Source organism: Pan paniscus, chromosome 18 (assembly GCF_029289425.2).
Source record: "Pan paniscus chromosome 18, NHGRI_mPanPan1-v2.0_pri, whole genome shotgun sequence".
In the NCBI taxonomy this organism is placed as follows: domain Eukaryota; kingdom Metazoa; phylum Chordata; class Mammalia; order Primates; family Hominidae; genus Pan; species Pan paniscus.
In genome coordinates, this window is record NC_073267.2 from 53,905,111 (window position 1) to 53,977,199 (window position 72,089).

A 72,089-nucleotide genomic window follows, 5' to 3' on the forward strand; every position below is an offset into this window, starting at 1 on the left:
TAGAAACTTCATTTAGACAGAGCAGGTTTGAAACACTCTTATTGTGGAATTTGCAAGTGGAGATTTCAAGTGCTTTGAGACCAATGGTAGAAAAGGAAATTTCTTCGTATAAAAACTAGACAGAGTCTGTTTCAGAGACTGCTTTGTGATGTGTCCGTTTAACTCACAGAGTTTAACCTTTCTTCGCACACAGCAGTTTGGAAGCACTCTGTTTGTAACGTCTGCAAGTAGATATTTGGAACTCTCTGAGGCCTTCGTTGGAAACGGGATTTCTTGATATAGTGCAAGATAGAAAAATTCTCAGTAACTTCCTTGTGCTGTGTGTATTCAACTGACAGAGTTGAGCCTTCCTTTAGAGAGAGCAGATTTGAAACCCTCATTTTGTGTAATTTGCAAGTGGAGATTTCAAGCGATTTATGGTCAATGGTAGAAAAGGAAATATCTTCTTATAAAAACTAGACAGAATAATTCTCAGAAACTGCTTTGTGATGTGTGCGTTCAATTCACAGAGTTTAACCTTTCTTTTCATAGAGCAGTTGGTAAACCCTCTGTTTGTATAGTCTGCAAGTGGATATTTGGACCTCCTTGAGGCCTTCGTTGGAAACGGGATTTCTTCATGTAATGCAAGACAGAAGAAATCTCAGAAACTCCCTTGTGTTGTGTGTATTCAACTCACAGAGTTGAACCTTTATTTAGACAGAGCAGATTTGAAACACTCATTTTGTGAAATTTGCATGTGGAGGTTTCAAGCGCTTTGAGACCAATGGTAGAAAATGAAATATCTTCGTATAAAAACTAGACAGAATCCGTTTCAGAAACTGCTTTGTGATGTGTGCGTTTAACTCACAGATCTTAACCTTTCTTTGAATACAGCAGTTTGGAAACACTCTGATTGTAAAGTCTGCAACTGGATATTTGGAACTCTCTGAGGCCTTCGTTGGAAACGGGAATTCTTCATATAATGGTAGACAGAAGAATTCTCAGCAAGTTTATTGTGTTGTGTGTATTCAACTCACAGAGTAGAACCTTCATTTAGACAGAGCAGATTTGAAACACTCTTTTTGTGGAATTTGCAAGTGGAGATTTCAAGCGAATTGAGGCCAACGGTAGAAAAGGAAATATCTTCGTATAAAAACTAGACAGAATCAGTTTCAGAAACTGCTTTGTGATGTGTGAGTTCAACTCACAGATCTTAATCTTTCTTTGCATACAGCTGTTTGGAAACACTCTGATTGTAAAGTCTGCAACTGGATATTTGGACCTCTCTGAGGCCTTCGTTGGAAACGGGATTTCTTGATATAGTGCTAGACAGAAGAATTCTCTGTAACTTCTTTGTTGTGTGTGTATTATACTCACAGAGTTGAACCTTCCTTTAGAGAGAGCAGATTTGAAACCCTCTTTTTGTGCAATTTGCAAGTGGAGATTTCAAGCGATTTAAGGACAATGGAAGAAAAGGAAATATCTTCGTATAAAAACTAGACAGAATCATTCTCAGAAACTGCTTTGTGATGTGTGCGTGCAACTCACGGAGTTCAAACTTTCTTTTCATAGAGCAGTTGGTAAACACTCTGTTTGTATAGTCTGCAAGTGGATATTTGGACCTCTTTGGGGCCTTCGCTGGAATCGGGATTTCTTTATAAAATGCTAGACAGAAGAATTCTCAGTAAGTTTCTTGTGTTGTGTGTATTCAACTCACAGAGTTGAAACTTCGTTTAGACAGAGCAGGTTTGAAACACTCTTTTTGTGGAATTTGCAAGTGGAGATTTCAAGCGCTTTGAGGCCCATGGTAGAAAAGGAAATACCTTCGTATAAAAATTAGACAGAATCATTCTCAGAAACTGCTTTGTGATGTGTGCGGTCAACTCACAGAGTTTAACCTTTCTTTCCATAGAGCAGTTGGGAAACACTCTGTTTGTATAGTCTGCAAGTGGATATTTGTACCTCCTTGAGGACTTGTTTGGAAACGGGAATTCTTCATATAATGCTTGACAGAAGAATTCTCAGTAAGTTTCTTGTGTTGTGTGCACTCAACTCACAGAGTAGAAACTTCATTTAGACAGAGCAGGTTTGAAACACTCTTATTGTGGAATTTGCAAGTGGAGATTTCAAGTGCTTTGAGACCAATGGTAGAAAAGGAAATTTCTTCGTATAAAAACTAGACAGAGTCTGTTTCAGAGACTGCTTTGTGATGTGTCCGTTTAACTCACAGAGTTTAACCTTTCTTCGCACACAGCAGTTTGGAAGCACTCTGTTTGTAACGTCTGCAAGTAGATATTTGGAACTCTCTGAGGCCTTCGTTGGAAACGGGATTTCTTGATATAGTGCAAGATAGAAAAATTCTCAGTAACTTCCTTGTGCTGTGTGTATTCAACTGACAGAGTTGAGCCTTCCTTTAGAGAGAGCAGATTTGAAACCCTCATTTTGTGTAATTTGCAAGTGGAGATTTCAAGCGATTTATGGTCAATGGTAGAAAAGGAAATATCTTCTTATAAAAACTAGACAGAATAATTCTCAGAAACTGCTTTGTGATGTGTGCGTTCAATTCACAGAGTTTAACCTTTCTTTTCATAGAGCAGTTGGTAAACCCTCTGTTTGTATAGTCTGCAAGTGGATATTTGGACCTCCTTGAGGCCTTCGTTGGAAACGGGATTTCTTCATGTAATGCAAGACAGAAGAAATCTCAGAAACTCCCTTGTGTTGTGTGTATTCAACTCACAGAGTTGAACCTTCATTTAGACAGAGCAGATTTGAAACACTCATTTTGTGAAATTTGCATGTGGAGGTTTCAAGCGCTTTGAGACCAATGGTAGAAAATGAAATATCTTCGTATAAAAACTAGACAGAATCCGTTTCAGAAACTGCTTTGTGATGTGTGCGTTTAACTCACAGATCTTAACCTTTCTTTGAATACAGCAGTTTGGAAACACTCTGATTGTAAAGTCTGCAACTGGATATTTGGAACTCTCTGAGGCCTTCGTTGGAAACGGGAATTCTTCATATAATGGTAGACAGAAGAATTCTCAGCAAGTTTATTGTGTTGTGTGTATTCAACTCACAGAGTAGAACCTTCATTTAGACAGAGCAGATTTGAAACACTCTTTTTGTGGAATTTGCAAGTGGAGATTTCAAGCGAATTGAGGCCAACGGTAGAAAAGGAAATATCTTCGTATAAAAACTAGACAGAATCAGTTTCAGAAACTGCTTTGTGATGTGTGAGTTCAACTCACAGATCTTAATCTTTCTTTGCATACAGCTGTTTGGAAACACTCTGATTGTAAAGTCTGCAACTGGATATTTGGACCTCTCTGAGGCCTTCGTTGGAAACGGGATTTCTTGATATAGTGCTAGACAGAAGAATTCTCTGTAACTTCTTTGTTGTGTGTGTATTATACTCACAGAGTTGAACCTTCCTTTAGAGAGAGCAGATTTGAAACCCTCTTTTTGTGCAATTTGCAAGTGGAGATTTCAAGCGATTTAAGGACAATGGAAGAAAAGGAAATATCTTCGTATAAAAACTAGACAGAATCATTCTCAGAAACTGCTTTGTGATGTGTGCATTCAACTCACAGAGTTTAACTTTTCTTTTCATAGAGCAGTTGGGAAACACTCTGTTTGTATTGTCTGCAAGTGGATATTTGGACCTCCTTGAGGCCTTCGTTGGAAAGGGGATTTCTTCATATTATGCTAGACAGAAGAATTCTCAGTAAGTTCCTTGTGTTGTGTGTATTCAATTCACAGAGTTGAACCTTCATTTCGACAGAGCAGATTTGAAACACTCTTTTTGTGGAATTTGAAAGTGGAGATTTCAAGCGCTTTGAGGTCAATTGTGGAAAAGGAAATATCTTCGCATAAAAACTAGACAGAATCAGTTTCAGAGACTGCTTTGTGATGTGTGTGTTTAACTCACAGAGTTTACCCTTTCTTTTCATACAGTAGTTTGGAAGCACTCAGTTTGTAACGTCTGCAACTGGATATTTGGACCTCTCTGAGGCCTTCGTTGGAAACGGGATTTCTTGATATAGTGCTAGACAGAAAAATTCTCAGTAACTTCTTTGTGCTGTGTGTATTCAACTCACAGAGTTGAACCTTCCTTTAGAGAGAGCACATTTGAAACCCTCTTTTTGTGGAATTTGCAAGTGGAGATTTCAAATGCTTTAAGGTCAACGGTAGAAAAGGAAATATCTTCTTATAAAAACTAGACAGAATCATTCTCAGAAGCTGCTTTGTGATGTGTGCGTTCAACTCACAGAGTTTAACCTTTCTTTTCATAGAGCAGTTGGGAAACACGCTGTTTGTATAATCTGCAAGTGGATATTTGGAGCTCCTTGAGGCCTTCGTTGGAAACGGGAATTCTTCATATAATGCTAGACAGAAGAATTCTCAGTAAGTTTATTGTGTTGTGTGTATTCAACTCGCAGAGTAGAACCTTCATTTAGACAGAGCAGATTTGAAACACTCATTTGTGGAATTTGGAAGTGGAGATTTCAAGCGCTTTGAGACCAACGGTAGAAAAGGAAATATCTTCGTATGAAAACTAGACAGAATCAGTTTCAGAAACTGCTTTGTGATGTGTGCGTTCAACTCACAGATCTTAAACATTCTTTGCATGCAACAGTTTGCAAACACTCTGATTGTAATGTCTTCAACTGGATATTTGGAACTCTCTGAGGCCTTCGTTGGAAACGGGATTTCTTGATATAGTGCTAGACAGAAGAATTCTCAGTAACTTCTTTGTGCTGTGTGTATTCTACTCACAGAGTTGAACCTTCCTTTACAGAGAGCAGATTTGAATCCCTCATTTTGTGGGATTTGCAAGTGGAGATTTCAAGCGATTTAAGGTCAACGGTAGAAAGGGAAATATCTTCTTATAAAAACTAAACAGCATCATTCTCAGAAACTGCTTTGTGATGTGTGCGTGCAACTCACGGAGTTCAAACTTTCTTTTCATAGAGCAGTTGGTAAACACTCTGTTTGTATAGTCTGCAAGTGGATATTTGGACCTCCTTGGGGCCTTCGTTGGAATCGGGATTTCTTCATAAAATGCTAGACAGAAGAATTCTCAGTAAGTTTCTTGTGTTGTGTGTATTCAACTCACAGAGTTGAAACTTCGTTTAGACAGAGCAGGTTTGAAACACTCTTTTTGTGGAATTTGCAAGTGGAGATTTCAAGCGCTTTGAGGCCCATGGTAGAAAAGGAAATACCTTCGTATAAAAATTAGACAGAATCATTCTCAGAAACTGCTTTGCGATGTGTGCGGTCAACTCACAGAGTTTAACCTTTCTTTCCATAGAGCAGTTGGGAAACACTCTGTTTGTATAGTCTGCAAGTGGATATTTGTACCTCCTTGAGGACTTGTTTGGAAACGGGAATTCTTCATATAATGCTTGACAGAAGAATTCTCAGTAAGTTTCTTGTGTTGTGTGTACTCAACTCACAGAGTAGAAACTTCATTTAGACAGAGCAGATTTGAAACACTCTTATTGTGGAATTTGCAAGTGGAGATTTCAAGTGCTTTGAGACCAATGGTAGAAAAGGAAATTTCTTCGTATAAAAACTAGACAGAGTCTGTTTCAGAGACTGCTTTGTGATGTGTCCGTTTAACTCACAGAGTTTAACCTTTCTTCGCACACAGCAGTTTGGAAGCACTCTGTTTGTAACGTCTGCAAGTAGATATTTGGAACTCTCTGAGGCCTTCGTTGGAAACGGGATTTCTTGATATAGTGCAAGATAGAAAAATTCTCAGTAACTTCCTTGTGCTGTGTGTATTCAACTGACAGAGTTGAGCCTTCCTTTAGAGAGAGCAGATTTGAAACCCTCATTTTGTGGAATTTGCAAGTGGAGATTTCAAGCGATTTATGGTCAATGGTAGAAAAGGAAATATCTTCTTATAAAAACTAGACAGAATAATTCTCAGAAACTGCTTTGTGGTGTGTGCGTTCAACTCACAGAGTTTAACCTTTCTTTTCATAGAGCAGTTGTTAAACCCTCTGTTTGTATAGTCTGCAAGTGGATATCTGGACCTCCTTGCGGCCTTCGTTGGAAACGGGATTTCTTCATGTAATGCAAGACAGAAGAAATCTCAGAAACTCCCTTGTGTTGTGTGTATTCAACTCACAGAGTTGAACCTTCATTTAGACAGAGCAGATTTGAAACACTCATTTTGTGAAATTTGCATGTGGAGGTTCAAGCGCTTTGAGACCAATGGTAGAAAATGAAATATCTTCGTATAAAAACTAGACAGAATCCGTTTCAGAAACTGCTTTGTGATGTGTGTGTTTAACTCACAGATCTTAACCTTTCTTTGAATACAGCAGTTTGGAAACACTCTGATTGTAAAGTCTGCAACTGGATATTTGGAACTCTCTGAGGCCTTCGTTGGAAACGGGAATTCTTCATATAATGGTAGACAGAAGAATTCTCAGCAAGTTTATTGTGTTGTGTGTATTCAACTCACAGAGTAGAACCTTCATTTAGACAGAGCAGATTTGAAACACTCTTTTTGTGGAATTTGCAAGTGGAGATTTCAAGCGAATTGAGGCCAACGGTAGAAAAGGAAATATCTTCGTATAAAAACTAGACAGAATCAGTTTCAGAAACTGCTTTGTGATGTGTGAGTTCAACTCACAGATCTTAATCTTTCTTTGCATACAGCTGTTTGGAAACACTCTGATTGTAAAGTCTGCAACTGGATATTTGGACCTCTCTGAGGCCTTCGTTGGAAACGGGATTTCTTGATATAGTGCTAGACAGAAGAATTCTCTGTAACTTCTTTGTTGTGTGTGTATTATACTCACAGAGTTGAACCTTCCTTTAGAGAGAGCAGATTTGAAACCCTCTTTTTGTGCAATTTGCAAGTGGAGATTTCAAGCGATTTAAGGACAATGGAAGAAAAGGAAATATCTTCGTATAAAAACTAGACAGAATCATTCTCAGAAACTGCTTTGTGATGTGTGCATTCAACTCACAGAGTTTAACTTTTCTTTTCATAGAGCAGTTGGGAAACACTCTGTTTGTATTGTCTGCAAGTGGATATTTGGACCTCCTTGAGGCCTTCGTTGGAAAGGGGATTTCTTCATATTATGCTAGACAGAAGAATTCTCAGTAAGTTCCTTGTGTTGTGTGTATTCAATTCACAGAGTTGAACCTTCATTTCGACAGAGCAGATTTGAAACACTCTTTTTGTGGAATTTGAAAGTGGAGATTTCAAGTGCTTTGAGGTCAATTGTGGAAAAGGAAATATCTTCGCATAAAAACTAGACAGAATCAGTTTCAGAGACTGCTTTGTGATGTGTGTGTTTAACTCACAGAATTTACCCTTTCTTTTCATACAGTAGTTTGGAAGCACTCAGTTTGTAACGTCTGCAACTGGATATTTGGACCTCTCTGAGGCCTTCGTTGGAAACGGGATTTCTTGATATAGTGCTAGACAGAAAAATTCTCAGTAACTTCTTTGTGCTGTGTGTATTCAACTCACAGAGTTGAACCTTCCTTTAGAGAGAGCACATTTGAAACCCTCTTTTTGTGGAATTTGCAAGTGGAGATTTCAAGTGCTTTAAGGTCAACGGTAGAAAAGGAAATATCTTCTTATAAAAACTAGACAGAATCATTCTCAGAAACTGCTTTGTGATGTGTGCGTTCAACTCACAGAGTTTAACCTTTCTTTTCATAGAGCAGTTGGGAAACACGCTGTTTGTATAATCTGCAGGTGGATATTTGGAGCTCCTTGAGGCCTTCGTTGGAAACGGGAATTCTTCATATAATGCTAGACAGAAGAATTCTCAGTAAGTTTATTGTGTTGTGTGTATTCAACTCACAGAGTAGAACCTTCATTTAGACAGAGCAGATTTGAAACACTCATTTGTGGAATTTGGAAGTGGAGATTTCAAGCGCTTTGAGACCAACGGTAGAAAAGGAAATATCTTCGTATGAAAACTAGACAGAATCAGTTTCAGAAACTGCTTTGTGATGTGTGCGTTCAACTCACAGATCTTAAACATTCTTTGCATGCAACAGTTTGCAAACACTCTGATTGTAATGTCTTTAACTGGATATTTGGACCTCTCTGAGGCCTTCGTTGGAAACGGGATTTCTTGATATAGTGCTAGACAGAAGAATTCTCAGTAACTTCTTTGTGCTGTGTGTATTCTACTCACAGAGTTGAACCTTCCTTTACAGAGAGCAGATTTGAATCCCTCATTTTGTGGGATTTGCAAGTGGAGATTTCAAGCGATTTAAGGTCAACGGTAGAAAGGGAAATATCTTCTTATAAAAACTAGACAGAATCATTCTCAGAAACTGCTTTGTGATGTGTGCGTGCAACTCACGGAGTTCAAACTTTCTTTTCATAGAGCAGTTGGTAAACACTCTGTTTGTATAGTCTGCAAGTGGATATTTGGACCTCTTTGGGGCCTTCGCTGGAATCGGGATTTCTTCATAAAATGCTAGACAGAAGAATTCTCAGTAAGTTTCTTGTGTTGTGTGTATTCAACTCACAGAGTTGAAACTTCGTTTAGACAGAGCAGGTTTGAAACACTCTTTTTGTGGAATTTGCAAGTGGAGATTTCAAGCGCTTTGAGGCCCATGGTAGAAAAGGAAATACCTTCGTATAAAAATTAGACAGAATCATTCTCAGAAACTGCTTTGTGATGTGTGCGGTCAACTCACAGAGTTTAACCTTTCTTTCCATAGAGCAGTTGGGAAACACTCTGTTTGTATAGTCTGCAAGTGGATATTTGTACCTCCTTGAGGACTTGTTTGGAAACGGGAATTCTTCATATAATGCTTGACAGAAGAATTCTCAGTAAGTTTCTTGTGTTGTGTGCACTCAACTCACAGAGTAGAAACTTCATTTAGACAGAGCAGGTTTGAAACACTCTTATTGTGGAATTTGCAAGTGGAGATTTCAAGTGCTTTGAGACCAATGGTAGAAAAGGAAATTTCTTCGTATAAAAACTAGACAGAGTCTGTTTCAGAGACTGCTTTGTGATGTGTCCGTTTAACTCACAGAGTTTAACCTTTCTTCGCACACAGCAGTTTGGAAGCACTCTGTTTGTAACGTCTGCAAGTAGATATTTGGAACTCTCTGAGGCCTTCGTTGGAAACGGGATTTCTTGATATAGTGCAAGATAGAAAAATTCTCAGTAACTTCCTTGTGCTGTGTGTATTCAACTGACAGAGTTGAGCCTTCCTTTAGAGAGAGCAGATTTGAAACCCTCATTTTGTGGAATTTGCAAGTGGAGATTTCAAGCGATTTATGGTCAATGGTAGAAAAGGAAATATCTTCTTATAAAAACTAGACAGAATAATTCTCAGAAACTGCTTTGTGATGTGTGCGTTCAATTCACAGAGTTTAACCTTTCTTTTCATAGAGCAGTTGGTAAACCCTCTGTTTGTATAGTCTGCAAGTGGATATTTGGACCTCCTTGAGGCCTTCGTTGGAAACGGGATTTCTTCATGTAATGCAAGACAGAAGAAATCTCAGAAACTCCCTTGTGTTGTGTGTATTCAACTCACAGAGTTGAACCTTCATTTAGACAGAGCAGATTTGAAACACTCATTTTGTGAAATTTGCATGTGGAGGTTTCAAGCGCTTTGAGACCAATGGTAGAAAATGAAATATCTTCGTATAAAAACTAGACAGAATCCGTTTCAGAAACTGCTTTGTGATGTGTGCGTTTAACTCACAGATCTTAACCTTTCTTTGAATACAGCAGTTTGGAAACACTCTGATTGTAAAGTCTGCAACTGGATATTTGGAACTCTCTGAGGCCTTCGTTGGAAACGGGAATTCTTCATATAATGGTAGACAGAAGAATTCTCAGCAAGTTTATTGTGTTGTGTGTATTCAACTCACAGAGTAGAACCTTCATTTAGACAGAGCAGATTTGAAACACTCTTTTTGTGGAATTTGCAAGTGGAGATTTCAAGCGAATTGAGGCCAACGGTAGAAAAGGAAATATCTTCGTATAAAAACTAGACAGAATCAGTTTCAGAAACTGCTTTGTGATGTGTGAGTTCAACTCACAGATCTTAATCTTTCTTTGCATACAGCTGTTTGGAAACACTCTGATTGTAAAGTCTGCAACTGGATATTTGGACCTCTCTGAGGCCTTCGTTGGAAACGGGATTTCTTGATATAGTGCTAGACAGAAGAATTCTCTGTAACTTCTTTGTTGTGTGTGTATTATACTCACAGAGTTGAACCTTCCTTTAGAGAGAGCAGATTTGAAACCCTCTTTTTGTGCAATTTGCAAGTGGAGATTTCAAGCGATTTAAGGACAATGGAAGAAAAGGAAATATCTTCGTATAAAAACTAGACAGAATCATTCTCAGAAACTGCTTTGTGATGTGTGCATTCAACTCACAGAGTTTAACTTTTCTTTTCATAGAGCAGTTGGGAAACACTCTGTTTGTATTGTCTGCAAGTGGATATTTGGACCTCCTTGAGGCCTTCGTTGGAAAGGGGATTTCTTCATATTATGCTAGACAGAAGAATTCTCAGTAAGTTCCTTGTGTTGTGTGTATTCAATTCACAGAGTTGAACCTTCATTTCGACAGAGCAGATTTGAAACACTCTTTTTGTGGAATTTGAAAGTGGAGATTTCAAGCGCTTTGAGGTCAATTGTGGAAAAGGAAATATCTTCGCATAAAAACTAGACAGAATCAGTTTCAGAGACTGCTTTGTGATGTGTGTGTTTAACTCACAGAGTTTACCCTTTCTTTTCATACAGTAGTTTGGAAGCACTCAGTTTGTAACGTCTGCAACTGGATATTTGGACCTCTCTGAGGCCTTCGTTGGAAACGGGATTTCTTGATATAGTGCTAGACAGAAAAATTCTCAGTAACTTCTTTGTGCTGTGTGTATTCAACTCACAGAGTTGAACCTTCCTTTAGAGAGAGCACATTTGAAACCCTCTTTTTGTGGAATTTGCAAGTGGAGATTTCAAATGCTTTAAGGTCAACGGTAGAAAAGGAAATATCTTCTTATAAAAACTAGACAGAATCATTCTCAGAAGCTGCTTTGTGATGTGTGCGTTCAACTCACAGAGTTTAACCTTTCTTTTCATAGAGCAGTTGGGAAACACGCTGTTTGTATAATCTGCAAGTGGATATTTGGAGCTCCTTGAGGCCTTCGTTGGAAACGGGAATTCTTCATATAATGCTAGACAGAAGAATTCTCAGTAAGTTTATTGTGTTGTGTGTATTCAACTCGCAGAGTAGAACCTTCATTTAGACAGAGCAGATTTGAAACACTCATTTGTGGAATTTGGAAGTGGAGATTTCAAGCGCTTTGAGACCAACGGTAGAAAAGGAAATATCTTCGTATGAAAACTAGACAGAATCAGTTTCAGAAACTGCTTTGTGATGTGTGCGTTCAACTCACAGATCTTAAACATTCTTTGCATGCAACAGTTTGCAAACACTCTGATTGTAATGTCTTCAACTGGATATTTGGAACTCTCTGAGGCCTTCGTTGGAAACGGGATTTCTTGATATAGTGCTAGACAGAAGAATTCTCAGTAACTTCTTTGTGCTGTGTGTATTCTACTCACAGAGTTGAACCTTCCTTTACAGAGAGCAGATTTGAATCCCTCATTTTGTGGGATTTGCAAGTGGAGATTTCAAGCGATTTAAGGTCAACGGTAGAAAGGGAAATATCTTCTTATAAAAACTAAACAGCATCATTCTCAGAAACTGCTTTGTGATGTGTGCGTGCAACTCACGGAGTTCAAACTTTCTTTTCATAGAGCAGTTGGTAAACACTCTGTTTGTATAGTCTGCAAGTGGATATTTGGACCTCCTTGGGGCCTTCGTTGGAATCGGGATTTCTTCATAAAATGCTAGACAGAAGAATTCTCAGTAAGTTTCTTGTGTTGTGTGTATTCAACTCACAGAGTTGAAACTTCGTTTAGACAGAGCAGGTTTGAAACACTCTTTTTGTGGAATTTGCAAGTGGAGATTTCAAGCGCTTTGAGGCCCATGGTAGAAAAGGAAATACCTTCGTATAAAAATTAGACAGAATCATTCTCAGAAACTGCTTTGCGATGTGTGCGGTCAACTCACAGAGTTTAACCTTTCTTTCCATAGAGCAGTTGGGAAACACTCTGTTTGTATAGTCTGCAAGTGGATATTTGTACCTCCTTGAGGACTTGTTTGGAAACGGGAATTCTTCATATAATGCTTGACAGAAGAATTCTCAGTAAGTTTCTTGTGTTGTGTGTACTCAACTCACAGAGTAGAAACTTCATTTAGACAGAGCAGATTTGAAACACTCTTATTGTGGAATTTGCAAGTGGAGATTTCAAGTGCTTTGAGACCAATGGTAGAAAAGGAAATTTCTTCGTATAAAAACTAGACAGAGTCTGTTTCAGAGACTGCTTTGTGATGTGTCCGTTTAACTCACAGAGTTTAACCTTTCTTCGCACACAGCAGTTTGGAAGCACTCTGTTTGTAACGTCTGCAAGTAGATATTTGGAACTCTCTGAGGCCTTCGTTGGAAACGGGATTTCTTGATATAGTGCAAGATAGAAAAATTCTCAGTAACTTCCTTGTGCTGTGTGTATTCAACTGACAGAGTTGAGCCTTCCTTTAGAGAGAGCAGATTTGAAACCCTCATTTTGTGGAATTTGCAAGTGGAGATTTCAAGCGATTTATGGTCAATGGTAGAAAAGGAAATATCTTCTTATAAAAACTAGACAGAATAATTCTCAGAAACTGCTTTGTGGTGTGTGCGTTCAACTCACAGAGTTTAACCTTTCTTTTCATAGAGCAGTTGGTAAACCCTCTGTTTGTATAGTCTGCAAGTGGATATCTGGACCTCCTTGCGGCCTTCGTTGGAAACGGGATTTCTTCATGTAATGCAAGACAGAAGAAATCTCAGAAACTCCCTTGTGTTGTGTGTATTCAACTCACAGAGTTGAACCTTCATTTAGACAGAGCAGATTTGAAACACTCATTTTGTGAAATTTGCATGTGGAGGTTCAAGCGCTTTGAGACCAATGGTAGAAAATGAAATATCTTCGTATAAAAACTAGACAGAATCCGTTTCAGAAACTGCTTTGTGATGTGTGTGTTTAACTCACAGATCTTAACCTTTCTTTGAATACAGCAGTTTGGAAACACTCTGATTGTAAAGTCTGCAACTGGATATTTGGAACTCTCTGAGGCCTTCGTTGGAAACGGGAATTCTTCATATAATGGTAGACAGAAGAATTCTCAGCAAGTTTATTGTGTTGTGTGTATTCAACTCACAGAGTAGAACCTTCATTTAGACAGAGCAGATTTGAAACACTCTTTTTGTGGAATTTGCAAGTGGAGATTTCAAGCGAATTGAGGCCAACGGTAGAAAAGGAAATATCTTCGTATAAAAACTAGACAGAATCTGTTTCAGAAACTGCTTTGTGATGTGTGAGTTCAACTCACAGATCTTAATCTTTCTTTGCATACAGCTGTTTGGAAACACTCTGATTGTAAAGTCTGCAACTGGATATTTGGACCTCTCTGAGGCCTTCGTTGGAAACGGGATTTCTTGATATAGTGCTAGACAGAAGAATTCTCTGTAACTTCTTTGTTGTGTGTGTATTATACTCACAGAGTTGAACCTTCCTTTAGAGAGAGCAGATTTGAAACCCTCTTTTTGTGCAATTTGCAAGTGGAGATTTCAAGCGATTTAAGGACAATGGAAGAAAAGGAAATATCTTCGTATAAAAACTAGACAGAATCATTCTCAGAAACTGCTTTGTGATGTGTGCATTCAACTCACAGAGTTTAACTTTTCTTTTCATAGAGCAGTTGGGAAACACTCTGTTTGTATTGTCTGCAAGTGGATATTTGGACCTCCTTGAGGCCTTCGTTGGAAAGGGGATTTCTTCATATTATGCTAGACAGAAGAATTCTCAGTAAGTTCCTTGTGTTGTGTGTATTCAATTCACAGAGTTGAACCTTCATTTCGACAGAGCAGATTTGAAACACTCTTTTTGTGGAATTTGAAAGTGGAGATTTCAAGTGCTTTGAGGTCAATTGTGGAAAAGGAAATATCTTCGCATAAAAACTAGACAGAATCAGTTTCAGAGACTGCTTTGTGATGTGTGTGTTTAACTCACAGAGTTTACCCTTTCTTTTCATACAGTAGTTTGGAAGCACTCAGTTTGTAACGTCTGCAACTGGATATTTGGACCTCTCTGAGGCCTTCGTTGGAAACGGGATTTCTTGATATAGTGCTAGACAGAAAAATTCTCAGTAACTTCTTTGTGCTGTGTGTATTCAACTCACAGAGTTGAACCTTCCTTTAGAGAGAGCACATTTGAAACCCTCTTTTTGTGGAATTTGCAAGTGGAGATTTCAAGTGCTTTAAGGTCAACGGTAGAAAAGGAAATATCTTCTTATAAAAACTAGACAGAATCATTCTCAGAAACTGCTTTGTGATGTGTGCGTTCAACTCACAGAGTTTAACCTTTCTTTTCATAGAGCAGTTGGGAAACACGCTGTTTGTATAATCTGCAAGTGGATATTTGGAGCTCCTTGAGGCCTTCGTTGGAAACGGGAATTCTTCATATAATGCTAGACAGAAGAATTCTCAGTAAGTTTATTGTGTTGTGTGTATTCAACTCACAGAGTAGAACCTTCATTTAGACAGAGCAGATTTGAAACACTCATTTGTGGAATTTGGAAGTGGAGATTTCAAGCGCTTTGAGACCAACGGTAGAAAAGGAAATATCTTCGTATGAAAACTAGACAGAATCAGTTTCAGAAACTGCTTTGTGATGTGTGCGTTCAACTCACAGATCTTAAACATTCTTTGCATGCAACAGTTTGCAAACACTCTGATTGTAATGTCTTTAACTGGATATTTGGACCTCTCTGAGGCCTTCGTTGGAAACGGGATTTCTTGATATAGTGCTAGACAGAAGAATTCTCAGTAACTTCTTTGTGCTGTGTGTATTCTACTCACAGAGTTGAACCTTCCTTTACAGAGAGCAGATTTGAATCCCTCATTTTGTGGGATTTGCAAGTGGAGATTTCAAGCGATTTAAGGTCAACGGTAGAAAGGGAAATATCTTCTTATAAAAACTAGACAGAATCATTCTCAGAAACTGCTTTGTGATGTGTGCGTGCAACTCACGGAGTTCAAACTTTCTTTTCATAGAGCAGTTGGTAAACACTCTGTTTGTATAGTCTGCAAGTGGATATTTGGACCTCTTTGGGGCCTTCGCTGGAATCGGGATTTCTTCATAAAATGCTAGACAGAAGAATTCTCAGTAAGTTTCTTGTGTTGTGTGTATTCAACTCACAGAGTTGAAACTTCGTTTAGACAGAGCAGGTTTGAAACACTCTTTTTGTGGAATTTGCAAGTGGAGATTTCAAGCGCTTTGAGGCCCATGGTAGAAAAGGAAATACCTTCGTATAAAAATTAGACAGAATCATTCTCAGAAACTGCTTTGTGATGTGTGCGGTCAACTCACAGAGTTTAACCTTTCTTTCCATAGAGCAGTTGGGAAACACTCTGTTTGTATAGTCTGCAAGTGGATATTTGTACCTCCTTGAGGACTTGTTTGGAAACGGGAATTCTTCATATAATGCTTGACAGAAGAATTCTCAGTAAGTTTCTTGTGTTGTGTGTACTCAACTCACAGAGTAGAAACTTCATTTAGACAGAGCAGATTTGAAACACTCTTATTGTGGAATTTGCAAGTGGAGATTTCAAGTGCTTTGAGACCAATGGTAGAAAAGGAAATTTCTTCGTATAAAAACTAGACAGAGTCTGTTTCAGAGACTGCTTTGTGATGTGTCCGTTTAACTCACAGAGTTTAACCTTTCTTCGCACACAGCAGTTTGGAAGCACTCTGTTTGTAACGTCTGCAAGTAGATATTTGGAACTCTCTGAGGCCTTCGTTGGAAACGGGATTTCTTGATATAGTGCAAGATAGAAAAATTCTCAGTAACTTCCTTGTGCTGTGTGTATTCAACTGACAGAGTTGAGCCTTCCTTTAGAGAGAGCAGATTTGAAACCCTCATTTTGTGGAATTTGCAAGTGGAGATTTCAAGCGATTTATGGTCAATGGTAGAAAAGGAAATATCTTCTTATAAAAACTAGACAGAATAATTCTCAGAAACTGCTTTGTGATGTGTGCGTTCAACTCACAGAGTTTAACCTTTCTTTTCATAGAGCAGTTGGTAAACCCTCTGTTTGTATAGTCTGCAAGTGGATATCTGGACCTCCTTGAGGCCTTCGTTGGAAACGGGATTTCTTCATGTAATGCAAGACAGAAGAAATCTCAGAAACTCCCTTGTGTTGTGTGTATTCAACTCACAGAGTTGAACCTTCATTTAGACAGAGCAGATTTGAAACACTCATTTTGTGAAATTTGCATGTGGAGGTTTCAAGCGCTTTGAGACCAATGGTAGAAAATGAAATATCTTCGTATAAAAACTAGACAGAATCCGTTTCAGAAACTGCTTTGTGATGTGTGCGTTGAACTCGCAGATCTTAACCTTTCTTTGAATACAGCAGTTTGGAAACACTCTGATTGTAAAGTCTGCAACTGGATATTTGGAACTCTCTGAGGCCTTCGTTGGAAACGGGAATTCTTCATATAATGGTAGACAGAAGAATTCTCAGCAAGTTTATTGTGTTGTGTGTATTCAACTCACAGAGTAGAACCTTCATTTAGACAGAGCAGATTTGAAACACTCTTTTTGTGGAATTTGCAAGTGGAGATTTCAAGCGAATTGAGGCCAACGGTAGAAAAGGAAATATCTTCGTATAAAAACTAGACAGAATCTGTTTCAGAAACTGCTTTGTGATGTGTGAGTTCAACTCACAGATCTTAATCTTTCTTTGCATACAGCTGTTTGGAAACACTCTGATTGTAAAGTCTGCAACTGGATATTTGGACCTCTCTGAGGCCTTCGTTGGAAACGGGATTTCTTGATATAGTGCTAGACAGAAGAATTCTCTGTAACTTCTTTGTTGTGTGTGTATTATACTCACAGAGTTGAACCTTCCTTTAGAGAGAGCAGATTTGAAACCCTCTTTTTGTGCAATTTGCAAGTGGAGATTTCAAGCGATTTAAGGACAATGGAAGAAAAGGAAATATCTTCGTATAAAAACTAGACAGAATCATTCTCAGAAACTGCTTTGTGATGTGTGCATTCAACTCACAGAGTTTAACTTTTCTTTTCATAGAGCAGTTGGGAAACACTCTGTTTGTATTGTCTGCAAGTGGATATTTGGACCTCCTTGAGGCCTTCGTTGGAAAGGGGATTTCTTCATATTATGCTAGACAGAAGAATTCTCAGTAAGTTCCTTGTGTTGTGTGTATTCAATTCACAGAGTTGAACCTTCATTTCGACAGAGCAGATTTGAAACACTCTTTTTGTGGAATTTGAAAGTGGAGATTTCAAGTGCTTTGAGGTCAATTGTGGAAAAGGAAATATCTTCGCATAAAAACTAGACAGAATCAGTTTCAGAGACTGCTTTGTGATGTGTGTGTTTAACTCACAGAATTTACCCTTTCTTTTCATACAGTAGTTTGGAAGCACTCAGTTTGTAACGTCTGCAACTGGATATTTGGACCTCTCTGAGGCCTTCGTTGGAAACGGGATTTCTTGATATAGTGCTAGACAGAAAAATTCTCAGTAACTTCTTTGTGCTGTGTGTATTCAACTCACAGAGTTGAACCTTCCTTTAGAGAGAGCACATTTGAAACCCTCTTTTTGTGGAATTTGCAAGTGGAGATTTCAAGTGCTTTAAGGTCAACGGTAGAAAAGGAAATATCTTCTTATAAAAACTAGACAGAATCATTCTCAGAAACTGCTTTGTGATGTGTGCGTTCAACTCACAGAGTTTAACCTTTCTTTTCATAGAGCAGTTGGGAAACACGCTGTTTGTATAATCTGCAGGTGGATATTTGGAGCTCCTTGAGGCCTTCGTTGGAAACGGGAATTCTTCATATAATGCTAGACAGAAGAATTCTCAGTAAGTTTATTGTGTTGTGTGTATTCAACTCACAGAGTAGAACCTTCATTTAGACAGAGCAGATTTGAAACACTCATTTGTGGAATTTGGAAGTGGAGATTTCAAGCGCTTTGAGACCAACGGTAGAAAAGGAAATATCTTCGTATGAAAACTAGACAGAATCAGTTTCAGAAACTGCTTTGTGATGTGTGCGTTCAACTCACAGATCTTAAACATTCTTTGCATGCAACAGTTTGCAAACACTCTGATTGTAATGTCTTTAACTGGATATTTGGACCTCTCTGAGGCCTTCGTTGGAAACGGGATTTCTTGATATAGTGCTAGACAGAAGAATTCTCAGTAACTTCTTTGTGCTGTGTGTATTCTACTCACAGAGTTGAACCTTCCTTTACAGAGAGCAGATTTGAATCCCTCATTTTGTGGGATTTGCAAGTGGAGATTTCAAGCGATTTAAGGTCAACGGTAGAAAGGGAAATATCTTCTTATAAAAACTAGACAGAATCATTCTCAGAAACTGCTTTGTGATGTGTGCGTGCAACTCACGGAGTTCAAACTTTCTTTTCATAGAGCAGTTGGTAAACACTCTGTTTGTATAGTCTGCAAGTGGATATTTGGACCTCTTTGGGGCCTTCGCTGGAATCGGGATTTCTTCATAAAATGCTAGACAGAAGAATTCTCAGTAAGTTTCTTGTGTTGTGTGTATTCAACTCACAGAGTTGAAACTTCGTTTAGACAGAGCAGGTTTGAAACACTCTTTTTGTGGAATTTGCAAGTGGAGATTTCAAGCGCTTTGAGGCCCATGGTAGAAAAGGAAATACCTTCGTATAAAAATTAGACAGAATCATTCTCAGAAACTGCTTTGTGATGTGTGCGGTCAACTCACAGAGTTTAACCTTTCTTTCCATAGAGCAGTTGGGAAACACTCTGTTTGTATAGTCTGCAAGTGGATATTTGTACCTCCTTGAGGACTTGTTTGGAAACGGGAATTCTTCATATAATGCTTGACAGAAGAATTCTCAGTAAGTTTCTTGTGTTGTGTGCACTCAACTCACAGAGTAGAAACTTCATTTAGACAGAGCAGGTTTGAAACACTCTTATTGTGGAATTTGCAAGTGGAGATTTCAAGTGCTTTGAGACCAATGGTAGAAAAGGAAATTTCTTCGTATAAAAACTAGACAGAGTCTGTTTCAGAGACTGCTTTGTGATGTGTCCGTTTAACTCACAGAGTTTAACCTTTCTTCGCACACAGCAGTTTGGAAGCACTCTGTTTGTAACGTCTGCAAGTAGATATTTGGAACTCTCTGAGGCCTTCGTTGGAAACGGGATTTCTTGATATAGTGCAAGATAGAAAAATTCTCAGTAACTTCCTTGTGCTGTGTGTATTCAACTGACAGAGTTGAGCCTTCCTTTAGAGAGAGCAGATTTGAAACCCTCATTTTGTGGAATTTGCAAGTGGAGATTTCAAGCGATTTATGGTCAATGGTAGAAAAGGAAATATCTTCTTATAAAAACTAGACAGAATAATTCTCAGAAACTGCTTTGTGATGTGTGCGTTCAATTCACAGAGTTTAACCTTTCTTTTCATAGAGCAGTTGGTAAACCCTCTGTTTGTATAGTCTGCAAGTGGATATTTGGACCTCCTTGAGGCCTTCGTTGGAAACGGGATTTCTTCATGTAATGCAAGACAGAAGAAATCTCAGAAACTCCCTTGTGTTGTGTGTATTCAACTCACAGAGTTGAACCTTCATTTAGACAGAGCAGATTTGAAACACTCATTTTGTGAAATTTGCATGTGGAGGTTTCAAGCGCTTTGAGACCAATGGTAGAAAATGAAATATCTTCGTATAAAAACTAGACAGAATCCGTTTCAGAAACTGCTTTGTGATGTGTGCGTTTAACTCACAGATCTTAACCTTTCTTTGAATACAGCAGTTTGGAAACACTCTGATTGTAAAGTCTGCAACTGGATATTTGGAACTCTCTGAGGCCTTCGTTGGAAACGGGAATTCTTCATATAATGGTAGACAGAAGAATTCTCAGCAAGTTTATTGTGTTGTGTGTATTCAACTCACAGAGTAGAACCTTCATTTAGACAGAGCAGATTTGAAACACTCTTTTTGTGGAATTTGCAAGTGGAGATTTCAAGCGAATTGAGGCCAACGGTAGAAAAGGAAATATCTTCGTATAAAAACTAGACAGAATCTGTTTCAGAAACTGCTTTGTGATGTGTGAGTTCAACTCACAGATCTTAATCTTTCTTTGCATACAGCTGTTTGGAAACACTCTGATTGTAAAGTCTGCAACTGGATATTTGGACCTCTCTGAGGCCTTCGTTGGAAACGGGATTTCTTGATATAGTGCTAGACAGAAGAATTCTCTGTAACTTCTTTGTTGTGTGTGTATTATACTCACAGAGTTGAACCTTCCTTTAGAGAGAGCAGATTTGAAACCCTCTTTTTGTGCAATTTGCAAGTGGAGATTTCAAGCGATTTAAGGACAATGGAAGAAAAGGAAATATCTTCGTATAAAAACTAGACAGAATCATTCTCAGAAACTGCTTTGTGATGTGTGCATTCAACTCACAGAGTTTAACTTTTCTTTTCATAGAGCAGTTGGGAAACACTCTGTTTGTATTGTCTGCAAGTGGATATTTGGACCTCCTTGAGGCCTTCGTTGGAAAGGGGATTTCTTCATATTATGCTAGACAGAAGAATTCTCAGTAAGTTCCTTGTGTTGTGTGTATTCAATTCACAGAGTTGAACCTTCATTTCGACAGAGCAGATTTGAAACACTCTTTTTGTGGAATTTGAAAGTGGAGATTTCAAGTGCTTTGAGGTCAATTGTGGAAAAGGAAATATCTTCGCATAAAAACTAGACAGAATCAGTTTCAGAGACTGCTTTGTGATGTGTGTGTTTAACTCACAGAGTTTACCCTTTCTTTTCATACAGTAGTTTGGAAGCACTCAGTTTGTAACGTCTGCAACTGGATATTTGGACCTCTCTGAGGCCTTCGTTGGAAACGGGATTTCTTGATATAGTGCTAGACAGAAAAATTCTCAGTAACTTCTTTGTGCTGTGTGTATTCAACTCACAGAGTTGAACCTTCCTTTAGAGAGAGCACATTTGAAACCCTCTTTTTGTGGAATTTGCAAGTGGAGATTTCAAGTGCTTTAAGGTCAACGGTAGAAAAGGAAATATCTTCTTATAAAAACTAGACAGAATCATTCTCAGAAACTGCTTTGTGATGTGTGCGTTCAACTCACAGAGTTTAACCTTTCTTTTCATAGAGCAGTTGGGAAACACGCTGTTTGTATAATCTGCAAGTGGATATTTGGAGCTCCTTGAGGCCTTCGTTGGAAACGGGAATTCTTCATATAATGCTAGACAGAAGAATTCTCAGTAAGTTTATTGTGTTGTGTGTATTCAACTCACAGAGTAGAACCTTCATTTAGACAGAGCAGATTTGAAACACTCATTTGTGGAATTTGGAAGTGGAGATTTCAAGCGCTTTGAGACCAACGGTAGAAAAGGAAATATCTTCGTATGAAAACTAGACAGAATCAGTTTCAGAAACTGCTTTGTGATGTGTGCGTTCAACTCACAGATCTTAAACATTCTTTGCATGCAACAGTTTGCAAACACTCTGATTGTAATGTCTTTAACTGGATATTTGGACCTCTCTGAGGCCTTCGTTGGAAACGGGATTTCTTGATATAGTGCTAGACAGAAGAATTCTCAGTAACTTCTTTGTGCTGTGTGTATTCTACTCACAGAGTTGAACCTTCCTTTACAGAGAGCAGATTTGAATCCCTCATTTTGTGGGATTTGCAAGTGGAGATTTCAAGCGATTTAAGGTCAACGGTAGAAAGGGAAATATCTTCTTATAAAAACTAGACAGAATCATTCTCAGAAACTGCTTTGTGATGTGTGCGTGCAACTCACGGAGTTCAAACTTTCTTTTCATAGAGCAGTTGGTAAACACTCTGTTTGTATAGTCTGCAAGTGGATATTTGGACCTCTTTGGGGCCTTCGCTGGAATCGGGATTTCTTCATAAAATGCTAGACAGAAGAATTCTCAGTAAGTTTCTTGTGTTGTGTGTATTCAACTCACAGAGTTGAAACTTCGTTTAGACAGAGCAGGTTTGAAACACTCTTTTTGTGGAATTTGCAAGTGGAGATTTCAAGCGCTTTGAGGCCCATGGTAGAAAAGGAAATACCTTCGTATAAAAATTAGACAGAATCATTCTCAGAAACTGCTTTGTGATGTGTGCGGTCAACTCACAGAGTTTAACCTTTCTTTCCATAGAGCAGTTGGGAAACACTCTGTTTGTATAGTCTGCAAGTGGATATTTGTACCTCCTTGAGGACTTGTTTGGAAACGGGAATTCTTCATATAATGCTTGACAGAAGAATTCTCAGTAAGTTTCTTGTGTTGTGTGTACTCAACTCACAGAGTAGAAACTTCATTTAGACAGAGCAGATTTGAAACACTCTTATTGTGGAATTTGCAAGTGGAGATTTCAAGTGCTTTGAGACCAATGGTAGAAAAGGAAATTTCTTCGTATAAAAACTAGACAGAGTCTGTTTCAGAGACTGCTTTGTGATGTGTCCGTTTAACTCACAGAGTTTAACCTTTCTTCGCACACAGCAGTTTGGAAGCACTCTGTTTGTAACGTCTGCAAGTAGATATTTGGAACTCTCTGAGGCCTTCGTTGGAAACGGGATTTCTTGATATAGTGCAAGATAGAAAAATTCTCAGTAACTTCCTTGTGCTGTGTGTATTCAACTGACAGAGTTGAGCCTTCCTTTAGAGAGAGCAGATTTGAAACCCTCATTTTGTGGAATTTGCAAGTGGAGATTTCAAGCGATTTATGGTCAATGGTAGAAAAGGAAATATCTTCTTATAAAAACTAGACAGAATAATTCTCAGAAACTGCTTTGTGATGTGTGCGTTCAACTCACAGAGTTTAACCTTTCTTTTCATAGAGCAGTTGGTAAACCCTCTGTTTGTATAGTCTGCAAGTGGATATCTGGACCTCCTTGAGGCCTTCGTTGGAAACGGGATTTCTTCATGTAATGCAAGACAGAAGAAATCTCAGAAACTCCCTTGTGTTGTGTGTATTCAACTCACAGAGTTGAACCTTCATTTAGACAGAGCAGATTTGAAACACTCATTTTGTGAAATTTGCATGTGGAGGTTTCAAGCGCTTTGAGACCAATGGTAGAAAATGAAATATCTTCGTATAAAAACTAGACAGAATCCGTTTCAGAAACTGCTTTGTGATGTGTGCGTTGAACTCGCAGATCTTAACCTTTCTTTGAATACAGCAGTTTGGAAACACTCTGATTGTAAAGTCTGCAACTGGATATTTGGAACTCTCTGAGGCCTTCGTTGGAAACGGGAATTCTTCATATAATGGTAGACAGAAGAATTCTCAGCAAGTTTATTGTGTTGTGTGTATTCAACTCACAGAGTAGAACCTTCATTTAGACAGAGCAGATTTGAAACACTCTTTTTGTGGAATTTGCAAGTGGAGATTTCAAGCGAATTGAGGCCAACGGTAGAAAAGGAAATATCTTCGTATAAAAACTAGACAGAATCTGTTTCAGAAACTGCTTTGTGATGTGTGAGTTCAACTCACAGATCTTAATCTTTCTTTGCATACAGCTGTTTGGAAACACTCTGATTGTAAAGTCTGCAACTGGATATTTGGACCTCTCTGAGGCCTTCGTTGGAAACGGGATTTCTTGATATAGTGCTAGACAGAAGAATTCTCTGTAACTTCTTTGTTGTGTGTGTATTATACTCACAGAGTTGAACCTTCCTTTAGAGAGAGCAGATTTGAAACCCTCTTTTTGTGCAATTTGCAAGTGGAGATTTCAAGCGATTTAAGGACAATGGAAGAAAAGGAAATATCTTCGTATAAAAACTAGACAGAATCATTCTCAGAAACTGCTTTGTGATGTGTGCATTCAACTCACAGAGTTTAACTTTTCTTTTCATAGAGCAGTTGGGAAACACTCTGTTTGTATTGTCTGCAAGTGGATATTTGGACCTCCTTGAGGCCTTCGTTGGAAAGGGGATTTCTTCATATTATGCTAGACAGAAGAATTCTCAGTAAGTTCCTTGTGTTGTGTGTATTCAATTCACAGAGTTGAACCTTCATTTCGACAGAGCAGATTTGAAACACTCTTTTTGTGGAATTTGAAAGTGGAGATTTCAAGTGCTTTGAGGTCAATTGTGGAAAAGGAAATATCTTCGCATAAAAACTAGACAGAATCAGTTTCAGAGACTGCTTTGTGATGTGTGTGTTTAACTCACAGAATTTACCCTTTCTTTTCATACAGTAGTTTGGAAGCACTCAGTTTGTAACGTCTGCAACTGGATATTTGGACCTCTCTGAGGCCTTCGTTGGAAACGGGATTTCTTGATATAGTGCTAGACAGAAAAATTCTCAGTAACTTCTTTGTGCTGTGTGTATTCAACTCACAGAGTTGAACCTTCCTTTAGAGAGAGCACATTTGAAACCCTCTTTTTGTGGAATTTGCAAGTGGAGATTTCAAGTGCTTTAAGGTCAACGGTAGAAAAGGAAATATCTTCTTATAAAAACTAGACAGAATCATTCTCAGAAACTGCTTTGTGATGTGTGCGTTCAACTCACAGAGTTTAACCTTTCTTTTCATAGAGCAGTTGGGAAACACGCTGTTTGTATAATCTGCAGGTGGATATTTGGAGCTCCTTGAGGCCTTCGTTGGAAACGGGAATTCTTCATATAATGCTAGACAGAAGAATTCTCAGTAAGTTTATTGTGTTGTGTGTATTCAACTCACAGAGTAGAACCTTCATTTAGACAGAGCAGATTTGAAACACTCATTTGTGGAATTTGGAAGTGGAGATTTCAAGCGCTTTGAGACCAACGGTAGAAAAGGAAATATCTTCGTATGAAAACTAGACAGAATCAGTTTCAGAAACTGCTTTGTGATGTGTGCGTTCAACTCACAGATCTTAAACATTCTTTGCATGCAACAGTTTGCAAACACTCTGATTGTAATGTCTTTAACTGGATATTTGGACCTCTCTGAGGCCTTCGTTGGAAACGGGATTTCTTGATATAGTGCTAGACAGAAGAATTCTCAGTAACTTCTTTGTGCTGTGTGTATTCTACTCACAGAGTTGAACCTTCCTTTACAGAGAGCAGATTTGAATCCCTCATTTTGTGGGATTTGCAAGTGGAGATTTCAAGCGATTTAAGGTCAACGGTAGAAAGGGAAATATCTTCTTATAAAAACTAGACAGAATCATTCTCAGAAACTGCTTTGTGATGTGTGCGTGCAACTCACGGAGTTCAAACTTTCTTTTCATAGAGCAGTTGGTAAACACTCTGTTTGTATAGTCTGCAAGTGGATATTTGGACCTCTTTGGGGCCTTCGCTGGAATCGGGATTTCTTCATAAAATGCTAGACAGAAGAATTCTCAGTAAGTTTCTTGTGTTGTGTGTATTCAACTCACAGAGTTGAAACTTCGTTTAGACAGAGCAGGTTTGAAACACTCTTTTTGTGGAATTTGCAAGTGGAGATTTCAAGCGCTTTGAGGCCCATGGTAGAAAAGGAAATACCTTCGTATAAAAATTAGACAGAATCATTCTCAGAAACTGCTTTGTGATGTGTGCGGTCAACTCACAGAGTTTAACCTTTCTTTCCATAGAGCAGTTGGGAAACACTCTGTTTGTATAGTCTGCAAGTGGATATTTGTACCTCCTTGAGGACTTGTTTGGAAACGGGAATTCTTCATATAATGCTTGACAGAAGAATTCTCAGTAAGTTTCTTGTGTTGTGTGCACTCAACTCACAGAGTAGAAACTTCATTTAGACAGAGCAGGTTTGAAACACTCTTATTGTGGAATTTGCAAGTGGAGATTTCAAGTGCTTTGAGACCAATGGTAGAAAAGGAAATTTCTTCGTATAAAAACTAGACAGAGTCTGTTTCAGAGACTGCTTTGTGATGTGTCCGTTTAACTCACAGAGTTTAACCTTTCTTCGCACACAGCAGTTTGGAAGCACTCTGTTTGTAACGTCTGCAAGTAGATATTTGGAACTCTCTGAGGCCTTCGTTGGAAACGGGATTTCTTGATATAGTGCAAGATAGAAAAATTCTCAGTAACTTCCTTGTGCTGTGTGTATTCAACTGACAGAGTTGAGCCTTCCTTTAGAGAGAGCAGATTTGAAACCCTCATTTTGTGGAATTTGCAAGTGGAGATTTCAAGCGATTTATGGTCAATGGTAGAAAAGGAAATATCTTCTTATAAAAACTAGACAGAATAATTCTCAGAAACTGCTTTGTGATGTGTGCGTTCAATTCACAGAGTTTAACCTTTCTTTTCATAGAGCAGTTGGTAAACCCTCTGTTTGTATAGTCTGCAAGTGGATATTTGGACCTCCTTGAGGCCTTCGTTGGAAACGGGATTTCTTCATGTAATGCAAGACAGAAGAAATCTCAGAAACTCCCTTGTGTTGTGTGTATTCAACTCACAGAGTTGAACCTTCATTTAGACAGAGCAGATTTGAAACACTCATTTTGTGAAATTTGCATGTGGAGGTTTCAAGCGCTTTGAGACCAATGGTAGAAAATGAAATATCTTCGTATAAAAACTAGACAGAATCCGTTTCAGAAACTGCTTTGTGATGTGTGCGTTTAACTCACAGATCTTAACCTTTCTTTGAATACAGCAGTTTGGAAACACTCTGATTGTAAAGTCTGCAACTGGATATTTGGAACTCTCTGAGGCCTTCGTTGGAAACGGGAATTCTTCATATAATGGTAGACAGAAGAATTCTCAGCAAGTTTATTGTGTTGTGTGTATTCAACTCACAGAGTAGAACCTTCATTTAGACAGAGCAGATTTGAAACACTCTTTTTGTGGAATTTGCAAGTGGAGATTTCAAGCGAATTGAGGCCAACGGTAGAAAAGGAAATATCTTCGTATAAAAACTAGACAGAATCAGTTTCAGAAACTGCTTTGTGATGTGTGAGTTCAACTCACAGATCTTAATCTTTCTTTGCATACAGCTGTTTGGAAACACTCTGATTGTAAAGTCTGCAACTGGATATTTGGACCTCTCTGAGGCCTTCGTTGGAAACGGGATTTCTTGATATAGTGCTAGACAGAAGAATTCTCTGTAACTTCTTTGTTGTGTGTGTATTATACTCACAGAGTTGAACCTTCCTTTAGAGAGAGCAGATTTGAAACCCTCTTTTTGTGCAATTTGCAAGTGGAGATTTCAAGCGATTTAAGGACAATGGAAGAAAAGGAAATATCTTCGTATAAAAACTAGACAGAATCATTCTCAGAAACTGCTTTGTGATGTGTGCATTCAACTCACAGAGTTTAACTTTTCTTTTCATAGAGCAGTTGGGAAACACTCTGTTTGTATTGTCTGCAAGTGGATATTTGGACCTCCTTGAGGCCTTCGTTGGAAAGGGGATTTCTTCATATTATGCTAGACAGAAGAATTCTCAGTAAGTTCCTTGTGTTGTGTGTATTCAATTCACAGAGTTGAACCTTCATTTCGACAGAGCAGATTTGAAACACTCTTTTTGTGGAATTTGAAAGTGGAGATTTCAAGCGCTTTGAGGTCAATTGTGGAAAAGGAAATATCTTCGCATAAAAACTAGACAGAATCAGTTTCAGAGACTGCTTTGTGATGTGTGTGTTTAACTCACAGAGTTTACCCTTTCTTTTCATACAGTAGTTTGGAAGCACTCAGTTTGTAACGTCTGCAACTGGATATTTGGACCTCTCTGAGGCCTTCGTTGGAAACGGGATTTCTTGATATAGTGCTAGACAGAAAAATTCTCAGTAACTTCTTTGTGCTGTGTGTATTCAACTCACAGAGTTGAACCTTCCTTTAGAGAGAGCACATTTGAAACCCTCTTTTTGTGGAATTTGCAAGTGGAGATTTCAAATGCTTTAAGGTCAACGGTAGAAAAGGAAATATCTTCTTATAAAAACTAGACAGAATCATTCTCAGAAGCTGCTTTGTGATGTGTGCGTTCAACTCACAGAGTTTAACCTTTCTTTTCATAGAGCAGTTGGGAAACACGCTGTTTGTATAATCTGCAAGTGGATATTTGGAGCTCCTTGAGGCCTTCGTTGGAAACGGGAATTCTTCATATAATGCTAGACAGAAGAATTCTCAGTAAGTTTATTGTGTTGTGTGTATTCAACTCGCAGAGTAGAACCTTCATTTAGACAGAGCAGATTTGAAACACTCATTTGTGGAATTTGGAAGTGGAGATTTCAAGCGCTTTGAGACCAACGGTAGAAAAGGAAATATCTTCGTATGAAAACTAGACAGAATCAGTTTCAGAAACTGCTTTGTGATGTGTGCGTTCAACTCACAGATCTTAAACATTCTTTGCATGCAACAGTTTGCAAACACTCTGATTGTAATGTCTTCAACTGGATATTTGGAACTCTCTGAGGCCTTCGTTGGAAACGGGATTTCTTGATATAGTGCTAGACAGAAGAATTCTCAGTAACTTCTTTGTGCTGTGTGTATTCTACTCACAGAGTTGAACCTTCCTTTACAGAGAGCAGATTTGAATCCCTCATTTTGTGGGATTTGCAAGTGGAGATTTCAAGCGATTTAAGGTCAACGGTAGAAAGGGAAATATCTTCTTATAAAAACTAAACAGCATCATTCTCAGAAACTGCTTTGTGATGTGTGCGTGCAACTCACGGAGTTCAAACTTTCTTTTCATAGAGCAGTTGGTAAACACTCTGTTTGTATAGTCTGCAAGTGGATATTTGGACCTCCTTGGGGCCTTCGTTGGAATCGGGATTTCTTCATAAAATGCTAGACAGAAGAATTCTCAGTAAGTTTCTTGTGTTGTGTGTATTCAACTCACAGAGTTGAAACTTCGTTTAGACAGAGCAGGTTTGAAACACTCTTTTTGTGGAATTTGCAAGTGGAGATTTCAAGCGCTTTGAGGCCCATGGTAGAAAAGGAAATACCTTCGTATAAAAATTAGACAGAATCATTCTCAGAAACTGCTTTGCGATGTGTGCGGTCAACTCACAGAGTTTAACCTTTCTTTCCATAGAGCAGTTGGGAAACACTCTGTTTGTATAGTCTGCAAGTGGATATTTGTACCTCCTTGAGGACTTGTTTGGAAACGGGAATTCTTCATATAATGCTTGACAGAAGAATTCTCAGTAAGTTTCTTGTGTTGTGTGTACTCAACTCACAGAGTAGAAACTTCATTTAGACAGAGCAGATTTGAAACACTCTTATTGTGGAATTTGCAAGTGGAGATTTCAAGTGCTTTGAGACCAATGGTAGAAAAGGAAATTTCTTCGTATAAAAACTAGACAGAGTCTGTTTCAGAGACTGCTTTGTGATGTGTCCGTTTAACTCACAGAGTTTAACCTTTCTTCGCACACAGCAGTTTGGAAGCACTCTGTTTGTAACGTCTGCAAGTAGATATTTGGAACTCTCTGAGGCCTTCGTTGGAAACGGGATTTCTTGATATAGTGCAAGATAGAAAAATTCTCAGTAACTTCCTTGTGCTGTGTGTATTCAACTGACAGAGTTGAGCCTTCCTTTAGAGAGAGCAGATTTGAAACCCTCATTTTGTGGAATTTGCAAGTGGAGATTTCAAGCGATTTATGGTCAATGGTAGAAAAGGAAATATCTTCTTATAAAAACTAGACAGAATAATTCTCAGAAACTGCTTTGTGGTGTGTGCGTTCAACTCACAGAGTTTAACCTTTCTTTTCATAGAGCAGTTGGTAAACCCTCTGTTTGTATAGTCTGCAAGTGGATATCTGGACCTCCTTGCGGCCTTCGTTGGAAACGGGATTTCTTCATGTAATGCAAGACAGAAGAAATCTCAGAAACTCCCTTGTGTTGTGTGTATTCAACTCACAGAGTTGAACCTTCATTTAGACAGAGCAGATTTGAAACACTCATTTTGTGAAATTTGCATGTGGAGGTTCAAGCGCTTTGAGACCAATGGTAGAAAATGAAATATCTTCGTATAAAAACTAGACAGAATCCGTTTCAGAAACTGCTTTGTGATGTGTGTGTTTAACTCACAGATCTTAACCTTTCTTTGAATACAGCAGTTTGGAAACACTCTGATTGTAAAGTCTGCAACTGGATATTTGGAACTCTCTGAGGCCTTCGTTGGAAACGGGAATTCTTCATATAATGGTAGACAGAAGAATTCTCAGCAAGTTTATTGTGTTGTGTGTATTCAACTCACAGAGTAGAACCTTCATTTAGACAGAGCAGATTTGAAACACTCTTTTTGTGGAATTTGCAAGTGGAGATTTCAAGCGAATTGAGGCCAACGGTAGAAAAGGAAATATCTTCGTATAAAAACTAGACAGAATCTGTTTCAGAAACTGCTTTGTGATGTGTGAGTTCAACTCACAGATCTTAATCTTTCTTTGCATACAGCTGTTTGGAAACACTCTGATTGTAAAGTCTGCAACTGGATATTTGGACCTCTCTGAGGCCTTCGTTGGAAACGGGATTTCTTGATATAGTGCTAGACAGAAGAATTCTCTGTAACTTCTTTGTTGTGTGTGTATTATACTCACAGAGTTGAACCTTCCTTTAGAGAGAGCAGATTTGAAACCCTCTTTTTGTGCAATTTGCAAGTGGAGATTTCAAGCGATTTAAGGACAATGGAAGAAAAGGAAATATCTTCGTATAAAAACTAGACAGAATCATTCTCAGAAACTGCTTTGTGATGTGTGCATTCAACTCACAGAGTTTAACTTTTCTTTTCATAGAGCAGTTGGGAAACACTCTGTTTGTATTGTCTGCAAGTGGATATTTGGACCTCCTTGAGGCCTTCGTTGGAAAGGGGATTTCTTCATATTATGCTAGACAGAAGAATTCTCAGTAAGTTCCTTGTGTTGTGTGTATTCAATTCACAGAGTTGAACCTTCATTTCGACAGAGCAGATTTGAAACACTCTTTTTGTGGAATTTGAAAGTGGAGATTTCAAGTGCTTTGAGGTCAATTGTGGAAAAGGAAATATCTTCGCATAAAAACTAGACAGAATCAGTTTCAGAGACTGCTTTGTGATGTGTGTGTTTAACTCACAGAGTTTACCCTTTCTTTTCATACAGTAGTTTGGAAGCACTCAGTTTGTAACGTCTGCAACTGGATATTTGGACCTCTCTGAGGCCTTCGTTGGAAACGGGATTTCTTGATATAGTGCTAGACAGAAAAATTCTCAGTAACTTCTTTGTGCTGTGTGTATTCAACTCACAGAGTTGAACCTTCCTTTAGAGAGAGCACATTTGAAACCCTCTTTTTGTGGAATTTGCAAGTGGAGATTTCAAGTGCTTTAAGGTCAACGGTAGAAAAGGAAATATCTTCTTATAAAAACTAGACAGAATCATTCTCAGAAACTGCTTTGTGATGTGTGCGTTCAACTCACAGAGTTTAACCTTTCTTTTCATAGAGCAGTTGGGAAACACGCTGTTTGTATAATCTGCAAGTGGATATTTGGAGCTCCTTGAGGCCTTCGTTGGAAACGGGAATTCTTCATATAATGCTAGACAGAAGAATTCTCAGTAAGTTTATTGTGTTGTGTGTATTCAACTCACAGAGTAGAACCTTCATTTAGACAGAGCAGATTTGAAACACTCATTTGTGGAATTTGGAAGTGGAGATTTCAAGCGCTTTGAGACCAACGGTAGAAAAGGAAATATCTTCGTATGAAAACTAGACAGAATCAGTTTCAGAAACTGCTTTGTGATGTGTGCGTTCAACTCACAGATCTTAAACATTCTTTGCATGCAACAGTTTGCAAACACTCTGATTGTAATGTCTTTAACTGGATATTTGGACCTCTCTGAGGCCTTCGTTGGAAACGGGATTTCTTGATATAGTGCTAGACAGAAGAATTCTCAGTAACTTCTTTGTGCTGTGTGTATTCTACTCACAGAGTTGAACCTTCCTTTACAGAGAGCAGATTTGAATCCCTCATTTTGTGGGATTTGCAAGTGGAGATTTCAAGCGATTTAAGGTCAACGGTAGAAAGGGAAATATCTTCTTATAAAAACTAGACAGAATCATTCTCAGAAACTGCTTTGTGATGTGTGCGTGCAACTCACGGAGTTCAAACTTTCTTTTCATAGAGCAGTTGGTAAACACTCTGTTTGTATAGTCTGCAAGTGGATATTTGGACCTCTTTGGGGCCTTCGCTGGAATCGGGATTTCTTCATAAAATGCTAGACAGAAGAATTCTCAGTAAGTTTCTTGTGTTGTGTGTATTCAACTCACAGAGTTGAAACTTCGTTTAGACAGAGCAGGTTTGAAACACTCTTTTTGTGGAATTTGCAAGTGGAGATTTCAAGCGCTTTGAGGCCCATGGTAGAAAAGGAAATACCTTCGTATAAAAATTAGACAGAATCATTCTCAGAAACTGCTTTGTGATGTGTGCGGTCAACTCACAGAGTTTAACCTTTCTTTCCATAGAGCAGTTGGGAAACACTCTGTTTGTATAGTCTGCAAGTGGATATTTGTACCTCCTTGAGGACTTGTTTGGAAACGGGAATTCTTCATATAATGCTTGACAGAAGAATTCTCAGTAAGTTTCTTGTGTTGTGTGTACTCAACTCACAGAGTAGAAACTTCATTTAGACAGAGCAGATTTGAAACACTCTTATTGTGGAATTTGCAAGTGGAGATTTCAAGTGCTTTGAGACCAATGGTAGAAAAGGAAATTTCTTCGTATAAAAACTAGACAGAGTCTGTTTCAGAGACTGCTTTGTGATGTGTCCGTTTAACTCACAGAGTTTAACCTTTCTTCGCACACAGCAGTTTGGAAGCACTCTGTTTGTAACGTCTGCAAGTAGATATTTGGAACTCTCTGAGGCCTTCGTTGGAAACGGGATTTCTTGATATAGTGCAAGATAGAAAAATTCTCAGTAACTTCCTTGTGCTGTGTGTATTCAACTGACAGAGTTGAGCCTTCCTTTAGAGAGAGCAGATTTGAAACCCTCATTTTGTGGAATTTGCAAGTGGAGATTTCAAGCGATTTATGGTCAATGGTAGAAAAGGAAATATCTTCTTATAAAAACTAGACAGAATAATTCTCAGAAACTGCTTTGTGATGTGTGCGTTCAACTCACAGAGTTTAACCTTTCTTTTCATAGAGCAGTTGGTAAACCCTCTGTTTGTATAGTCTGCAAGTGGATATCTGGACCTCCTTGAGGCCTTCGTTGGAAACGGGATTTCTTCATGTAATGCAAGACAGAAGAAATCTCAGAAACTCCCTTGTGTTGTGTGTATTCAACTCACAGAGTTGAACCTTCATTTAGACAGAGCAGATTTGAAACACTCATTTTGTGAAATTTGCATGTGGAGGTTTCAAGCGCTTTGAGACCAATGGTAGAAAATGAAATATCTTCGTATAAAAACTAGACAGAATCCGTTTCAGAAACTGCTTTGTGATGTGTGCGTTGAACTCGCAGATCTTAACCTTTCTTTGAATACAGCAGTTTGGAAACACTCTGATTGTAAAGTCTGCAACTGGATATTTGGAACTCTCTGAGGCCTTCGTTGGAAACGGGAATTCTTCATATAATGGTAGACAGAAGAATTCTCAGCAAGTTTATTGTGTTGTGTGTATTCAACTCACAGAGTAGAACCTTCATTTAGACAGAGCAGATTTGAAACACTCTTTTTGTGGAATTTGCAAGTGGAGATTTCAAGCGAATTGAGGCCAACGGTAGAAAAGGAAATATCTTCGTATAAAAACTAGACAGAATCTGTTTCAGAAACTGCTTTGTGATGTGTGAGTTCAACTCACAGATCTTAATCTTTCTTTGCATACAGCTGTTTGGAAACACTCTGATTGTAAAGTCTGCAACTGGATATTTGGACCTCTCTGAGGCCTTCGTTGGAAACGGGATTTCTTGATATAGTGCTAGACAGAAGAATTCTCTGTAACTTCTTTGTTGTGTGTGTATTATACTCACAGAGTTGAACCTTCCTTTAGAGAGAGCAGATTTGAAACCCTCTTTTTGTGCAATTTGCAAGTGGAGATTTCAAGCGATTTAAGGACAATGGAAGAAAAGGAAATATCTTCGTATAAAAACTAGACAGAATCATTCTCAGAAACTGCTTTGTGATGTGTGCATTCAACTCACAGAGTTTAACTTTTCTTTTCATAGAGCAGTTGGGAAACACTCTGTTTGTATTGTCTGCAAGTGGATATTTGGACCTCCTTGAGGCCTTCGTTGGAAAGGGGATTTCTTCATATTATGCTAGACAGAAGAATTCTCAGTAAGTTCCTTGTGTTGTGTGTATTCAATTCACAGAGTTGAACCTTCATTTCGACAGAGCAGATTTGAAACACTCTTTTTGTGGAATTTGAAAGTGGAGATTTCAAGTGCTTTGAGGTCAATTGTGGAAAAGGAAATATCTTCGCATAAAAACTAGACAGAATCAGTTTCAGAGACTGCTTTGTGATGTGTGTGTTTAACTCACAGAATTTACCCTTTCTTTTCATACAGTAGTTTGGAAGCACTCAGTTTGTAACGTCTGCAACTGGATATTTGGACCTCTCTGAGGCCTTCGTTGGAAACGGGATTTCTTGATATAGTGCTAGACAGAAAAATTCTCAGTAACTTCTTTGTGCTGTGTGTATTCAACTCACAGAGTTGAACCTTCCTTTAGAGAGAGCACATTTGAAACCCTCTTTTTGTGGAATTTGCAAGTGGAGATTTCAAGTGCTTTAAGGTCAACGGTAGAAAAGGAAATATCTTCTTATAAAAACTAGACAGAATCATTCTCAGAAACTGCTTTGTGATGTGTGCGTTCAACTCACAGAGTTTAACCTTTCTTTTCATAGAGCAGTTGGGAAACACGCTGTTTGTATAATCTGCAGGTGGATATTTGGAGCTCCTTGAGGCCTTCGTTGGAAACGGGAATTCTTCATATAATGCTAGACAGAAGAATTCTCAGTAAGTTTATTGTGTTGTGTGTATTCAACTCACAGAGTAGAACCTTCATTTAGACAGAGCAGATTTGAAACACTCATTTGTGGAATTTGGAAGTGGAGATTTCAAGCGCTTTGAGACCAACGGTAGAAAAGGAAATATCTTCGTATGAAAACTAGACAGAATCAGTTTCAGAAACTGCTTTGTGATGTGTGCGTTCAACTCACAGATCTTAAACATTCTTTGCATGCAACAGTTTGCAAACACTCTGATTGTAATGTCTTTAACTGGATATTTGGACCTCTCTGAGGCCTTCGTTGGAAACGGGATTTCTTGATATAGTGCTAGACAGAAGAATTCTCAGTAACTTCTTTGTGCTGTGTGTATTCTACTCACAGAGTTGAACCTTCCTTTACAGAGAGCAGATTTGAATCCCTCATTTTGTGGGATTTGCAAGTGGAGATTTCAAGCGATTTAAGGTCAACGGTAGAAAGGGAAATATCTTCTTATAAAAACTAGACAGAATCATTCTCAGAAACTGCTTTGTGATGTGTGCGTGCAACTCACGGAGTTCAAACTTTCTTTTCATAGAGCAGTTGGTAAACACTCTGTTTGTATAGTCTGCAAGTGGATATTTGGACCTCTTTGGGGCCTTCGCTGGAATCGGGATTTCTTCATAAAATGCTAGACAGAAGAATTCTCAGTAAGTTTCTTGTGTTGTGTGTATTCAACTCACAGAGTTGAAACTTCGTTTAGACAGAGCAGGTTTGAAACACTCTTTTTGTGGAATTTGCAAGTGGAGATTTCAAGCGCTTTGAGGCCCATGGTAGAAAAGGAAATACCTTCGTATAAAAATTAGACAGAATCATTCTCAGAAACTGCTTTGTGATGTGTGCGGTCAACTCACAGAGTTTAACCTTTCTTTCCATAGAGCAGTTGGGAAACACTCTGTTTGTATAGTCTGCAAGTGGATATTTGTACCTCCTTGAGGACTTGTTTGGAAACGGGAATTCTTCATATAATGCTTGACAGAAGAATTCTCAGTAAGTTTCTTGTGTTGTGTGTACTCAACTCACAGAGTAGAAACTTCATTTAGACAGAGCAGATTTGAAACACTCTTATTGTGGAATTTGCAAGTGGAGATTTCAAGTGCTTTGAGACCAATGGTAGAAAAGGAAATTTCTTCGTATAAAAACTAGACAGAGTCTGTTTCAGAGACTGCTTTGTGATGTGTCCGTTTAACTCACAGAGTTTAACCTTTCTTCGCACACAGCAGTTTGGAAGCACTCTGTTTGTAACGTCTGCAAGTAGATATTTGGAACTCTCTGAGGCCTTCGTTGGAAACGGGATTTCTTGATATAGTGCAAGATAGAAAAATTCTCAGTAACTTCCTTGTGCTGTGTGTATTCAACTGACAGAGTTGAGCCTTCCTTTAGAGAGAGCAGATTTGAAACCCTCATTTTGTGGAATTTGCAAGTGGAGATTTCAAGCGATTTATGGTCAATGGTAGAAAAGGAAATATCTTCTTATAAAAACTAGACAGAATAATTCTCAGAAACTGCTTTGTGATGTGTGCGTTCAACTCACAGAGTTTAACCTTTCTTTTCATAGAGCAGTTGGTAAACCCTCTGTTTGTATAGTCTGCAAGTGGATATTTGGACCTCCTTGAGGCCTTCGTTGGAAACGGGATTTCTTCATGTAATGCAAGACAGAAGAAATCTCAGAAACTCCCTTGTGTTGTGTGTATTCAACTCACAGAGTTGAACCTTCATTTAGACAGAGCAGATTTGAAACACTCATTTTGTGAAATTTGCATGTGGAGGTTTCAAGCGCTTTGAGACCAATGGTAGAAAATGAAATATCTTCGTATAAAAACTAGACAGAATCCGTTTCAGAAACTGCTTTGTGATGTGTGCGTTTAACTCACAGATCTTAACCTTTCTTTGAATACAGCAGTTTGGAAACACTCTGATTGTAAAGTCTGCAACTGGATATTTGGAACTCTCTGAGGCCTTCGTTGGAAACGGGAATTCTTCGTATAATGGTAGACAGAAGAATTCTCAGCAAGTTTATTGTGTTGTGTGTATTCAACTCACAGAGTAGAACCTTCATTTAGACAGAGCAGATTTGAAACACTCTTTTTGTGGAATTTGCAAGTGGAGATTTCAAGCGAATTGAGGCCAACGGTAGAAAAGGAAATATCTTCGTATAAAAACTAGACAGAATCAGTTTCAGAAACTGCTTTGTGATGTGTGAGTTCAACTCACAGATCTTAATCTTTCTTTGCATACAGCTGTTTGGAAACACTCTGATTGTAAAGTCTGCAACTGGATATTTGGACCTCTCTGAGGCCTTCGTTGGAAACGGGATTTCTTGATATAGTGCTAGACAGAAGAATTCTCAGTAACTTCTTTGTGCTGTGTGTATTCTACTCACAGAGTTGAACCTTCCTTTACAGAGAGCAGATTTGAATCCCTCATTTTGTGGGATTTGCAAGTGGAGATTTCAAGCGATTTAAGGTCAACGGTAGAAAGGGAAATATCTTCTTATAAAAACTAGACAGAATCATTCTCAGAAACTGCTTTGTGATGTGTGCGTGCAACTCACGGAGTTCAAACTTTCTTTTCATAGAGCAGTTGGTAAACACTCTGTTTGTATAGTCTGCAAGTGGATATTTGGACCTCTTTGGGGCCTTCGCTGGAATCGGGATTTCTTCATAAAATGCTAGACAGAAGAATTCTCAGTAAGTTTCTTGTGTTGTGTGTATTCAACTCACAGAGTTGAAACTTCGTTTAGACAGAGCAGGTTTGAAACACTCTTTTTGTGGAATTTGCAAGTGGAGATTTCAAGCGCTTTGAGGCCCATGGTAGAAAAGGAAATACCTTCGTATAAAAATTAGACAGAATCATTCTCAGAAACTGCTTTGTGATGTGTGCGGTCAACTCACAGAGTTTAACCTTTCTTTCCATAGAGCAGTTGGGAAACACTCTGTTTGTATAGTCTGCAAGTGGATATTTGTACCTCCTTGAGGACTTGTTTGGAAACGGGAATTCTTCATATAATGCTTGACAGAAGAATTCTCAGTAAGTTTCTTGTGTTGTGTGTACTCAACTCACAGAGTAGAAACTTCATTTAGACAGAGCAGGTTTGAAACACTCTTATTGTGGAATTTGCAAGTGGAGATTTCAAGTGCTTTGAGACCAATGGTAGAAAAGGAAATTTCTTCGTATAAAAACTAGACAGAGTCTGTTTCAGAGACTGCTTTGTGATGTGTCCGTTTAACTCACAGAGTTTAACCTTTCTTCGCACACAGCAGTTTGGAAGCACTCTGTTTGTAACGTCTGCAAGTAGATATTTGGAACTCTCTGAGGCCTTCGTTGGAAACGGGATATCTTGATATAGTGCAAGATAGAAAAATTCTCAGTAACTTCCTTGTGCTGTGTGTATTCAACTGACAGAGTTGAGCCTTCCTTTAGAGAGAGCAGATTTGAAACCCTCTTTTTGTGGAATTTGCAAGTGGAGATTTCAAGCGATTTATGGTCAATGGTAGAAAAGGAAATATCTTCTTATAAAAACTAGACAGAATAATTCTCAGAAACTGCTTTGTGATGTGTGCGTTCAACTCACAGAGTTTAACCTTTCTTTTCATAGAGCAGTTGGTAAACCCTCTGTTTGTATAGTCTGCAAGTGGATATTTGGACCTCCTTGAGGCCTTCGTTGGAAACGGGATTTCTTCATGTAATGCAAGACAGAAGAAATCTCAGAAACTCCCTTGTGTTGTGTGTATTCAACTCACAGAGTTGAACCTTCATTTAGACAGAGCAGATTTGAAACACTCATTTTGTGAAATTTGCATGTGGAGGTTTCAAGCGCTTTGAGACCAATGGTAGAAAATGAAATATCTTCGTATAAAAACTAGACAGAATCCGTTTCAGAAACTGCTTTGTGATGTGTGCGTTTAACTCACAGATCTTAACCTTTCTTTGAATACAGCAGTTTGGAAACACTCTGATTGTAAAGTCTGCAACTGGATATTTGGAACTCTCTGAGGCCTTCGTTGGAAACGGGAATTCTTCATATAATGGTAGACAGAAGAATTCTCAGCAAGTTTATTGTGTTGTGTGTATTCAACTCACAGAGTAGAACCTTCATTTAGACAGAGCAGATTTGAAACACTCTTTTTGTGGAATTTGCAAGTGGAGATTTCAAGCGAATTGAGGCCAACGGTAGAAAAGGAAATATCTTCGTATAAAAACTAGACAGAATCAGTTTCAGAAACTGCTTTGTGATGTGTGAGTTCAACTCACAGATCTTAATCTTTCTTTGCATACAGCTGTTTGGAAACACTCTGATTGTAAAGTCTGCAACTGGATATTTGGACCTCTCTGAGGCCTTCGTTGGAAACGGGATTTCTTGATATAGTGCTAGACAGAAGAATTCTCTGTAACTTCTTTGTTGTGTGTGTATTATACTCACAGAGTTGAACCTTCCTTTAGAGAGAGCAGATTTGAAACCCTCTTTTTGTGCAATTTGCAAGTGGAGATTTCAAGCGATTTAAGGACAATGGAAGAAAAGGAAATATCTTCGTATAAAAACTAGACAGAATCATTCTCAGAAACTGCTTTGTGATGTGTGCATTCAACTCACAGAGTTTAACTTTTCTTTTCATAGAGCAGTTGGGAAACACTCTGTTTGTATTGTCTGCAAGTGGATATTTGGACCTCCTTGAGGCCTTCGTTGGAAAGGGGATTTCTTCATATAATGCTAGACAGAAGAATTCTCAGTAAGTTCCTTGTGTTGTGTGTATTCAATTCACAGAGTTGAACCTTCATTTCGACAGAGCAGATTTGAAACACTCTTTTTGTGGAATTTGAAAGTGGAGATTTCAAGCGCTTTGAGGTCAATTGTGGAAAAGGAAATATCTTCGCATAAAAACTAGACAGAATCAGTTTCAGAGACTGCTTTGTGATGTGTGTGTTTAACTCACAGAGTTTACCCTTTCTTTTCATACAGCAGTTTGGAAGCACTCAGTTTGTAACGTCTGCAACTGGATATTTGGACCTCTCTGAGGCCTTCGTTGGAAACGGGATTTCTTGATATAGTGCTAGACAGAAAAATTCTCAGTAACTTCTTTGTGCTGTGTGTATTCAACTCACAGAGTTGAACCTTCCTTTAGAGAGAGCACATTTGAAACCCTCTTTTTGTGGAATTTGCAAGTGGAGATTTCAAATGCTTTAAGGTCAACGGTAGAAAAGGAAATATCTTCTTATAAAAACTAGACAGAATCATTCTCAGAAGCTGCTTTGTGATGTGTGCGTTCAACTCACAGAGTTTAACCTTTCTTTTCATAGAGCAGCTGGGAAACACGCTGTTTGTATAATCTGCAAGTGGATATTTGGAGCTCCTTGAGGCCTTCGTTGGAAACGGGAATTCTTCATATAATGCTAGACAGAAGAATTCTCAGTAAGTTTATTGTGTTGTATGTATTCAACTCGCAGAGTAGAACCTTCATTTAGACAGAGCAGATTTGAAACACTCATTTGTGGAATTTGGAAGTGGAGATTTCAAGCGCTTTGAGACCAACGGTAGAAAAGGAAATATCTTCGTATGAAAACTAGACAGAATCAGTTTCAGAAACTGCTTTGTGATGTGTGCGTTCAACTCACAGATCTTAAACATTCTTTGCATGCAACAGTTTGCAAACACTCTGATTGTAATGTCTTCAACTGGATATTTGGAACTCTCTGAGGCCTTCGTTGGAAACGGGATTTCTTGATATAGTGCTAGACAGAAGAATTCTCAGTAACTTCTTTGTGCTGTGTGTATTCTACTCACAGAGTTGAACCTTCCTTTACAGAGAGCAGATTTGAATCCCTCATTTTGTGGGATTTGCAAGTGGAGATTTCAAGCGATTTAAGGTCAACGGTAGAAAGGGAAATATCTTCTTATAAAAACTAAACAGCATCATTCTCAGAAACTGCTTTGTGATGTGTGCGTGCAACTCACGGAGTTCAAACTTTCTTTTCATAGAGCAGTTGGTAAACACTCTGTTTGTATAGTCTGCAAGTGGATATTTGGACCTCCTTGGGGCCTTCGTTGGAATCGGGATTTCTTCATAAAATGCTAGACAGAAGAATTCTCAGTAAGTTTCTTGTGTTGTGTGTATTCAACTCACAGAGTTGAAACTTCGTTTAGACAGAGCAGGTTTGAAACACTCTTTTTGTGGAATTTGCAAGTGGAGATTTCAAGCGCTTTGAGGCCCATGGTAGAAAAGGAAATACCTTCGTATAAAAATTAGACAGAATCATTCTCAGAAACTGCTTTGCGATGTGTGCGGTCAACTCACAGAGTTTAACCTTTCTTTCCATAGAGCAGTTGGGAAACACTCTGTTTGTATAGTCTGCAAGTGGATATTTGTACCTCCTTGAGGACTTGTTTGGAAACGGGAATTCTTCATATAATGCTTGACAGAAGAATTCTCAGTAAGTTTCTTGTGTTGTGTGTACTCAACTCACAGAGTAGAAACTTCATTTAGACAGAGCAGATTTGAAACACTCTTATTGTGGAATTTGCAAGTGGAGATTTCAAGTGCTTTGAGACCAATGGTAGAAAAGGAAATTTCTTCGTATAAAAACTAGACAGAGTCTGTTTCAGAGACTGCTTTGTGATGTGTCCGTTTAACTCACAGAGTTTAACCTTTCTTCGCACACAGCAGTTTGGAAGCACTCTGTTTGTAACGTCTGCAAGTAGATATTTGGAACTCTCTGAGGCCTTCGTTGGAAACGGGATTTCTTGATATAGTGCAAGATAGAAAAATTCTCAGTAACTTCCTTGTGCTGTGTGTATTCAACTGACAGAGTTGAGCCTTCCTTTAGAGAGAGCAGATTTGAAACCCTCATTTTGTGGAATTTGCAAGTGGAGATTTCAAGCGATTTATGGTCAATGGTAGAAAAGGAAATATCTTCTTATAAAAACTAGACAGAACAATTCTCAGAAACTGCTTTGTGGTGTGTGCGTTCAACTCACAGAGTTTAACCTTTCTTTTCATAGAGCAGTTGGTAAACCCTCTGTTTGTATAGTCTGCAAGTGGATATCTGGACCTCCTTGCGGCCTTCGTTGGAAACGGGATTTCTTCATGTAATGCAAGACAGAAGAAATCTCAGAAACTCCCTTGTGTTGTGTGTATTCAACTCACAGAGTTGAACCTTCATTTAGACAGAGCAGATTTGAAACACTCATTTTGTGAAATTTGCATGTGGAGGTTCAAGCGCTTTGAGACCAATGGTAGAAAATGAAATATCTTCGTATAAAAACTAGACAGAATCCGTTTCAGAAACTGCTTTGTGATGTGTGTGTTTAACTCACAGATCTTAACCTTTCTTTGAATACAGCAGTTTGGAAACACTCTGATTGTAAAGTCTGCAACTGGATATTTGGAACTCTCTGAGGCCTTCGTTGGAAACGGGAATTCTTCATATAATGGTAGACAGAAGAATTCTCAGCAAGTTTATTGTGTTGTGTGTATTCAACTCACAGAGTAGAACCTTCATTTAGACAGAGCAGATTTGAAACACTCTTTTTGTGGAATTTGCAAGTGGAGATTTCAAGCGAATTGAGGCCAACGGTAGAAAAGGAAATATCTTCGTATAAAAACTAGACAGAATCAGTTTCAGAAACTGCTTTGTGATGTGTGAGTTCAACTCACAGATCTTAATCTTTCTTTGCATACAGCTGTTTGGAAACACTCTGATTGTAAAGTCTGCAACTGGATATTTGGACCTCTCTGAGGCCTTCGTTGGAAACGGGATTTCTTGATATAGTGCTAGACAGAAGAATTCTCTGTAACTTCTTTGTTGTGTGTGTATTATACTCACAGAGTTGAACCTTCCTTTAGAGAGAGCAGATTTGAAACCCTCTTTTTGTGCAATTTGCAAGTGGAGATTTCAAGCGATTTAAGGACAATGGAAGAAAAGGAAATATCTTCGTATAAAAACTAGACAGAATCATTCTCAGAAACTGCTTTGTGATGTGTGCATTCAACTCACAGAGTTTAACTTTTCTTTTCATAGAGCAGTTGGGAAACACTCTGTTTGTATTGTCTGCAAGTGGATATTTGGACCTCCTTGAGGCCTTCGTTGGAAAGGGGATTTCTTCATATTATGCTAGACAGAAGAATTCTCAGTAAGTTCCTTGTGTTGTGTGTATTCAATTCACAGAGTTGAACCTTCATTTCGACAGAGCAGATTTGAAACACTCTTTTTGTGGAATTTGAAAGTGGAGATTTCAAGCGCTTTGAGGTCAATTGTGGAAAAGGAAATATCTTCGCATAAAAACTAGACAGAATCAGTTTCAGAGACTGCTTTGTGATGTGTGTGTTTAACTCACAGAGTTTACCCTTTCTTTTCATACAGTAGTTTGGAAGCACTCAGTTTGTAACGTCTGCAACTGGATATTTGGACCTCTCTGAGGCCTTCGTTGGAAACGGGATTTCTTGATATAGTGCTAGACAGAAAAATTCTCAGTAACTTCTTTGTGCTGTGTGTATTCAACTCACAGAGTTGAACCTTCCTTTAGAGAGAGCACATTTGAAACCCTCTTTTTGTGGAATTTGCAAGTGGAGATTTCAAATGCTTTAAGGTCAACGGTAGAAAAGGAAATATCTTCTTATAAAAACTAGACAGAATCATTCTCAGAAGCTGCTTTGTGATGTGTGCGTTCAACTCACAGAGTTTAACCTTTCTTTTCATAGAGCAGTTGGGAAACACGCTGTTTGTATAATCTGCAAGTGGATATTTGGAGCTCCTTGAGGCCTTCGTTGGAAACGGGAATTCTTCATATAATGCTAGACAGAAGAATTCTCAGTAAGTTTATTGTGTTGTGTGTATTCAACTCGCAGAGTAGAACCTTCATTTAGACAGAGCAGATTTGAAACACTCATTTGTGGAATTTGGAAGTGGAGATTTCAAGCGCTTTGAGACCAACGGTAGAAAAGGAAATATCTTCGTATGAAAACTAGACAGAATCAGTTTCAGAAACTGCTTTGTGATGTGTGCGTTCAACTCACAGATCTTAAACATTCTTTGCATGCAACAGTTTGCAAACACTCTGATTGTAATGTCTTCAACTGGATATTTGGAACTCTCTGAGGCCTTCGTTGGAAACGGGATTTCTTGATATAGTGCTAGACAGAAGAATTCTCAGTAACTTCTTTGTGCTGTGTGTATTCTACTCACAGAGTTGAACCTTCCTTTACAGAGAGCAGATTTGAATCCCTCATTTTGTGGGATTTGCAAGTGGAGATTTCAAGCGATTTAAGGTCAACGGTAGAAAGGGAAATATCTTCTTATAAAAACTAAACAGCATCATTCTCAGAAACTGCTTTGTGATGTGTGCGTGCAACTCACGGAGTTCAAACTTTCTTTTCATAGAGCAGTTGGTAAACACTCTGTTTGTATAGTCTGCAAGTGGATATTTGGACCTCCTTGGGGCCTTCGTTGGAATCGGGATTTCTTCATAAAATGCTAGACAGAAGAATTCTCAGTAAGTTTCTTGTGTTGTGTGTATTCAACTCACAGAGTTGAAACTTCGTTTAGACAGAGCAGGTTTGAAACACTCTTTTTGTGGAATTTGCAAGTGGAGATTTCAAGCGCTTTGAGGCCCATGGTAGAAAAGGAAATACCTTCGTATAAAAATTAGACAGAATCATTCTCAGAAACTGCTTTGCGATGTGTGCGGTCAACTCACAGAGTTTAACCTTTCTTTCCATAGAGCAGTTGGGAAACACTCTGTTTGTATAGTCTGCAAGTGGATATTTGTACCTCCTTGAGGACTTGTTTGGAAACGGGAATTCTTCATATAATGCTTGACAGAAGAATTCTCAGTAAGTTTCTTGTGTTGTGTGTACTCAACTCACAGAGTAGAAACTTCATTTAGACAGAGCAGGTTTGAAACACTCTTATTGTGGAATTTGCAAGTGGAGATTTCAAGTGCTTTGAGACCAATGGTAGAAAAGGAAATTTCTTCGTATAAAAACTAGACAGAGTCTGTTTCAGAGACTGCTTTGTGATGTGTCCGTTTAACTCACAGAGTTTAACCTTTCTTCGCACACAGCAGTTTGGAAGCACTCTGTTTGTAACGTCTGCAAGTAGATATTTGGAACTCTCTGAGGCCTTCGTTGGAAACGGGATTTCTTGATATAGTGCAAGATAGAAAAATTCTCAGTAACTTCCTTGTGCTGTGTGTATTCAACTGACAGAGTTGAGCCTTCCTTTAGAGAGAGCAGATTTGAAACCCTCATTTTGTGGAATTTGCAAGTGGAGATTTCAAGCGATTTATGGTCAATGGTAGAAAAGGAAATATCTTCTTATAAAAACTAGACAGAATAATTCTCAGAAACTGCTTTGTGGTGTGTGCGTTCAACTCACAGAGTTTAACCTTTCTTTTCATAGAGCAGTTGGTAAACCCTCTGTTTGTATAGTCTGCAAGTGGATATCTGGACCTCCTTGCGGCCTTCGTTGGAAACGGGATTTCTTCATGTAATGCAAGACAGAAGAAATCTCAGAAACTCCCTTGTGTTGTGTGTATTCAACTCACAGAGTTGAACCTTCATTTAGACAGAGCAGATTTGAAACACTCATTTTGTGAAATTTGCATGTGGAGGTTCAAGCGCTTTGAGACCAACGGTAGAAAATGAAATATCTTCGTATAAAAACTAGACAGAATCCGTTTCAGAAACTGCTTTGTGATGTGTGTGTTTAACTCACAGATCTTAACCTTTCTTTGAATACAGCAGTTTGGAAACACTCTGATTGTAAAGTCTGCAACTGGATATTTGGAACTCTCTGAGGCCTTCGTTGGAAACGGGAATTCTTCATATAATGGTAGACAGAAGAATTCTCAGCAAGTTTATTGTGTTGTGTGTATTCAACTCACAGAGTAGAACCTTCATTTAGACAGAGCAGATTTGAAACACTCTTTTTGTGGAATTTGCAAGTGGAGATTTCAAGCGAATTGAGGCCAACGGTAGAAAAGGAAATATCTTCGTATAAAAACTAGACAGAATCTGTTTCAGAAACTGCTTTGTGATGTGTGAGTTCAACTCACAGATCTTAATCTTTCTTTGCATACAGCTGTTTGGAAACACTCTGATTGTAAAGTCTGCAACTGGATATTTGGACCTCTCTGAGGCCTTCGTTGGAAACGGGATTTCTTGATATAGTGCTAGACAGAAGAATTCTCTGTAACTTCTTTGTTGTGTGTGTATTATACTCACAGAGTTGAACCTTCCTTTAGAGAGAGCAGATTTGAAACCCTCTTTTTGTGCAATTTGCAAGTGGAGATTTCAAGCGATTTAAGGACAATGGAAGAAAAGGAAATATCTTCGTATAAAAACTAGACAGAATCATTCTCAGAAACTGCTTTGTGATGTGTGCATTCAACTCACAGAGTTTAACTTTTCTTTTCATAGAGCAGTTGGGAAACACTCTGTTTGTATTGTCTGCAAGTGGATATTTGGACCTCCTTGAGGCCTTCGTTGGAAAGGGGATTTCTTCATATTATGCTAGACAGAAGAATTCTCAGTAAGTTCCTTGTGTTGTGTGTATTCAATTCACAGAGTTGAACCTTCATTTCGACAGAGCAGATTTGAAACACTCTTTTTGTGGAATTTGAAAGTGGAGATTTCAAGTGCTTTGAGGTCAATTGTGGAAAAGGAAATATCTTCGCATAAAAACTAGACAGAATCAGTTTCAGAGACTGCTTTGTGATGTGTGTGTTTAACTCTCAGAATTTACCCTTTCTTTTCATACAGTAGTTTGGAAGCACTCAGTTTGTAACGTCTGCAACTGGATATTTGGACCTCTCTGAGGCCTTCGTTGGAAACGGGATTTCTTGATATAGTGCTAGACAGAAAAATTCTCAGTAACTTCTTTGTGCTGTGTGTATTCAACTCACAGAGTTGAACCTTCCTTTAGAGAGAGCACATTTGAAACCCTCTTTTTGTGGAATTTGCAAGTGGAGATTTCAAGTGCTTTAAGGTCAACGGTAGAAAAGGAAATATCTTCTTATAAAAACTAGACAGAATCATTCTCAGAAACTGCTTTGTGATGTGTGCGTTCAACTCACAGAGTTTAACCTTTCTTTTCATAGAGCAGTTGGGAAACACGCTGTTTGTATAATCTGCAGGTGGATATTTGGAGCTCCTTGAGGCCTTCGTTGGAAACGGGAATTCTTCATATAATGCTAGACAGAAGAATTCTCAGTAAGTTTATTGTGTTGTGTGTATTCAACTCACAGAGTAGAACCTTCATTTAGACAGAGCAGATTTGAAACACTCATTTGTGGAATTTGGAAGTGGAGATTTCAAGCGCTTTGAGACCAACGGTAGAAAAGGAAATATCTTCGTATGAAAACTAGACAGAATCAGTTTCAGAAACTGCTTTGTGATGTGTGCGTTCAACTCACAGATCTTAAACATTCTTTGCATGCAACAGTTTGCAAACACTCTGATTGTAATGTCTTTAACTGGATATTTGGACCTCTCTGAGGCCTTCGTTGGAAACGGGATTTCTTGATATAGTGCTAGACAGAAGAATTCTCAGTAACTTCTTTGTGCTGTGTGTATTCTACTCACAGAGTTGAACCTTCCTTTACAGAGAGCAGATTTGAATCCCTCATTTTGTGGGATTTGCAAGTGGAGATTTCAAGCGATTTAAGGTCAACGGTAGAAAGGGTAATATCTTCTTATAAAAACTAGACAGAATCATTCTCAGAAACTGCTTTGTGATGTGTGCGTGCAACTCACGGAGTTCAAACTTTCTTTTCATAGAGCAGTTGGTAAACACTCTGTTTGTATAGTCTGCAAGTGGATATTTGGACCTCTTTGGGGCCTTCGCTGGAATCGGGATTTCTTCATAAAATGCTAGACAGAAGAATTCTCAGTAAGTTTCTTGTGTTGTGTGTATTCAACTCACAGAGTTGAAACTTCGTTTAGACAGAGCAGGTTTGAAACACTCTTTTTGTGGAATTTGCAAGTGGAGATTTCAAGCGCTTTGAGGCCCATGGTAGAAAAGGAAATACCTTCGTATAAAAATTAGACAGAATCATTCTCAGAAACTGCTTTGTGATGTGTGCGGTCAACTCACAGAGTTTAACCTTTCTTTCCATAGAGCAGTTGGGAAACACTCTGTTTGTATAGTCTGCAAGTGGATATTTGTACCTCCTTGAGGACTTGTTTGGAAACGGGAATTCTTCATATAATGCTTGACAGAAGAATTCTCAGTAAGTTTCTTGTGTTGTGTGTACTCAACTCACAGAGTAGAAACTTCATTTAGACAGAGCAGATTTGAAACACTCTTATTGTGGAATTTGCAAGTGGAGATTTCAAGTGCTTTGAGACCAATGGTAGAAAAGGAAATTTCTTCGTATAAAAACTAGACAGAGTCTGTTTCAGAGACTGCTTTGTGATGTGTCCGTTTAACTCACAGAGTTTAACCTTTCTTCGCACACAGCAGTTTGGAAGCACTCTGTTTGTAACGTCTGCAAGTAGATATTTGGAACTCTCTGAGGCCTTCGTTGGAAACGGGATTTCTTGATATAGTGCAAGATAGAAAAATTCTCAGTAACTTCCTTGTGCTGTGTGTATTCAACTGACAGAGTTGAGCCTTCCTTTAGAGAGAGCAGATTTGAAACCCTCATTTTGTGGAATTTGCAAGTGGAGATTTCAAGCGATTTATGGTCAATGGTAGAAAAGGAAATATCTTCTTATAAAAACTAGACAGAATAATTCTCAGAAACTGCTTTGTGATGTGTGCGTTCAACTCACAGAGTTTAACCTTTCTTTTCATAGAGCAGTTGGTAAACCCTCTGTTTGTATAGTCTGCAAGTGGATATTTGGACCTCCTTGAGGCCTTCGTTGGAAACGGGATTTCTTCATGTAATGCAAGACAGAAGAAATCTCAGAAACTCCCTTGTGTTGTGTGTATTCAACTCACAGAGTTGAACCTTCATTTAGACAGAGCAGATTTGAAACACTCATTTTGTGAAATTTGCATGTGGAGGTTTCAAGCGCTTTGAGACCAATGGTAGAAAATGAAATATCTTCGTATAAAAACTAGACAGAATCCGTTTCAGAAACTGCTTTGTGATGTGTGCGTTTAACTCACAGATCTTAACCTTTCTTTGAATACAGAGTCTTTGAAGACTCTGATTGTAAAGTCTGCAACTGGATATTTGGAACTCTCTGAGGCCTTCGTTGGAAACGGGAATTCTTCGTATAATGGTAGACAGAAGAATTCTCAGCAAGTTTATTGTGTTGTGTGTATTCAACTCACAGAGTAGAACCTTCATTTAGACAGAGCAGATTTGAAACACTCTTTTTGTGGAATTTGCAAGTGGAGATTTCAAGCGAATTGAGGCCAACGGTAGAAAAGGAAATATCTTCGTATAAAAACTAGACAGAATCAGTTTCAGAAACTGCTTTGTGATGTGTGAGTTCAACTCACAGATCTTAATCTTTCTTTGCATACAGCTGTTTGGAAACACTCTGATTGTAAAGTCTGCAACTGGATATTTGGACCTCTCTGAGGCCTTCGTTGGAAACGGGATTTCTTGATATAGTGCTAGACAGAAGAATTCTCAGTAACTTCTTTGTGCTGTGTGTATTCTACTCACAGAGTTGAACCTTCCTTTACAGAGAGCAGATTTGAATCCCTCATTTTGTGGGATTTGCAAGTGGAGATTTCAAGCGATTTAAGGTCAACGGTAGAAAGGGAAATATCTTCTTATAAAAACTAGACAGAATCATTCTCAGAAACTGCTTTGTGATGTGTGCGTGCAACTCACGGAGTTCAAACTTTCTTTTCATAGAGCAGTTGGTAAACACTCTGTTTGTATAGTCTGCAAGTGGATATTTGGACCTCTTTGGGGCCTTCGCTGGAATCGGGATTTCTTCATAAAATGCTAGACAGAAGAATTCTCAGTAAGTTTCTTGTGTTGTGTGTATTCAACTCACAGAGTTGAAACTTCGTTTAGACAGAGCAGGTTTGAAACACTCTTTTTGTGGAATTTGCAAGTGGAGATTTCAAGCGCTTTGAGGCCCATGGTAGAAAAGGAAATACCTTCGTATAAAAATTAGACAGAATCATTCTCAGAAACTGCTTTGTGATGTGTGCGGTCAACTCACAGAGTTTAACCTTTCTTTCCATAGAGCAGTTGGGAAACACTCTGTTTGTATAGTCTGCAAGTGGATATTTGTACCTCCTTGAGGACTTGTTTGGAAACGGGAATTCTTCATATAATGCTTGACAGAAGAATTCTCATTAAGTTTCTTGTGTTGTGTGTACTCAACTCACAGAGTAGAAACTTCATTTAGACAGAGCAGGTTTGAAACACTCTTATTGTGGAATTTGCAAGTGGAGATTTCAAGTGCTTTGAGACCAATGGTAGAAAAGGAAATTTCTTCGTATAAAAACTAGACAGAGTCTGTTTCAGAGACTGCTTTGTGATGTGTCCGTTTAACTCACAGAGTTTAACCTTTCTTCGCACACAGCAGTTTGGAAGCACTCTGTTTGTAACGTCTGCAAGTAGATATTTGGAACTCTCTGAGGCCTTCGTTGGAAACGGGATATCTTGATATAGTGCAAGATAGAAAAATTCTCAGTAACTTCCTTGTGCTGTGTGTATTCAACTGACAGAGTTGAGCCTTCCTTTAGAGAGAGCAGATTTGAAACCCTCTTTTTGTGGAATTTGCAAGTGGAGATTTCAAGCGATTTATGGTCAATGGTAGAAAAGGAAATATCTTCTTATAAAAACTAGACAGAATAATTCTCAGAAACTGCTTTGTGATGTGTGCGTTCAACTCACAGAGTTTAACCTTTCTTTTCATAGAGCAGTTGGTAAACCCTCTGTTTGTATAGTCTGCAAGTGGATATTTGGACCTCCTTGAGGCCTTCGTTGGAAACGGGATTTCTTCATGTAATGCAAGACAGAAGAAATCTCAGAAACTCCCTTGTGTTGTGTGTATTCAACTCACAGAGTTGAACCTTCATTTAGACAGAGCAGATTTGAAACACTCATTTTGTGAAATTTGCATGTGGAGGTTTCAAGCGCTTTGAGACCAATGGTAGAAAATGAAATATCTTCGTATAAAAACTAGACAGAATCCGTTTCAGAAACTGCTTTGTGATGTGTGCGTTTAACTCACAGATCTTAACCTTTCTTTGAATACAGCAGTTTGGAAACACTCTGATTGTAAAGTCTGCAACTGGATATTTGGAACTCTCTGAGGCCTTCGTTGGAAACGGGAATTCTTCATATAATGGTAGACAGAAGAATTCTCAGCAAGTTTATTGTGTTGTGTGTATTCAACTCACAGAGTAGAACCTTCATTTAGACAGAGCAGATTTGAAACACTCTTTTTGTGGAATTTGCAAGTGGAGATTTCAAGCGAATTGAGGCCAACGGTAGAAAAGGAAATATCTTCGTATAAAAACTAGACAGAATCAGTTTCAGAAACTGCTTTGTGATGTGTGAGTTCAACTCACAGATCTTAATCTTTCTTTGCATACAGCTGTTTGGAAACACTCTGATTGTAAAGTCTGCAACTGGATATTTGGACCTCTCTGAGGCCTTCGTTGGAAACGGGATTTCTTGATATAGTGCTAGACAGAAGAATTCTCTGTAACTTCTTTGTTGTGTGTGTATTATACTCACAGAGTTGAACCTTCCTTTAGAGAGAGCAGATTTGAAACCCTCTTTTTGTGCAATTTGCAAGTGGAGATTTCAAGCGATTTAAGGACAATGGAAGAAAAGGAAATATCTTCGTATAAAAACTAGACAGAATCATTCTCAGAAACTGCTTTGTGATGTGTGCATTCAACTCACAGAGTTTAACTTTTCTTTTCATAGAGCAGTTGGGAAACACTCTGTTTGTATTGTCTGCAAGTGGATATTTGGACCTCCTTGAGGCCTTCGTTGGAAAGGGGATTTCTTCATATAATGCTAGACAGAAGAATTCTCAGTAAGTTCCTTGTGTTGTGTGTATTCAATTCACAGAGTTGAACCTTCATTTCGACAGAGCAGATTTGAAACACTCTTTTTGTGGAATTTGAAAGTGGAGATTTCAAGCGCTTTGAGGTCAATTGTGGAAAAGGAAATATCTTCGCATAAAAACTAGACAGAATCAGTTTCAGAGACTGCTTTGTGATGTGTGTGTTTAACTCACAGAGTTTACCCTTTCTTTTCATACAGTAGTTTGGAAGCACTCAGTTTGTAACGTCTGCAACTGGATATTTGGACCTCTCTGAGGCCTTCGTTGGAAACGGGATTTCTTGATATAGTGCTAGACAGAAAAATTCTCAGTAACTTCTTTGTGCTGTGTGTATTCAACTCACAGAGTTGAACCTTCCTTTAGAGAGAGCACATTTGAAACCCTCTTTTTGTGGAATTTGCAAGTGGAGATTTCAAATGCTTTAAGGTCAACGGTAGAAAAGGAAATATCTTCTTATAAAAACTAGACAGAATCATTCTCAGAAGCTGCTTTGTGATGTGTGCGTTCAACTCACAGAGTTTAACCTTTCTTTTCATAGAGCAGCTGGGAAACACGCTGTTTGTATAATCTGCAAGTGGATATTTGGAGCTCCTTGAGGCCTTCGTTGGAAACGGGAATTCTTCATATAATGCTAGACAGAAGAATTCTCAGTAAGTTTATTGTGTTGTATGTATTCAACTCGCAGAGTAGAACCTTCATTTAGACAGAGCAGATTTGAAACACTCATTTGTGGAATTTGGAAGTGGAGATTTCAAGCGCTTTGAGACCAACGGTAGAAAAGGAAATATCTTCGTATGAAAACTAGACAGAATCAGTTTCAGAAACTGCTTTGTGATGTGTGCGTTCAACTCACAGATCTTAAACATTCTTTGCATGCAACAGTTTGCAAACACTCTGATTGTAATGTCTTCAACTGGATATTTGGAACTCTCTGAGGCCTTCGTTGGAAACGGGATTTCTTGATATAGTGCTAGACAGAAGAATTCTCAGTAACTTCTTTGTGCTGTGTGTATTCTACTCACAGAGTTGAACCTTCCTTTACAGAGAGCAGATTTGAATCCCTCATTTTGTGGGATTTGCAAGTGGAGATTTCAAGCGATTTAAGGTCAACGGTAGAAAGGGAAATATCTTCTTATAAAAACTAAACAGCATCATTCTCAGAAACTGCTTTGTGATGTGTGCGTGCAACTCACGGAGTTCAAACTTTCTTTTCATAGAGCAGTTGGTAAACACTCTGTTTGTATAGTCTGCAAGTGGATATTTGGACCTCCTTGGGGCCTTCGTTGGAATCGGGATTTCTTCATAAAATGCTAGACAGAAGAATTCTCAGTAAGTTTCTTGTGTTGTGTGTATTCAACTCACAGAGTTGAAACTTCGTTTAGACAGAGCAGGTTTGAAACACTCTTTTTGTGGAATTTGCAAGTGGAGATTTCAAGCGCTTTGAGGCCCATGGTAGAAAAGGAAATACCTTCGTATAAAAATTAGACAGAATCATTCTCAGAAACTGCTTTGCGATGTGTGCGGTCAACTCACAGAGTTTAACCTTTCTTTCCATAGAGCAGTTGGGAAACACTCTGTTTGTATAGTCTGCAAGTGGATATTTGTACCTCCTTGAGGACTTGTTTGGAAACGGGAATTCTTCATATAATGCTTGACAGAAGAATTCTCAGTAAGTTTCTTGTGTTGTGTGTACTCAACTCACAGAGTAGAAACTTCATTTAGACAGAGCAGATTTGAAACACTCTTATTGTGGAATTTGCAAGTGGAGATTTCAAGTGCTTTGAGACCAATGGTAGAAAAGGAAATTTCTTCGTATAAAAACTAGACAGAGTCTGTTTCAGAGACTGCTTTGTGATGTGTCCGTTTAACTCACAGAGTTTAACCTTTCTTCGCACACAGCAGTTTGGAAGCACTCTGTTTGTAACGTCTGCAAGTAGATATTTGGAACTCTCTGAGGCCTTCGTTGGAAACGGGATTTCTTGATATAGTGCAAGATAGAAAAATTCTCAGTAACTTCCTTGTGCTGTGTGTATTCAACTGACAGAGTTGAGCCTTCCTTTAGAGAGAGCAGATTTGAAACCCTCATTTTGTGGAATTTGCAAGTGGAGATTTCAAGCGATTTATGGTCAATGGTAGAAAAGGAAATATCTTCTTATAAAAACTAGACAGAATAATTCTCAGAAACTGCTTTGTGGTGTGTGCGTTCAACTCACAGAGTTTAACCTTTCTTTTCATAGAGCAGTTGGTAAACCCTCTGTTTGTATAGTCTGCAAGTGGATATCTGGACCTCCTTGAGGCCTTCGTTGGAAACGGGATTTCTTCATGTAATGCAAGACAGAAGAAATCTCAGAAACTCCCTTGTGTTGTGTGTATTCAACTCACAGAGTTGAACCTTCATTTAGACAGAGCAGATTTGAAACACTCATTTTGTGAAATTTGCATGTGGAGGTTTCAAGCGCTTTGAGACCAATGGTAGAAAATGAAATATCTTCGTATAAAAACTAGACAGAATCCGTTTCAGAAACTGCTTTGTGATGTGTGTGTTTAACTCACAGATCTTAACCTTTCTTTGAATACAGCAGTTTGGAAACACTCTGATTGTAAAGTCTGCAACTGGATATTTGGAACTCTCTGAGGCCTTCGTTGGAAACGGGAATTCTTCATATAATGGTAGACAGAAGAATTCTCAGCAAGTTTATTGTGTTGTGTGTATTCAACTCACAGAGTAGAACCTTCATTTAGACAGAGCAGATTTGAAACACTCTTTTTGTGGAATTTGCAAGTGGAGATTTCAAGCGAATTGAGGCCAACGGTAGAAAAGGAAATATCTTCGTATAAAAACTAGACAGAATCTGTTTCAGAAACTGCTTTGTGATGTGTGAGTTCAACTCACAGATCTTAATCTTTCTTTGCATACAGCTGTTTGGAAACACTCTGATTGTAAAGTCTGCAACTGGATATTTGGACCTCTCTGAGGCCTTCGTTGGAAACGGGATTTCTTGATATAGTGCTAGACAGAAGAATTCTCTGTAACTTCTTTGTTGTGTGTGTATTATACTCACAGAGTTGAACCTTCCTTTAGAGAGAGCAGATTTGAAACCCTCTTTTTGTGCAATTTGCAAGTGGAGATTTCAAGCGATTTAAGGACAATGGAAGAAAAGGAAATATCTTCGTATAAAAAATAGACAGAATCATTCTCAGAAACTGCTTTGTGATGTGTGCATTCAACTCACAGAGTTTAACTTTTCTTTTCATAGAGCAGTTGGGAAACACTCTGTTTGTATTGTCTGCAAGTGGATATTTGGACCTCCTTGAGGCCTTCGTTGGAAAGGGGATTTCTTCATATAATGCTAGACAGAAGAATTCTCAGTAAGTTCCTTGTGTATTCAATTCACAGAGTTGAACCTTCATTTCGACAGAGCAGATTTGAAACACTCTTTTTGTGGAATTTGAAAGTGGAGATTTCAAGCGCTTTGAGGTCAATTGTGGAAAAGGAAATATCTTCGCATAAAAACTAGACAGAATCAGTTTCAGAGACTGCTTTGTGATGTGTGTGTTTAACTCACAGAGTTTACCCTTTCTTTTCATACAGTAGTTTGGAAGCACTCAGTTTGTAACGTCTGCAACTGGATATTTGGACCTCTCCGAGGCCTTCGTTGGAAACGGGATTTCTTGATATAGTGCTAGACAGAAAAATTCTCAGTAACTTCTTTGTGCTGTGTGTATTCAACTCACAGAGTTGAACCTTCCTTTAGAGAGAGCACATTTGAAACCCTCTTTTTGTGGAATTTGCAAGTGGAGATTTCAAATGCTTTATGGTCAACGGTAGAAAAGGAAATATCTTCTTATAAAAACTAGACAGAATCATTCTCAGAAGCTGCTTTGTGATGTGTGCGTTCAACTCACAGAGTTTAACCTTTCTTTTCATAGAGCAGCTGGGAAACACGCTGTTTGTATAATCTGCAAGTGGATATTTGGAGCTCCTTGAGGCCTTCGTTGGAAACGGGAATTCTTCATATAATGCTAGACAGAAGAATTCTCAGTAAGTTTATTGTGTTGTGTGTATTCAACTCGCAGAGTAGAACCTTCATTTAGACAGAGCAGATTTGAAACACTCATTTGTGGAATTTGGAAGTGGAGATTTCAAGCGCTTTGAGACCAACGGTAGAAAAGGAAATATCTTCGTATGAAAACTAGACAGAATCAGTTTCAGAAACTGCTTTGTGATGTGTGTGTTCAACTCACAGATCTTAAACATTCTTTGCATGCAACAGTTTGCAAACACTCTGATTGTAATGTCTTCAACTGGATATTTGGAACTCTCTGAGGTCTTCGTTGGAAACGGGATTTCTTGATATAGTGCTAGACAGAAGAATTCTCAGTAACTTCTTTGTGCTGTGTGTATTCTACTCACAGAGTTGAACCTTCCTTTACAGAGAGCAGATTTGAATCCCTCATTTTGTGGGATTTGCAAGTGGAGATTTCAAGCGATTTAAGGTCAACGGTAGAAAGGGAAATATCTTCTTATAAAAACTAAACAGCATCATTCTCAGAAACTGCTTTGTGATGTGTGCGTGCAACTCACGGAGTTCAAACTTTCTTTTCATAGAGCAGTTGGTAAACACTCTGTTTGTATAGTCTGCAAGTGGATATTTGGACCTCCTTGGGGCCTTCGTTGGAATCGGGATTTCTTCATAAAATGCTAGACAGAAGAATTCTCAGTAAGTTTCTTGTGTTGTGTGTATTCAACTCACAGAGTTGAAACTTCGTTTAGACAGAGCAGGTTTGAAACACTCTTTTTGTGGAATTTGCAAGTGGAGATTTCAAGCGCTTTGAGGCCCATGGTAGAAAAGGAAATACCTTCGTATAAAAATTAGACAGAATCATTCTCAGAAACTGCTTTGTGATGTGTGCGGTCAACTCACAGAGTTTAACCTTTCTTTCCATAGAGCAGTTGGGAAACACTCTGTTTGTATAGTCTGCAAGTGGATATTTGTACCTCCTTGAGGACTTGTTTGGAAACGGGAATTCTTCATATAATGCTTGACAGAAGAATTCTCAGTAAGTTTCTTGTGTTGTGTGTACTCAACTCACAGAGTAGAAACTTCATTTAGACAGAGCAGATTTGAAACACTCTTATTGTGGAATTTGCAAGTGGAGATTTCAAGTGCTTTGAGACCAATGGTAGAAAAGGAAATTTCTTCGTATAAAAACTAGACAGAGTCTGTTTCAGAGACTGCTTTGTGATGTGTCCGTTTAACTCACAGAGTTTAACCTTTCTTCGCACACAGCAGTTTGGAAGCACTCTGTTTGTAACGTCTGCAAGTAGATATTTGGAACTCTCTGAGGCCTTCGTTGGAAACGGGATTTCTTGATATAGTGCAAGATAGAAAAATTCTCAGTAACTTCCTTGTGCTGTGTGTATTCAACTGACAGAGTTGAGCCTTCCTTTAGAGAGAGCAGATTTGAAACCCTCATTTTGTGGAATTTGCAAGTGGAGATTTCAAGCGATTTATGGTCAATGGTAGAAAAGGAAATATCTTCTTATAAAAACTAGACAGAATAATTCTCAGAAACTGCTTTGTGATGTGTGCGTTCAACTCACAGAGTTTAACCTTTCTTTTCATAGAGCAGTTGGTAAACCCTCTGTTTGTATAGTCTGCAAGTGGATATTTGGACCTCCTTGAGGCCTTCGTTGGAAACGGGATTTCTTCATGTAATGCAAGACAGAAGAAATCTGAGAAACTCCCTTGTGTTGTGTGTATTCAACTCACAGAGTTCAACCTTCATTTAGACAGAGCAGATTTGAAACACTCATTTTGTGAAATTTGCATGTGGAGGTTTCAAGCGCTTTGAGACCAATGGTAGAAAATGAAATATCTTCGTATAAAAACTAGACAGAATCCGTTTCAGAAACTGCTTTGTGATGTGTGCGTTGAACTCGCAGATCTTAACCTTTCTTTGAATACAGCAGTTTGGAAACACTCTGATTGTAAAGTCTGCAACTGGATATTTGGAACTCTCTGAGGCCTTCGTTGGAAACGGGAATTCTTCATATAATGGTAGACAGAAGAATTCTCAGCAAGTTTATTGTGTTGTGTGTATTCAACTCACAGAGTAGAACCTTCATTTAGACAGAGCAGATTTGTAACACTCTTTTTGTGGAATTTGCAAGTGGAGATTTCAAGCGAATTGAGGCCAACGGTAGAAAAGGAAATATCTTCGTATAAAAACTAGACAGAATCAGTTTCAGAAACTGCTTTGTGATGTGTGAGTTCAACTCACAGATCTTAATCTTTCTTTGCATACAGCTGTTTGGAAACACTCTGATTGTAAAGTCTGCAACTGGATATTTGGACCTCTCTGAGGCCTTCGTTGGAAACGGGATTTCTTGATATAGTGCTAGACAGAAGAATTCTCTGTAACTTCTTTGTTGTGTGTGTATTATACTCACAGAGTTGAACCTTCCTTTAGAGAGAGCAGATTTGAAACCCTCTTTTTGTGCAATTTGCAAGTGGAGATTTCAAGCGATTTAAGGACAATGGAAGAAAAGGAAATATCTTCGTATAAAAACTAGACAGAATCATTCTCAGAAACTGCTTTGTGATGTGTGCATTCAACTCACAGAGTTTAACTTTTCTTTTCATAGAGCAGTTGGGAAACACTCTGTTTGTATTGTCTGCAAGTGGATATTTGGACCTCCTTGAGGCCTTCGTTGGAAAGGGGATTTCTTCATATTATGCTAGACAGAAGAATTCTCAGTAAGTTCCTTGTGTTGTGTGTATTCAATTCACAGAGTTGAACCTTCATTTCGACAGAGCAGATTTGAAACACTCTTTTTGTGGAATTTGAAAGTGGAGATTTCAAGCGCTTTGAGGTCAATTGTGGAAAAGGAAATATCTTCGCATAAAAACTAGACAGAATCAGTTTCAGAGACTGCTTTGTGATGTGTGTGTTTAACTCACAGAGTTTACCCTTTCTTTTCATACAGTAGTTTGGAAGCACTCAGTTTGTAACGTCTGCAACTGGATATTTGGACCTCTCCGAGGCCTTCGTTGGAAACGGGATTTCTTGATATAGTGCTAGACAGAAAAATTCTCAGTAACTTCTTTGTGCTGTGTGTATTCAACTCACAGAGTTGAACCTTCCTTTAGAGAGAGCACATTTGAAACCCTCTTTCTGTGGAATTTGCAAGTGGAGATTTCAAATGCTTTAAGGTCAACGGTAGAAAAGGAAATATCTTCTTATAAAAACTAGACAGAATCATTCTCAGAAGCTGCTTTGTGATGTGTGCGTTCAACTCACAGAGTTTAACCTTTCTTTTCATAGAGCAGTTGGGAAACACGCTGTTTGTATAATCTGCAAGTGGATATTTGGAGCTCCTTGAGGCCTTCGTTGGAAACGGGAATTCTTCATATGATGCTAGACAGAAGAATTCTCAGTAACTTCTTTGTGCTGTGTGTATTCTACTCACAGAGTTGAACCTTCCTTTACAGAGAGCAGATTTGAATCCCTCATTTTGTGGGATTTGCAAGTGGAGATTTCAAGCGATTTAAGGTCAACGGTAGAAAGGGAAATATCTTCTTATAAAAACTAGACAGAATCATTCTCAGAAACTGCTTTGTGATGTGTGCGTGCAACTCACGGAGTTCAAACTTTCTTTTCATAGAGCAGTTGGTAAACACTCTGTTTGTATAGTCTGCAAGTGGATATTTGGACCTCTTTGGGGCCTTCGCTGGAATCGGGATTTCTTCATAAAATGCTAGACAGAAGAATTCTCAGTAAGTTTCTTGTGTTGTGTGTATTCAACTCACAGAGTTGAAACTTCGTTTAGACAGAGCAGGTTTGAAACACTCTTTTTGTGGAATTTGCAAGTGGAGATTTCAAGCGCTTTGAGGCCCATGGTAGAAAAGGAAATACCTTCGTATAAAAATTAGACAGAATCATTCTCAGAAACTGCTTTGTGATGTGTGCGGTCAACTCACAGAGTTTAACCTTTCTTTCCATAGAGCAGTTGGGAAACACTCTGTTTGTATAGTCTGCAAGTGGATATTTGTACCTCCTTGAGGACTTGTTTGGAAACGGGAATTCTTCATATAATGCTTGACAGAAGAATTCTCAGTAAGTTTCTTGTGTTGTGTGTACTCAACTCACAGAGTAGAAACTTCATTTAGACAGAGCAGGTTTGAAACACTCTTATTGTGGAATTTGCAAGTGGAGATTTCAAGTGCTTTGAGACCAATGGTAGAAAAGGAAATTTCTTCGTATAAAAACTAGACAGAGTCTGTTTCAGAGACTGCTTTGTGATGTGTCCGTTTAACTCACAGAGTTTAACCTTTCTTCGCACACAGCAGTTTGGAAGCACTCTGTTTGTAACGTCTGCAAGTAGATATTTGGAACTCTCTGAGGCCTTCGTTGGAAACGGGTTTTCTTGATATAGTGCAAGATAGAAAAATTCTCAGTAACTTCCTTGTGCTGTGTGTATTCAACTGACAGAGTTGAGCCTTCCTTTAGAGAGAGCAGATTTGAAACCCTCATTTTGTGGAATTTGCAAGTGGAGATTTCAAGCGATTTATGGTCAATGGTAGAAAAGGAAATATCTTCTTATAAAAACTAGACAGAATAATTCTCAGAAACTGCTTTGTGATGTGTGCGTTCAACTCACAGAGTTTAACCTTTCTTTTCATAGAGCAGTTGGTAAACCCTCTGTTTGTATAGTCTGCAAGTGGATATTTGGACCTCCTTGAGGCCTTCGTTGGAAACGGGATTTCTTCATGTAATGCAAGACAGAAGAAATCTCAGAAACTCCCTTGTGTTGTGTGTATTCAACTCACAGAGTTGAACCTTCATTTAGACAGAGCAGATTTGAAACACTCATTTTGTGAAATTTGCATGTGGAGGTTTCAAGCGCTTTGAGACCAATGGTAGAAAATGAAATATCTTCGTATAAAAACTAGACAGAATCCGTTTCAGAAACTGCTTTGTGATGTGTGCGTTGAACTCGCAGATCTTAACCTTTCTTTGAATACAGCAGTTTGGAAACACTCTGATTGTAAAGTCTGCAACTGGATATTTGGAACTCTCTGAGGCCTTCGTTGGAAACGGGAATTCTTCATATAATGGTAGACAGAAGAATTCTCAGCAAGTTTATTGTGTTGTGTGTATTCAACTCACAGAGTAGAACCTTCATTTAGGCAGAGCAGATTTGTAACACTCTTTTTGTGGAATTTGCAAGTGGAGATTTCAAGCGAATTGAGGCCAACGGTAGAAAAGGAAATATCTTCGTATAAAAACTAGACAGAATCTGTTTCAGAAACTGCTTTGTGATGTGTGAGTTCAACTCGCAGATCTTAATCTTTCTTTGCATACAGCTGTTTGGAAACACTCTGATTGTAAAGTCTGCAACTGGATATTTGGACCTCTCTGAGGCCTTCGTTGGAAACGGGATTTCTTGATATAGTGCTAGACAGAAGAATTCTCTGTAACTTCTTTGTTGTGTGTGTATTATACTCACAGAGTTGAACCTTCCTTTAGAGAGAGCAGATTTGAAACCCTCTTTTTGTGCAATTTGCAAGTGGAGATTTCAAGCGATTTAAGGACAATGGAAGAAAAGGAAATATCTTCGTATAAAAACTAGACAGAATCATTCTCAGAAACTGCTTTGTGATGTGTGCATTCAACTCACAGAGTTTAACTTTTCTTTTCATAGAGCAGTTGGGAAACACTCTGTTTGTATTGTCTGCAAGTGGATATTTGGACCTCCTTGAGGCCTTCGTTGGAAAGGGGATTTCTTCATATTATGCTAGACAGAAGAATTCTCAGTAAGTTCCTTGTGTTGTGTGTATTCAATTCACAGAGTTGAACCTTCATTTCGACAGAGCAGATTTGAAACACTCTTTTTGTGGAATTTGAAAGTGGAGATTTCAAGTGCTTTGAGGTCAATTGTGGAAAAGGAAATATCTTCGCATAAAAACTAGACAGAATCAGTTTCAGAGACTGCTTTGTGATGTGTGTGTTTAACTCTCAGAATTTACCCTTTCTTTTCATACAGTAGTTTGGAAGCACTCAGTTTGTAACGTCTGCAACTGGATATTTGGACCTCTCTGAGGCCTTCGTTGGAAACGGGATTTCTTGATATAGTGCTAGACAGAAAAATTCTCAGTAACTTCTTTGTGCTGTGTGTATTCAACTCACAGAGTTGAACCTTCCTTTAGAGAGAGCACATTTGAAACCCTCTTTTTGTGGAATTTGCAAGTGGAGATTTCAAGTGCTTTAAGGTCAACGGTAGAAAAGGAAATATCTTCTTATAAAAACTAGACAGAATCATTCTCAGAAACTGCTTTGTGATGTGTGCGTTCAACTCACAGAGTTTAACCTTTCTTTTCATAGAGCAGTTGGGAAACACGCTGTTTGTATAATCTGCAGGTGGATATTTGGAGCTCCTTGAGGCCTTCGTTGGAAACGGGAATTCTTCATATAATGCTAGACAGAAGAATTCTCAGTAAGTTTATTGTGTTGTGTGTATTCAACTCACAGAGTAGAACCTTCATTTAGACAGAGCAGATTTGAAACACTCATTTGTGGAATTTGGAAGTGGAGATTTCAAGCGCTTTGAGACCAACGGTAGAAAAGGAAATATCTTCGTATGAAAACTAGACAGAATCAGTTTCAGAAACTGCTTTGTGATGTGTGCGTTCAACTCACAGATCTTAAACATTCTTTGCATGCAACAGTTTGCAAACACTCTGATTGTAATGTCTTTAACTGGATATTTGGACCTCTCTGAGGCCTTCGTTGGAAACGGGATTTCTTGATATAGTGCTAGACAGAAGAATTCTCAGTAACTTCTTTGTGCTGTGTGTATTCTACTCACAGAGTTGAACCTTCCTTTACAGAGAGCAGATTTGAATCCCTCATTTTGTGGGATTTGCAAGTGGAGATTTCAAGCGATTTAAGGTCAACGGTAGAAAGGGAAATATCTTCTTATAAAAACTAGACAGAATCATTCTCAGAAACTGCTTTGTGATGTGTGCGTGCAACTCACGGAGTTCAAACTTTCTTTTCATAGAGCAGTTGGTAAACACTCTGTTTGTATAGTCTGCAAGTGGATATTTGGACCTCTTTGGGGCCTTCGCTGGAATCGGGATTTCTTCATAAAATGCTAGACAGAAGAATTCTCAGTAAGTTTCTTGTGTTGTGTGTATTCAACTCACAGAGTTGAAACTTCGTTTAGACAGAGCAGGTTTGAAACACTCTTTTTGTGGAATTTGCAAGTGGAGATTTCAAGCGCTTTGAGGCCCATGGTAGAAAAGGAAATACCTTCGTATAAAAATTAGACAGAATCATTCTCAGAAACTGCTTTGTGATGTGTGCGGTCAACTCACAGAGTTTAACCTTTCTTTCCATAGAGCAGTTGGGAAACACTCTGTTTGTATAGTCTGCAAGTGGATATTTGTACCTCCTTGAGGACTTGTTTGGAAACGGGAATTCTTCATATAATGCTTGACAGAAGAATTCTCAGTAAGTTTCTTGTGTTGTGTGTACTCAACTCACAGAGTAGAAACTTCATTTAGACAGAGCAGATTTGAAACACTCTTATTGTGGAATTTGCAAGTGGAGATTTCAAGTGCTTTGAGACCAATGGTAGAAAAGGAAATTTCTTCGTATAAAAACTAGACAGAGTCTGTTTCAGAGACTGCTTTGTGATGTGTCCGTTTAACTCACAGAGTTTAACCTTTCTTCGCACACAGCAGTTTGGAAGCACTCTGTTTGTAACGTCTGCAAGTAGATATTTGGAACTCTCTGAGGCCTTCGTTGGAAACGGGATTTCTTGATATAGTGCAAGATAGAAAAATTCTCAGTAACTTCCTTGTGCTGTGTGTATTCAACTGACAGAGTTGAGCCTTCCTTTAGAGAGAGCAGATTTGAAACCCTCATTTTGTGGAATTTGCAAGTGGAGATTTCAAGCGATTTATGGTCAATGGTAGAAAAGGAAATATCTTCTTATAAAAACTAGACAGAATAATTCTCAGAAACTGCTTTGTGATGTGTGCGTTCAACTCACAGAGTTTAACCTTTCTTTTCATAGAGCAGTTGGTAAACCCTCTGTTTGTATAGTCTGCAAGTGGATATTTGGACCTCCTTGAGGCCTTCGTTGGAAACGGGATTTCTTCATGTAATGCAAGACAGAAGAAATCTGAGAAACTCCCTTGTGTTGTGTGTATTCAACTCACAGAGTTCAACCTTCATTTAGACAGAGCAGATTTGAAACACTCATTTTGTGAAATTTGCATGTGGAGGTTTCAAGCGCTTTGAGACCAATGGTAGAAAATGAAATATCTTCGTATAAAAACTAGACAGAATCCGTTTCAGAAACTGCTTTGTGATGTGTGCGTTGAACTCGCAGATCTTAACCTTTCTTTGAATACAGCAGTTTGGAAACACTCTGATTGTAAAGTCTGCAACTGGATATTTGGAACTCTCTGAGGCCTTCGTTGGAAACGGGAATTCTTCATATAATGGTAGACAGAAGAATTCTCAGCAAGTTTATTGTGTTGTGTGTATTCAACTCACAGAGTAGAACCTTCATTTAGACAGAGCAGATTTGTAACACTCTTTTTGTGGAATTTGCAAGTGGAGATTTCAAGCGAATTGAGGCCAACGGTAGAAAAGGAAATATCTTCGTATAAAAACTAGACAGAATGAGTTTCAGAAACTGCTTTGTGATGTGTGAGTTCAACTCACAGATCTTAATCTTTCTTTGCATACAGCTGTTTGGAAACACTCTGATTGTAAAGTCTGCAACTGGATATTTGGACCTCTCTGAGGCCTTCGTTGGAAACGGGATTTCTTGATATAGTGCTAGACAGAAGAATTCTCTGTAACTTCTTTGTTGTGTGTGTATTATACTCACAGAGTTGAACCTTCCTTTAGAGAGAGCAGATTTGAAACCCTCTTTTTGTGCAATTTGCAAGTGGAGATTTCAAGCGATTTAAGGACAATGGAAGAAAAGGAAATATCTTCGTATAAAAACTAGACAGAATCATTCTCAGAAACTGCTTTGTGATGTGTGCATTCAACTCACAGAGTTTAACTTTTCTTTTCATAGAGCAGTTGGGAAACACTCTGTTTGTATTGTCTGCAAGTGGATATTTGGACCTCCTTGAGGCCTTCGTTGGAAAGGGGATTTCTTCATATTATGCTAGACAGAAGAATTCTCAGTAAGTTCCTTGTGTTGTGTGTATTCAATTCACAGAGTTGAACCTTCATTTCGACAGAGCAGATTTGAAACACTCTTTTTGTGGAATTTGAAAGTGGAGATTTCAAGCGCTTTGAGGTCAATTGTGGAAAAGGAAATATCTTCGCATAAAAACTAGACAGAATCAGTTTCAGAGACTGCTTTGTGATGTGTGTGTTTAACTCACAGAGTTTACCCTTTCTTTTCATACAGTAGTTTGGAAGCACTCAGTTTGTAACGTCTGCAACTGGATATTTGGACCTCTCCGAGGCCTTCGTTGGAAACGGGATTTCTTGATATAGTGCTAGACAGAAAAATTCTCAGTAACTTCTTTGTGCTGTGTGTATTCAACTCACAGAGTTGAACCTTCCTTTAGAGAGAGCACATTTGAAACCCTCTTTCTGTGGAATTTGCAAGTGGAGATTTCAAATGCTTTAAGGTCAACGGTAGAAAAGGAAATATCTTCTTTTATAAACTAGACAGAATCATTCTCAGAAGCTGCTTTGTGATGTGTGCGTTCAACTCACAGAGTTTAACCTTTCTTTTCATAGAGCAGTTGGGAAACACGCTGTTTGTATAATCTGCAAGTGGATATTTGGAGCTCCTTGAGGCCTTCGTTGGAAACGGGAATTCTTCATATGATGCTAGACAGAAGAATTCTCAGTAACTTCTTTGTGCTGTGTGTATTCTACTCACAGAGTTGAACCTTCCTTTACAGAGAGCAGATTTGAATCCCTCATTTTGTGGGATTTGCAAGTGGAGATTTCAAGCGATTTAAGGTCAACGGTAGAAAGGGAAATATCTTCTTATAAAAACTAGACAGAATCATTCTCAGAAACTGCTTTGTGATGTGTGCGTGCAACTCACGGAGTTCAAACTTTCTTTTCATAGAGCAGTTGGTAAACACTCTGTTTGTATAGTCTGCAAGTGGATATTTGGACCTCTTTGGGGCCTTCGCTGGAATCGGGATTTCTTCATAAAATGCTAGACAGAAGAATTCTCAGTAAGTTTCTTGTGTTGTGTGTATTCAACTCACAGAGTTGAAACTTCGTTTAGACAGAGCAGGTTTGAAACACTCTTTTTGTGGAATTTGCAAGTGGAGATTTCAAGCGCTTTGAGGCCCATGGTAGAAAAGGAAATACCTTCGTATAAAAATTAGACAGAATCATTCTCAGAAACTGCTTTGTGATGTGTGCGGTCAACTCACAGAGTTTAACCTTTCTTTCCATAGAGCAGTTGGGAAACACTCTGTTTGTATAGTCTGCAAGTGGATATTTGTACCTCCTTGAGGACTTGTTTGGAAACGGGAATTCTTCATATAATGCTTGACAGAAGAATTCTCAGTAAGTTTCTTGTGTTGTGTGTACTCAACTCACAGAGTAGAAACTTCATTTAGACAGAGCAGGTTTGAAACACTCTTATTGTGGAATTTGCAAGTGGAGATTTCAAGTGCTTTGAGACCAATGGTAGAAAAGGAAATTTCTTCGTATAAAAACTAGACAGAGTCTGTTTCAGAGACTGCTTTGTGATGTGTCCGTTTAACTCACAGAGTTTAACCTTTCTTCGCACACAGCAGTTTGGAAGCACTCTGTTTGTAACGTCTGCAAGTAGATATTTGGAACTCTCTGAGGCCTTCGTTGGAAACGGGATATCTTGATATAGTGCAAGATAGAAAAATTCTCAGTAACTTCCTTGTGCTGTGTGTATTCAACTGACAGAGTTGAGCCTTCCTTTAGAGAGAGCAGATTTGAAACCCTCTTTTTGTGGAATTTGCAAGTGGAGATTTCAAGCGATTTATGGTCAATGGTAGAAAAGGAAATATCTTCTTATAAAAACTAGACAGAATAATTCTCAGAAACTGCTTTGTGATGTGTGCGTTCAACTCACAGAGTTTAACCTTTCTTTTCATAGAGCAGTTGGTAAACCCTCTGTTTGTATAGTCTGCAAGTGGATATTTGGACCTCCTTGAGGCCTTCGTTGGAAACGGGATTTCTTCATGTAATGCAAGACAGAAGAAATCTCAGAAACTCCCTTGTGTTGTGTGTATTCAACTCACAGAGTTGAACCTTCATTTAGACAGAGCAGATTTGAAACACTCATTTTGTGAAATTTGCATGTGGAGGTTTCAAGCGCTTTGAGACCAATGGTAGAAAATGAAATATCTTCGTATAAAAACTAGACAGAATCCGTTTCAGAAACTGCTTTGTGATGTGTGCGTTTAACTCACAGATCTTAACCTTTCTTTGAATACAGCAGTTTGGAAACACTCTGATTGTAAAGTCTGCAACTGGATATTTGGAACTCTCTGAGGCCTTCGTTGGAAACGGGAATTCTTCATATAATGGTAGACAGAAGAATTCTCAGCAAGTTTATTGTGTTGTGTGTATTCAACTCACAGAGTAGAACCTTCATTTAGACAGAGCAGATTTGAAACACTCTTTTTGTGGAATTTGCAAGTGGAGATTTCAAGCGAATTGAGGCCAACGGTAGAAAAGGAAATATCTTCGTATAAAAACTAGACAGAATCAGTTTCAGAAACTGCTTTGTGATGTGTGAGTTCAACTCACAGATCTTAATCTTTCTTTGCATACAGCTGTTTGGAAACACTCTGATTGTAAAGTCTGCAACTGGATATTTGGACCTCTCTGAGGCCTTCGTTGGAAACGGGATTTCTTGATATAGTGCTAGACAGAAGAATTCTCTGTAACTTCTTTGTTGTGTGTGTATTATACTCACAGAGTTGAACCTTCCTTTAGAGAGAGCAGATTTGAAACCCTCTTTTTGTGCAATTTGCAAGTGGAGATTTCAAGCGATTTAAGGACAATGGAAGAAAAGGAAATATCTTCGTATAAAAACTAGACAGAATCATTCTCAGAAACTGCTTTGTGATGTGTGCATTCAACTCACAGAGTTTAACTTTTCTTTTCATAGAGCAGTTGGGAAACACTCTGTTTGTATTGTCTGCAAGTGGATATTTGGACCTCCTTGAGGCCTTCGTTGGAAAGGGGATTTCTTCATATAATGCTAGACAGAAGAATTCTCAGTAAGTTCCTTGTGTTGTGTGTATTCAATTCACAGAGTTGAACCTTCATTTCGACAGAGCAGATTTGAAACACTCTTTTTGTGGAATTTGAAAGTGGAGATTTCAAGCGCTTTGAGGTCAATTGTGGAAAAGGAAATATCTTCGCATAAAAACTAGACAGAATCAGTTTCAGAGACTGCTTTGTGATGTGTGTGTTTAACTCACAGAGTTTACCCTTTCTTTTCATACAGTAGTTTGGAAGCACTCAGTTTGTAACGTCTGCAACTGGATATTTGGACCTCTCTGAGGCCTTCGTTGGAAACGGGATTTCTTGATATAGTGCTAGACAGAAAAATTCTCAGTAACTTCTTTGTGCTGTGTGTATTCAACTCACAGAGTTGAACCTTCCTTTAGAGAGAGCACATTTGAAACCCTCTTTTTGTGGAATTTGCAAGTGGAGATTTCAAATGCTTTAAGGTCAACGGTAGAAAAGGAAATATCTTCTTATAAAAACTAGACAGAATCATTCTCAGAAGCTGCTTTGTGATGTGTGCGTTCAACTCACAGAGTTTAACCTTTCTTTTCATAGAGCAGCTGGGAAACACGCTGTTTGTATAATCTGCAAGTGGATATTTGGAGCTCCTTGAGGCCTTCGTTGGAAACGGGAATTCTTCATATAATGGTAGACAGAAGAATTCTCAGCAAGTTTATTGTGTTGTGTGTATTCAACTCACAGAGTAGAACCTTCATTTAGGCAGAGCAGATTTGTAACACTCTTTTTGTGGAATTTGCAAGTGGAGATTTCAAGCGAATTGAGGCCAACGGTAGAAAAGGAAATATCTTCGTATAAAAACTAGACAGAATCTGTTTCAGAAACTGCTTTGTGATGTGTGAGTTCAACTCACAGATCTTAATCTTTCTTTGCATACAGCTGTTTGGAAACACTCTGATTGTAAAGTCTGCAACTGGATATTTGGACCTCTCTGAGGCCTTCGTTGGAAACGGGATTTCTTGATATAGTGCTAGACAGAAGAATTCTCTGTAACTTCTTTGTTGTGTGTGTATTATACTCACAGAGTTGAACCTTCCTTTAGAGAGAGCAGATTTGAAACCCTCTTTTTGTGCAATTTGCAAGTGGAGATTTCAAGCGATTTAAGGACAATGGAAGAAAAGGAAATATCTTCGTATAAAAACTAGACAGAATCATTCTCAGAAACTGCTTTGTGATGTGTGCATTCAACTCACAGAGTTTAACTTTTCTTTTCATAGAGCAGTTGGGAAACACTCTGTTTGTATTGTCTGCAAGTGGATATTTGGACCTCCTTGAGGCCTTCGTTGGAAAGGGGATTTCTTCATATTATGCTAGACAGAAGAATTCTCAGTAAGTTCCTTGTGTTGTGTGTATTCAATTCACAGAGTTGAACCTTCATTTCGACAGAGCAGATTTGAAACACTCTTTTTGTGGAATTTGAAAGTGGAGATTTCAAGCGCTTTGAGGTCAATTGTGGAAAAGGAAATATCTTCTTATAAAAACTAGACAGAATCATTCTCAGAAGCTGCTTTGTGATGTGTGCGTTCAACTCACAGAGTTTAACCTTTCTTTTCATAGAGCAGCTGGGAAACACGCTGTTTGTATAATCTGCAAGTGGATATTTGGAGCTCCTTGAGGCCTTCGTTGGAAACGGGAATTCTTCATATAATGCTAGACAGAAGAATTCTCAGTAAGTTTATTGTGTTGTGTGTATTCAACTCGCAGAGTAGAACCTTCATTTAGACAGAGCAGATTTGAAACACTCATTTGTGGAATTTGGAAGTGGAGATTTCAAGCGCTTTGAGACCAACGGTAGAAAAGGAAATATCTTCGTATGAAAACTAGACAGAATCAGTTTCAGAAACTGCTTTGTGATGTGTGCGTTCAACTCACAGATCTTAAACATTCTTTGCATGCAACAGTTTGCAAACACTCTGATTGTAATGTCTTCAACTGGATATTTGGAACTCTCTGAGGTCTTCGTTGGAAACGGGATTTCTTGATATAGTGCTAGACAGAAGAATTCTCAGTAACTTCTTTGTGCTGTGTGTATTCTACTCACAGAGTTGAACCTTCCTTTACAGAGAGCAGATTTGAATCCCTCATTTTGTGGGATTTGCAAGTGGAGATTTCAAGCGATTTAAGGTCAACGGTAGAAAGGGAAATATCTTCTTATAAAAACTAAACAGCATCATTCTCAGAAACTGCTTTGTGATGTGTGCGTGCAACTCACGGAGTTCAAACTTTCTTTTCATAGAGCAGTTGGTAAACACTCTGTTTGTATAGTCTGCAAGTGGATATTTGGACCTCCTTGGGGCCTTCGCTGGAATCGGGATTTCTTCATAAAATGCTAGACAGAAGAATTCTCCGTAAGTTTCTTGTGTTGTGTGTATTCAACTCACAGAGTTGAAACTTCGTTTAGACAGAGCAGGTTTGAAACACTCTTTTTGTGGAATTTGCAAGTGGAGATTTCAAGCGCTTTGAGGCCCATGGTAGAAAAGGAAATACCTTCGTATAAAAATTAGACAGAATCATTCTCAGAAACTGCTTTGTGATGTGTGCGGTCAACTCACAGAGTTTAACCTTTCTTTCCATAGAGCAGTTGGGAAACACTCTGTTTGTATAGTCTGCAAGTGGATATTTGTACCTCCTTGAGGACTTGTTTGGAAACGGGAATTCTTCATATAATGCTTGACAGAAGAATTCTCAGTAAGTTTCTTGTGTTGTGTGTACTCAACTCACAGAGTAGAAACTTCATTTAGACAGAGCAGATTTGAAACACTCTTATTGTGGAATTTGCAAGTGGAGATTTCAAGTGCTTTGAGACCAATGGTAGAAAAGGAAATTTCTTCGTATAAAAACTAGACAGAGTCTGTTTCAGAGACTGCTTTGTGATGTGTCCGTTTAACTCACAGAGTTTAACCTTTCTTCGCACACAGCAGTTTGGAAGCACTCTGTTTGTAACGTCTGCAAGTAGATATTTGGAACTCTCTGAGGCCTTCGTTGGAAACGGGATTTCTTGATATAGTGCAAGATAGAAAAATTCTCAGTAACTTCCTTGTGCTGTGTGTATTCAACTGACAGAGTTGAGCCTTCCTTTAGAGAGAGCAGATTTGAAACCCTCATTTTGTGGAATTTGCAAGTGGAGATTTCAAGCGATTTATGGTCAATGGTAGAAAAGGAAATATCTTCTTATAAAAACTAGACAGAATAATTCTCAGAAACTGCTTTGTGATGTGTGCGTTCAACTCACAGAGTTTAACCTTTCTTTTCATAGAGCAGTTGGTAAACCCTCTGTTTGTATAGTCTGCAAGTGGATATTTGGACCTCCTTGAGGCCTTCGTTGGAAACGGGATTTCTTCATGTAATGCAAGACAGAAGAAATCTGAGAAACTCCCTTGTGTTGTGTGTATTCAACTCACAGAGTTGAACCTTCATTTAGACAGAGCAGATTTGAAACACTCATTTTGTGAAATTTGCATGTGGAGGTTTCAAGCGCTTTGAGACCAATGGTAGAAAATGAAATATCTTCGTATAAAAACTAGACAGAATCCGTTTCAGAAACTGCTTTGTGATGTGTGCGTTGAACTCGCAGATCTTAACCTTTCTTTGAATACAGCAGTTTGGAAACACTCTGATTGTAAAGTCTGCAACTGGATATTTGGAACTCTCTGAGGCCTTCGTTGGAAACGGGAATTCTTCATATAATGGTAGACAGAAGAATTCTCAGCAAGTTTATTGTGTTGTGTGTATTCAACTCACAGAGTAGAACCTTCATTTAGACAGAGCAGATTTGTAACACTCT